The sequence below is a fragment of the Melopsittacus undulatus genome, chromosome 1 (assembly GCF_012275295.1).
Source record: "Melopsittacus undulatus isolate bMelUnd1 chromosome 1, bMelUnd1.mat.Z, whole genome shotgun sequence".
NCBI classification, from domain to species: domain Eukaryota; kingdom Metazoa; phylum Chordata; class Aves; order Psittaciformes; family Psittaculidae; genus Melopsittacus; species Melopsittacus undulatus.
In genome coordinates, this window is record NC_047527.1 from 114,286,516 (window position 1) to 114,358,356 (window position 71,841).

At 41.4% G+C, this 71,841-nt stretch overlaps 3 protein-coding genes across 3 annotated transcripts in view; 2 read left to right on the plus strand and 1 right to left on the minus strand.

The window, feature by feature from the left end:
- Positions 1-22,501: 22,501 nt before the first annotated feature.
- LOC101880548 (patched domain-containing protein 3) lies at positions 22,502-29,924 on the plus strand. Its single transcript, XM_005153086.3, has 4 exons — positions 22,502-23,330; positions 23,553-23,674; positions 25,287-25,432; positions 27,968-29,924. Exons 1-4 carry the CDS (start codon positions 22,596-22,598, stop codon positions 29,566-29,568), a joined length of 2,604 nt encoding a protein of 867 aa, XP_005153143.2. The 5' UTR covers positions 22,502-22,595; the 3' UTR covers positions 29,569-29,924.
- A 1,192-nt stretch (positions 29,925-31,116) lies between these two features.
- On the minus strand, positions 31,117-53,782 carry YME1L1 (YME1 like 1 ATPase). The gene is made up of 19 exons (XM_031052374.2): positions 53,753-53,782; positions 50,521-50,652; positions 48,399-48,561; positions 46,290-46,388; positions 44,204-44,313; positions 43,215-43,365; positions 43,010-43,117; positions 42,188-42,270; positions 41,294-41,384; positions 40,591-40,743; positions 39,257-39,389; positions 38,137-38,199; positions 37,347-37,459; positions 36,836-36,991; positions 35,923-36,074; positions 34,923-35,049; positions 34,750-34,823; positions 34,077-34,163; positions 31,117-32,992 (listed from the first exon to the last, which is right to left on the minus strand). The coding sequence occupies exons 1-19, from the start codon at positions 53,780-53,782 to the stop codon at positions 32,849-32,851; spliced, it is 2,169 nt and encodes a 722-aa protein (XP_030908234.1). The 3' UTR covers positions 31,117-32,848.
- Positions 53,783-57,536: 3,754 nt separating this feature from the next.
- Positions 57,537-71,841, plus strand: part of MASTL (microtubule associated serine/threonine kinase like) — a 19,082-nt gene continuing 4,777 nt past the window's right edge. The window contains exons 1-11 of the mRNA XM_005153085.3: positions 57,537-57,699; positions 59,773-59,910; positions 61,331-61,470; positions 62,243-62,331; positions 63,717-63,823; positions 64,151-64,283; positions 64,838-65,010; positions 66,149-67,393; positions 68,196-68,334; positions 71,608-71,721; positions 71,809-71,841. The exon at positions 71,809-71,841 is cut by the window's right edge and continues 69 nt beyond it. Of these exons, the coding sequence (XP_005153142.3) occupies positions 59,776-59,910; positions 61,331-61,470; positions 62,243-62,331; positions 63,717-63,823; positions 64,151-64,283; positions 64,838-65,010; positions 66,149-67,393; positions 68,196-68,334; positions 71,608-71,721; positions 71,809-71,841 (2,308 nt within the window). The 5' untranslated portion in view covers positions 57,537-57,699; positions 59,773-59,775. The remainder of the gene's footprint in view (positions 57,700-59,772; positions 59,911-61,330; positions 61,471-62,242; positions 62,332-63,716; positions 63,824-64,150; positions 64,284-64,837; positions 65,011-66,148; positions 67,394-68,195; positions 68,335-71,607; positions 71,722-71,808) is intronic.

Consider the following 71,841-nt stretch of genomic DNA (forward strand, 5'->3'; position numbering starts at 1 on the left):
AATTGACAAGATTCCTCTGTCTTCAATTTATATGTTCCCTGAGCCCTGACAACGTAAGCAACGCTTTCTAGACAAGCCTATGGAGTTTTAGACAGACACAATAGCCAGTCCAATTAATTTAATCTGGTTTAGTTGGCCCAGATCACACCTATCTCAACCAACATGGGTGGAGCATTTCAAAATATAGTACTTATAACATTAATTTATCTATCTTCTGGTTAGCACGGGAGATGGCGAAACATTCCAGCAAATACAATGTCTGCCATAATGGGGTTCCAAGTAACCTGTCCTACAATGCTTCTTTAGACACCAGGGAATAAGTAGGAACATTCTGTACTTTTTACCCTGAATTATCTTGCTAATTGAGTCAGTAATTATTTCATATAAAACCATTACTCTTGATTTGGAACTAGGATCCATCATTTCCATCTCCCACATAAACACTCCAGTCTCCAGGTTGCAAAGCTAAGCTCCTTTGTGCATCTCTGTTTGGTGTCCTCTTTGTTTTTTCTTATGTAACCACACAGCTACAAGGACTCACAGCCATGCTCTGCCCTTCTTGGACAGGGGCTGTAGCCAGTAAGATGAAGAAGTGATACATCTTTACTGGTTGATGTTCACCTCTTCTTAATTACATGTACACCAAAGCCTCCATTTGCAGCCTGGAGTATGCAAAACATGAGATGGTTGGTGCTACCCAGAGTCATAATTTTCTCTTGTTCAGTGGTAAATAGGACTTCTTCCTTATTCTTAATCTCCTCAGTTGTTGTTCAGCCTTCTGAAGCTCTTGTCTTGTCATCCAAATGGGGGACCACTTACCTTTAGCTTCTGGATTCACTGCTCAAGGCAATGAACCTACCAAGTAGCTCAGTGTCCACCACCAAGGTCTTAAAGTGAATCTACCCACCAAATGACATTTGTGCTGGGTTTGGCTAGGATAGAGTTAATTTTCTTCATAGCAGCAAGTAAGAGACTTTGTTTTAGATTTATGCTGGAAACACTGTAAATAACATGGGGATGTTTTAATTATTGCTGAGCAGTGCTTACACAGGGTCAAGGTCTTCTCTGCTCCTCACACAAACCAACAGCAGGCAGGCTGGGGTGCACATGTTGTTGGGAGAGGACACAGCTGGAACAGATTCAAGAGATACTCTATACTACATGACATTGTTTTCAGCATATAAAGATGAGGGAAGAATCACAGAATCATCAGAGTTGGAAGGGACCTCTGCAGATCATCCAGTCCAACCCCCATGCCAAGGCAGGGCCACCTAGAGCAGGTTACACAGGAATGCATCCAGGCAGGTTTTGAATGTCTCCAGAGAGGGAGACTCTGCAAACTCCTCAGGCAGCCTGTTCCGGGGTTCTGCCGCCATCAAAATCAAGAAGTTCTTCCACATGTTGAGGTGAAACTTTCTTGTGTTTCGGACGGGGAGGGGAGTAGCCATTTATGTCAGTGACAGGCTGGAAAGTATGGAACTCTGTCTGGGGACTGTCAATAGAGAGTTTGTGGGTCAGGTCAAAGGGAGAACAGAAATGGGGGACATGACTGTGGGGATCTGTTACAGGCCACCTGATCAAGAGGACTCTGTGGATGAAGCGCTCTATAGACAGATAGGAGCAGCCTCACACTCGCAGGCCCTGTCCTCATAGGAGACTTCAACCATCCTGATATCTGTTGAAGGGATGGTACAGTGCGGCACAAGCAATCCAATAGGTTCTTCAGTTGTGTGGAAGACAACTTCTTCTTGCAAGTAATAGAGGAGCCAACAAGGACAGGTGACATGCTTAACCTTTTGCTGGTTGATATTCAAGGATCACCTGCTACAAGCTCAGGAGTGTTGCATCCCAACTAGAAGGAAGTGCAGCAGGAGGGCCAGGAGACCTCCTTGGATGGATGAGGAGCTGCTGGGGAAAATTAGAAGGAAAAAAGAAGTTTATATAAAGTGGAAGTGAGAACAGGTGACGTGGGAAGAATACAGGAATATTGTCCAGGAAGCTAGGAACCAGGTTAGGAAAGCTAAGGCCCAGTTAGAACTAAATTTGGCAAGGGATGTGAAAGATAAGAGGAAGAGCTTCTATAAGTACATAGCGAATAAAAGATGGACTAGGGACAACATAGGCCCCCTCCAGAAGCTATCAGGAGAACTGGCTACCCTGGATTTGGAGAAGGCTGAGGTTCTGAATGACTTCTTTGCCTTGGTCTTCACTGGCAAAGGCTCTGACCACACCAACCAAGTCTTGGAAAGCAGACACAGGGACTGTGAGAATGAAGACCTTGGGCCCACTGTACGAGAGGATCAGATCTGAGACCATCCTAAGAACCTGAACATACACAAGTCCATGGGACCTGATGAAATCCATCAACGGGTCCCAAAGGAGCTGGCGAATGAAGTCGCTAAGCCACTGTCCATTGTATTTGAAAAATCATGGCAGTCAGGTGAAGTTCCCAATGACTGGAAAAAGGGAAATATAACCTCCATTCTCAAGAAGGGGAAAATGGATGACCCAGGGAACTACAGACCAGTCAGTCTCACCTCTGTGCCTGGCAAAATCTTGGAGCAGATTCTCCTGGAAGGCATGCTAGGGCACATGAAAAACAACAAGGTGTTTGGTGACAGCCAGCATGGCTTCACTAAGGGAAATCCTGCCTGGCCAATTTGGTGGTCTTCTATGATGGGGCTACAAAAATGATGGATGGGGTAGAGAAGTTGATGTCATCTACCTGGCCTTGTACAAAGCATTTGACACTGTCCCACATGACATCCTTGTCTCTAAATTAGAGAGACATCAATTTGATAGGTGGACCACTCGATGGGTAAAGAACTGGCTGGATGACCACACGCAAAGAGTTGTGGTCAATGGTTCAATGTCCAGCTGGAGATCAGTAACGAGTGGTGTCCCTCAGGGATCAGTGTTGGGACCGGTCTTGTTCAACATCTTTGTCGGTGACATGGACAATGAAATTGAGTGTGCCCTCAGCAAGTTTGCCTATGACACCAAGCTGTGTGGTTCTGTTGATAGGCTGGACGGAAGGAATGCCATTCAGAGGGACCTTGACACACTTGTGAGGTGGGCTGATGCCAACCTCATGAAGTTCAACCATGCCAAGTGCAAGGTCCTACACCTGGGTCGGAGCAATCCCAGGCACAGCTACAGATTGGGCAGAGAAGAGATTCAGAGAAGCCCTGTGGAGAAGGACTTGGGGGTGTTGGTTGATGAGAAATTTAATATAAGCCAGCTTCAGTGTGCGCTTGCAGCCCAGAAAGCCAACCACATCCTGGGCTGCATCAAAAGGAGCATGACCAGCAGGGCAAAGGAGGTGATCCTGCCCCTCTACTCTGCTCTCGTGAGGCCTCACTTGGAGTATTGTGTGCAGTTCTGGTGTCCTCAACCTAAGAAAGACACGAAGCTGTTGGAACATGTCCAGAGGAGGGCCACGAGGATGATCAAGGAGATGAGGCACATCCCATATGAAGACAGGCTGAGAAAGTTGGGGCTGTTCAGCATGGAGAAGGCTGCATGGAGACCTCATAGCTGCCTTCTAGTATCTGAAGGGGGACTATAGGGATGCTGGGGAGGGACTCTTCACTAGGGACTGTAGTGATAGGACAAGGGGTAACGGGTTAAAACTTAGGGGAAGTTTAGACTGGATATAAGGAGGAAGTTCTTTACTGTGAGGGTGGTGAGGCACTGGAATGGACTGCCCAAGGAAGTTGTGAATGCTCCATCCCTGGCAGTGTTCAAGAACAGGTTGTACAGAGCCTTGGGTGGCATGGTTTAGTGTGAGGTGTCCCTGCCCATGGCACAGGGGCTGTAACTAGGTGACCTTAACGTCCTTTCCAACCCTAACTATTGTATGATTCTATGATTAGACACCTCTCCCGCTCTCCAGGATATTTCAAAGATGATGGAAAGAAGCAGAGCCAGCTCCCTCAGCAGCTCTCCAGCCAGCTCCTCCAGCCTGCCAGCTCCCTCAGCACCCGTGGGTGCACCCAACCCATCAATGCCATTGGATTTAGGGATGTTAAGTTTGTCTAATCTATCCCTAACCCAACTTTCTACCTACTTTGCTTCCCTCACACAGGATCCTGAGTTCCACCATCTCATGATCGCTACAGCCAAGGCTGCCCCCAACCTTTACATCTTCAACCAATCCTTCCTGCTTGGAAGTTCAAAGTCCAGCAACACCCCTGTCCCCCTTGGCTCCGCCACCACTTGTGTCACAAAGTTGTCTTCAGTGATATGCAGGAACTTCCTGGGCTGCCTGTGCTGGGCCGTGTTATCCCTCCAACAGACATCTGTGTGGTTCAAGTCCCTCAGGATGACAACCAGGGCCTGTGAGGCCATTTCCAGCTGCCCATAGAAGACCTCATCAACCTGCTCCTCCTGGTCAGCTGGCCCATAATGAACACCCACAACAGTGTCCCCCCTATTAGCATGTCTCTTAATTCTCACCCATAGACTATCAAGCCGTTCATCTGTCCCTGGGCAGAGCTCGATGCATTCCAGGTACTCTCCACCACGAGAGAGCAACTTCACCACTCATCTCCCTAACCTGTCCTTTCTAAGCATACATGGCCAGCCAAGACAGCATTCCAGTTATGTGAGCTCTCCCACCATGACTCAATAATTGCAGTGAGAACCTGACCCTGTGACCGCACATAGATTTCCAGTTCATCCTGTTTATTTTCCTCTGGACACCAACCCTTGAGTCCTTTATTTTAAAGCCCATCTAGCCAAATTGGCCAGCCTGTGCCCAAAGATTCTCTTGCCCCTTCTAGTCAGGTGGATCCCATCCCTCCATATCAGTCTACAGTCATGGAAGCACTAGCAACTGTCATAAAAACCAAAACGTTCTTGACGATACCAGCCATGAGGCCAGTCACTGACCTGCACTATCCATCTGCTTTTGGCTGTCCCCATTTCACTAACCAGCAGGATAGACAAGAAGATGATCTGGACACTAATGTTTTTCCCCTGCCTTGCGGGGCACTCTGTAGTCTTCATTGATCCTAGAAGAAGAATGAAGGTGGGGACATTTCAAGTGATAGTGTTTGTCTTCCCAAGTAACTCTTACGCATGATGGAGCCCTTCTTTCTTGGGTATGGCTGAACACCTGCCTAACCATGAGAGTGGTGAATGTTCCTCTTTTCTGTTTTTGTGAAACCCCACTTGGAGCACTGTTCTGGTGTCCTCAACCTAAGAAGGACATGGAACTGTTGGAGCAAGTCCAGAGGAGAACCATGAGGATGATCAGGGGGCTGGAGCACCTCCCATATTAAGACAGGCTGAGAAAGTTGGGGCTGTTCAGCCTGGAGAAGAGAAGGCTGCGTGGAGACCTCATAGCAGCCTTCCAGTATCTGAAGGGGGCTTACAGGGATGCTGGGGAGGGACTGTTCATTAGGGGCTGTAGCTATAGAACAAAAGGTTATGGGTTCAAATTTAAACAGGGGAAGTTCAGCTTAGATATAAGTAAGAGGTTCTTTACTGTTAGGGTGGTGAGGCACTGGAATGGGTTGCCCAGGGAACTTGTGAATCCTCCATCCCTGACAGCATTCAAGACCAGGCTGAACAGAGCCTTGGACAACCCTAACTATTCTATGATTCTATGAGGCATCCCTGCCCATGGCAAGGGGGATTGGAACTAGGTGATCTTAAGGTCCTGTCAAAGCCTAACTATTCTATGATTCTACAAATTCCTTTTCTTGCTTTGCTTGTGCATGCAGCTTTTGATTTACTTATTAAACTGTCTCCATCTCATCCCACAAATTTTTTCACTCTTACCCTTCTGATTCTCTCACCCTCCCACTGGTGGGGAATGAGCAAGTGGCTGGGTAATGCTCAGTTGCCGGCTGGGATTAAACCACAACAGTCCTTTTTGGCACCCAATGTGGCCATCAAAGGGTTCACAATAACGTCAGATTTTATTATAATGTGCCAGACTGACTTTACAGCTGTTATTGCTATTCAGCTACCAGTTGGCAGGCTCCTGTGCTTGCCGTGCAGCTTGCTTGCCTCACTGTATATTGGAGTCTAGTGCTCATTAGTGGTTGTTTGTTATTTTGCTTTCGGTCCTTGCTGTAATGCTGTACTGCTGATCATCTTACTCTGCTGTGCTTGGGAACATTCTGATAACGGCAGTGGTGTTGCTCCTGGGGTGGCAGATGGCCAGGGCATCACTGATCTTTCTGTGCTGCTGTACTGGACAGGCTGTAACTCCAGTGTCAACTCGAGTCAGAGGGAGCAGGACACCCTGAAGTATCTGTGGCCACGGTTACATCTATGCCTCAGACATACATCTGAAGGGATTGTGGCCCAAGGATAAGTACATGCTGGAAAAGGTAAACCTCGAAGTGTCTGGCTGTGGATAAGTCCATGTTGCAGCAGGTACACCATGAAGCATTAGTAGCTGATTCACCCTTGGAGGGACTGCAGCCATAGGTAAGGCTATGTTGGAGCAGGTTTATTTCTGAAGGAACTGTGGCTGTGTGTGAGGCCATGCTGGAGCAGGTATATCTTCAAAGACATCATGGTCCACGGAGAAGGCCATGATGGAACATGGTGCCCCTCAGAGTGACTGTGATTGTGGGTAAGTCTACATCACAGCAGGAATAATCCTGAAGAGACTGTGGCTCATTGAGAAGGCTCCACTTGGAGCAGGTGCACCCCTAAGGAACTGCAGTCTGTGTGTAAGTTCAAGCCAGAGCGAGGGCAAGGGGAGGATTTAATTGCAAAGTTAAATCCTATAAAATGGCCCAAAGCGACCAGGGGTGGAGACTGTAATTGAAATACCTTTAAATTGTTGTAACCCAGGGCCTGATTTGTATGTTACAGGAATTACTATAGCAGGAACCACTGGAGCCAGTGGAAGACAAGCCCTGCAGGAAACAGTAGAAATGCAGCAGTGACCCAATGTGAGCTGGCTTTGGTGCCCAGTAACTCTATGTGACACACAACCTCTCCTGTCCTGAGTGACCATTACAACAGACGGAGCCCAAAGTCATGGACTAAATGAACTCAGTGGACATTTTGTGGACATTTATAGACATTTTACAGACATTTTGCAGGGGTGGTCCATAGACTAAGGGAATGATATATGTGTACTATATCAAAGGATGGGAAGGGGGTAAGGGTGGGTAGTGAGAATGTACTGGAGACTGTGAGACCTGAACACAGAATCATAGAATGCGTGGGTTGGGAGGGACCTTCTAGACCATCTAGCTCCAACTTCTCTGCCACAGGCAAGGACACCTTCCACTAGACCAAGTTGTGCAAAGCCCCATCCAGCATGACCTTGAACATAATATAAATAGTATGGAATAAAGGTGGACAATATGCTGGTTTTGACTGGAATAGAGTTAATTTTCTTCATAGCAGCTAGTACGGGGTGATGTTTTGGACTTGTGCTGAAAACAGCATTGATAACACATTGTTTTCGTTATTGCTGAGCAGACAAAAATACCAAAGGTATATTCCATATCATATGACATCATGCTCAGCATATAAAGCTGAATAAAGAAGGGGGAGATGTTTGGAATGATGGCATTTTTCTTCCCAAGTAACCATGACATGTTATGGAGCCCTGCTTTCCTGGAGATGGCTGAACACCTGTCTGCCCATTGGAAGTGGTGAGTTAATTCCTTGTTTCACTTTGCCTATGCATGCAGCTTTATCTTTACCTATTAAACTGCTTTCATCTCAACCCACGAGTTTTCTCACTTCTACCCTTCAGATTACTCTTCTGTTTCTCTCCTCCATCCCACTGGTGGTGAGTGAGTAGCTGTATGGTGCATAGTTGCTGGCTGGGGTTAAACCACAATAACAGTTTATGCTTCTTTCTGGCTATAGTCTTCCTTGTTAATCCACAGTTCTTTTTAGCTAACAAGATCAAAAGGACACAAGTTCCAAAGGCTGATTTAACTTTCTTTCTCCCACTAGAATCAACTGGTGTCTCACAACAGAATTCAGATGGTGCTGGGAATGTTTGGAAATTTCTGTTGTGTTAGGGCCTAAAGTGGAAGGCACAATTATGTTTTTCTGCCCCTTACACAGAGAAGCTCTGTGCAAATGGTATAGGGTTAGGGAGCAATTCCTCCAGAAATTCCCCATTCACTGCACTGGTTTTGGGTAAGATAAAGTTAAATTTCTTCATAGTAGCTTGTAAGGGGCTATGTTTTAGATTTAAGCTGGAAGCAGTGTTCGTAACACAGGGATGTTTTAGTTATTGCTGAACAGCACTTAAAAAGGGTCAAGGTGTTTTCTGCTCCTCACACTGTTGCATCAGCAAGGAGGCTAGGGGTGCACAAGAAGCTGGAAGGGGACACAGCCAGGACAGCTGACCCCAACTAATCAAAGGGATATCCCATACTGTATAATGTTATGCTTGGCAATAAGATTGAGAGGATGTTAATGGGGAGGTCACTTCCCAAGTTCTGGCTGGGCATAGGTCAGTAGTTGATGAGCAAGCAGTTTCATTCGCATTGCCTGCTTTTCTTGGGTTATGTTTTCCTCCCCCCCCCCCTTTTTTTTCTTACATTTTGAAAATATCTTTTTAATCATTAAACTCTTCACCTCAACCCACAAGTTTCTTTCTCACTTTTACCCTTCCAATTCTCCCTGCCGGCCCACCAGTGGCAAGTGAACAGTCGTGTGATGCTTGGCTGCTGGCTGAGGTTAAACTGTGACATTCACCTGGATGAGAACCCAAAAGAGGAGTGCCCATCTCCCTCACTGCAGTTTTCAAGAAAAGGCTAGCAGTAGTAACTTCTGATTTCTTCAGAAATGAGATAAGCAAAGTTTGTCCTATCCTGTGGCAGAAGAACGGACTGTGAAGCAACAAGGACCAAAGTCCCTTCTGATGCTATGATGGGTCTAACAATGGTCAAAGTCAACACTTTTCAGGAGTGGACCACAGTAAAGAAATATCTCTCTGTGCTAGATTTCCAGAGTAGACAGTAGAACAGAAATGGCCCAGCTGTGCCCACCATAATCTGAAACTGCAGAGCTCAATTCCTGCTACCATGGCAAATCCAGAAAGTAATTTTTCTTCATGACTGGTAAGACCCACAATACAACCTGATACTGCATGCACCAATACAGCCAAAGGTTTTCCACAGGGCATAAGGGCTTTTGGATAGAAGAAAGATGGGTAAGCAAAAGGCTGCATGCAGTCTTGAGATAAATAGCAAAGGGGAAGACCTAGGTGCCTACCTGTTTGTACGTATAGCTTGGCAATCATTCTGAAGTGGGTGATCAAGGAGTCTCAGGCAAAAGATGAAGCAGTTCTGCAAATTCAACTTCTGTCTTTGTTTAGAAACATGAATCCTCTTATGGCTCAGATTTCAGCTGATACCAGTGTCTTTCTATACAGTATATATACCACATAGAAGAGCCTGTGGCTTCCCATGGTGTCAAAAATTCACCTGCAGTTTTTATTTTCAGTCTGTGGTGGGGCTTTTTCTGAACCAGTGCATGGTTACAGGTGCATCAGGGGCTGGGACTGAAGGCAAAGACTATGCTGCACCCAAAAAACACTAAGAAATCAGGTTATGCTGCCTTGAAGGCCTGTATAAAAATGTTTCTTTTTGAAGGTAAAATAAAGTTATACCGTATTCCAGTTACAAATTCTGTGGGGCACAGCCTTCCAAAACATTCATAATACTCAGTGCTGATAGACCTGGTATAAAGTGCAAAATGTCATAAACTTACTATTGCCTATGACTGTAATTACAGACTTTATACTGAAGTGACATAAAAAAGGTTATACTGAAGAATCAGTTTATTACTTTTATTTATTATACTGAAAGACTGAGCAAGTTCAAACTATATGTAACTTTTTCTGAAAGCTGTAGTAAAGGTTCAGAGTGCCAAATGAAATAGCATTTCTTGACAATTTGTCATAGAAAATTAGCCTAAAAATGATAATTTTCCAATATTCAGCACCCACGTATTTTCCTGAATGACCAAAACTGAAGAGGAAACAAAAAGCCCATTTAAACCTCCAAGATCACAGAGAAGGTCCCATACAGAGACACATACCATGATCTGTCATGACTGGATGGAATCTTGAGTGACATTGTTTAGTGTGAGGTGCCCCTGCCCATGGCAGGGGTGTTGGAACTACATGATCTTCAGGTCCTTTCCAACCCTAACTATTCTATGATTCTATGTTGCTCAAATGGAAGCATAAAGAAGATGATGCATACTTGACATAATTTTGCCATTAAGAGGTTTACTTTGCTTATCCCTCAGCAGGGCACTCCCCACCAGAGTTACATTATCTTGCCTTTCTCACATGACAAGAATTCTCCTAGAGGGCCATCACAAAGCTGAGGAAGGAAGACGGGGAGTTATAAATGTTCAAGGAGACTTTGGGAGAGGAGCAATAATGTACTGTTGTAACAAAACTAATCACTCCTTTGGTCTGCCTGCCTGTTGAAGTTCTGTTCCACATCATTATGCAGACCTCCCCAAAAAGGAAGAATGGGTTAGTTTATTGGTCTTCTGTTTACTGATATTTTTAACTCAGCCCACTCACAATAATGCATGAGACCTCAGAGGGAATTCAAATAGAATAATAGAGTAATTTTGGTTGGAAGGGACCTTTAAAGGGCATCTAATTCAACTACCATGCAATGAACAGAGGCACCTTCAACTACATCAGATTGCTCAGACATTCGTGCAACCTTGAATGTTTCCAGGGATGGGGCATCTATAACCTCTCTGGGCAACCTGTTCCAGTTTTTTACCACCAGCATCATAAAAAATTTCTTCTTTATATCTGATCTAAATCTCCCTTCTTTCAGTTCAAAACCATTACCCCTTGTCATATCACAACAGGCCCTGCTAAAAATCTCTTCTTTCTTGCAAGCCCCCTGTAAGTATTGAAAGGCCACAATAAGGTCTTCCTGGAACCTTCTATTCTCCAGCCTGAACAACCCAAACTCTCAACCTTTCTTTATAGGAGAGGTGCTCCAGCCTTCTGATCATTTTTGTGATCCTTCTCTGGACCCATTCCAACAGGTCCATGTCTTTCCTCTGCTGAGGACTACAGAGCCACTTGCAGTACTCCTGGCAGGGTATCATGAAAGTGGAGTACAGGGGCAGAATCACTTCCAGTGACCTGCTGGCCATGCTCCTTTTGATGCAGCCCAGGATTCAGCTGTCTTTCTGGACTGCAAGCGCACACTGCTGGTCCGTGTTCTTTTTCATCCACCAGTAGCTCCAACTCCTTCTCCACAGAGTTTCTCTCAATCCCTCCCCCCCATACCCCAGCCTTTAATAATACTGGGGGTTACCCCAACCCAGGTGGAGGGCCTTGCACTTGGCTTTGTTGGGCTTTATGAGGTTCACATGAGTCCATTTGTCAAGCTTGTCCAGGTCCCTTCGAGCATGTCAGCTGCATCAGCTTGGTGTCATCTGCAGAGTTGCTGAGGGTGCAATTGATCCCACTGTCTGTTGTGATGAACATATTAAACAGGACTGGTTCCAGTATAGAACCCTGACTGACACCAGGGTATCAGTCTGATCACTGATCTCCATCCAGACATTGAACCATTGACCACTGCTCTCTGGATCTGGCAGCTTTGCTCTTTGTAAAACTTGTTTCTGTAATCCTGTAATCTTAAAATGACCCAGATGAGACTGTAGAGTCTAACTTTTGCTTTATTGTCAGAACAGTCCTTTACAATGAATTGTTTTTCTAAACAGACTTTATGGAAATAACAGGCACATGAACTGTGAGGAGGGAATCTGCTGTAGATTTAATTACTAAATGTAGCACACATAAACTGAAGCATCTTTACCTAGAATTGTCCACCCACTCTATATTAGTTAGAGGATAATTCCTATCCAAGAAAGAGAAATGAAAAGGAAGAAGGCCAGGATTATATTCATGTCTTACAATTAGTAATCTGGGAAGACTGCTAACTGAACAGGAGTGATTTACCTGAACAATTATTGCAGTAGGTGAAGAAAAAGAAAAGGGTGAAGAAAGACGAAGGTACCAGGGAAAACCAAGGTGGCATCAGGATGCACTCTAGTTCATTTATGAGAAGCGCTATGTAACATGGCTGGCATTACTCAGGGACCAAAGAGGTCTTTTTCCAAGGATTTACAGTCTCTGTGTGATATGTCATCATTCTAGGCAATGCTCTCCCAAGCTGACAGGAATTCAAGAAGCTGAAAGTCGCTACAGGTTTCCTTATATATATTATATATAAAGCAGGTTACACAGCTACTGACATTTCTGCAAATATTCTGGGTCCCCAGAAAAGTTTAAATCCACATACGAATAAAATTATGTAGTCACAGATAGAGCCACACAAACAGACTTCATACAGTTCCATGTTCCCTTTTTGTAACAGAAAATTATATTACTCTGATATCACACCCATAACAAATAAAGGTAAATGCCAGGAAATTCTGGATTGACCTGAGAAGGAAATAACTTCTGTAATGTCCTTTTGGCACAGAAGCCCTAGTGCAGAAGGGCAATAATTACGTTGCTTGTGTGGCTGGCAGAAACTTTCCATCTCAGGGATGTATAAAATAACCTTCCCATAAATGAAATGCGGAGAGCTATGAAAGGTCACCCAATATATGAATAACAGAATAAATGCTTATGTTAGCCCCTTTGATGTCTTTGTGGTGTATCTGAGCTCAAAGTTTGTTCTCAGATCAGTATTCTCTGATGCATAAGCATTCAAAATAATAAGCTAGTGTTTCAAAAAATCACAAGCAAAGGCCAGACATTGGATGATCTCATCCAGAGCAAGAGAGAGGCACTGTAGTTTCACTCTGCAGTTTTTCTCCATAAATAACATGCACTTACAGTTCCTGAAAACCTTCAAGACCTGACTAACCTTTTCAAGGGGAAGCTTATAAACAAGTATGTGACAAAAGCACAGCCTACAAGGACACCATACTCCTTATTAATAAACCATTGATTAAAGAGGCAAACTTCTTACCTTTCTCATGGAAGTAAGTTGTGAAATCATTTATACGCATTAAGGAAAGTGAAATGGTATGCTTCCTTTTCTAAGGCAGTATGAGTACAAAAGTGGATTAAGTTCTTCAGTAAACTCAGGTTACTTCACGTTCATAGCACTCCAGGGTTTTAAAACTATAATTTAGAGTGGCTGCCATGGAAAAATCTCATGATTCTGAAATCATAGTGAAGATAGGAATTTCTCTTTATGTCAGCTTGGAGAGAAATATTGATGGAGTAATAAAATCTGGCAGCTCACCTTGCCTTTTTGTTACCCTGTACTGATAAGCTGAAATTCTGCCCATCTCTATAATGTACAACAGAAACAGTGTATCACTCAGACATTTAAAATGCCCATGCAACTTCATTCTTCCTGAAAAATAAAAAAGAAAACTCAAATGGATGCAGAAAATCCAGGCATTACACAGAGATGGCCTCAGAACATGCTTAACACATATTGACAGCTCAGAGACATGTAAGTCAGTGGCAGCTTCTTGCACAACATGGCTGCCTCTGTTGACATTGTCCCCTCCTATATAATGCCTCAGGTTACCATATTCACAGCAAATACCAGTCTCATAATCAAGGAGAGGAGCAGCATCCTTTCATCCTGCCAGTGCTCAGAGGACGGAAATTTCACAGGATCACTGTGCGCTCCAAAACAAGGTAAAACAGAGCTTCAATTTGAATAAACATGTTAGTTCCGGGTCCCTGTGCCAGTGTAACTTCAAGGTTTTCTTTGGAATCATATATTCTAACAAGATAAGCCACCCTCATTTGTTTAGAGTATACGGAAATTAGGAATTCACCTGCCATCTGGCTGCTCTTATCGCCAGGCCACCATAAGCTCCATTTTCCTGACGCGTGATTCTTTTTTGCACAAACTGGGGACAGAGGGCACACATGTCCCAAATGACTGCCCACAGCTTGGCAACTAGACTGCCTGCTTTGGATAGAGGGGTCTGAAATTCGGCATTTCCCAGGGAAACTGCAGTCATGTAACCTTAGGGCCACAGACTGTCACTGCATGGCGCAGGTAATAAAGTCCTATTGTTTCACCCAAGCATACATGCAAACAGAGACAGTAGCTAGGCAGCCCACAGAGCACTCCTGTCTCAATCACATGGAGAGAAAGAACAGGAGAGGAGAGAGGGAACAAAGAAGTGGTGAGGAAAAGAGAGGAGAGAACAGAGGACAGAGGAGGGGATAGGGAGAGTAAAGGACATAAAGGGAAACAAAGTGGCGAAGGGAGAGGGAGAAGGCTTTCCTCTCACTGTCAGGTACTATGTTGGGCACTGTAAAGAACAAATTAGACAAATTAGACAAATTTCTTCCAGAAATGGCACAGGCATACCTGATGCTGCATTATGGTGGAAGGAATGGGATAAAACACTTATTGATGTCACTTTTTGTTGCAGAGTCCAGTGCATCTTACACAATTGGCAAAACTCTTTCCATATGCAGCCTGGGTACAGAAATGCCCCTCTGTCCTGGCATTCCAAAGACAGGCGCAAGTATAAGCCATCTCTGTTCTGACTGAGAATTTGAAACTACAGACATTCATCTCTGGTGTAAGCACAAAGCTCTGCATTTTGAAATTTAAAAAACAGTGCTTTCTGATACTTGTTTGTGTTGCACTTCACTACAGAGCAGGAGTCTGCCACTGAGTGCAAAGACTTTATGACAATAGACAAGCAAGAGAAGTTCAGTCCTGAGCTTCCTGAGTGACAATCTGGCCCATACTGGCATTCACAGGAGGTTTTACACCTTTTCTACACTACCCCTATAGCTGTAAGAATCATAGAAAAATGTTTTTACAATGAGGGCCTCATGTACTGGGACAAGTTGCCAGAAGGATGTGGAGTATCCATCCCTGGAGATGTTCAAAACTGGACTGGACAATGTCCTGAGCAAGCTGCTCTCGCTGACCCTTCAGCAGGGCAGGTTGGACTATATCGCCAGACGTCCCTCCAACCTGAACTATTCTGTGATTCTCTAACATTTATTTTACTTTACAACAAATTATGAAATTCTGATTTCCCCAATTTTTAATGAAAGCAGAGAGCTGAGAAATAAAAGGTAGGTAAGGAACAATATTAACATAACATGAAATAAAGCAATGCAAAGAAAAGAATCATTTCCCATTTATAATCTGTACATTCCAAACAGTGGAACAAATAAGCTGGAGTTTCTGACAAGGTTTTTGAGAAAGCAGGAATACTCATATGAATGCTATCTCGTGACATTCTATTTCAAATAACATGATTCTAAAAGATCTCTGCTGGTGTATATGGAAGTTGTTTCAGGTTACAAGGATTTCTTGGAAGGACAGAAATCACAGACATATTTATGCCCATGAAATACAGAGCAGATCAGAATTTTCATTAATGCACACTTGGAGCACAAATTGTAACAGGCCGGGAGAGCTAGATTCAGTCTGAAAAAGACCAAGGAAAAAGTGAACCTTCCCATTGTCTTCTGCTAGTGATGCAAAGGTGCAGAGAGGGCAGAGCCAGACTATTCTGATAGACGTGCTCAGAATGACAAGGCCCAAGTTGTGTCAAGAGAAATTCCAGTATGATATCATTACAGACAACTACTATTTACTCTTCCAGGGAATTTCCAGGAATGTAATTTATTTTCTAATTAAAATCCATTCATTACAGATTCTGGTATCAAAGGCAGACAAAAACAATCAGCCACAGGCCAAAACACCCTTCCTTGAGTATGCGCAATAAGAAAATCAATGATGCAACCTTCTGCAAATGGTGGGAGGGTTATGGGGAGTCAATAACCTGAATCAAATAGTATAAACATGTAATATTAGGAAAGGAAAAGGAGGGGAGACTACATCACAATTTTCTCCCCAGCAGAGATGCCTATTGGGTAAGAACTTTATCATATCCATGCTAAATTACTAACTCACACTAGCTGTTATTATTGATTATAATCACTAATATGTGTATCACTGCAAGCTGCTTTTTGCAGATAATGCCCTACCACTGGCAGTCTGTGAAATTATACAGTCATGAGCTTGTGTTTCACATAATAAATGATTTCAGATGGAGTCCATATTGTGTGAGTTTCCAACAACTTGAATATTTGAAAAAAGGGATCTGACTCGATGATGTTGTCAGTGCAGGTCCCTGAATAGGTTACACAAGTCATCCTCTGATCTGATGCGCTGTCCAGTAGGGTCCCCATAATACTCCCCAGTAGCTGCTTGACCTTCTTGTACTGAGGAGCCCAGCACTGAACACAGCACTCCAGATGTGGGCTCACCAGGGTCCAGTAGAGGGGAGGATCACCTCCCTCCACCAGCTGCCACACTCCTCCTGATGCACCCAGGGACACTATTGGCGCCCCTGCCTACAAGGGCACACTGCCGGCTCATGGTCAGCTCCTCATCCACCAATACTGCCAGCCCCTTCTCAGCTGAATTGCTCTCCAGTAGGTCAGGCCCCAACCTCTGCTGGTGCTTGGGCTTCTTCCTCTCCAGTGCAGGACCCTACACTTGCCCTTCTGGAGCCTCAGTAGCTTTCTCTCTGCCCAATTCTCCAGCCCATCAAGGTCCTGCTGAAGGGCAGCACAGCCTTCACATGTATCAGCCACTGCCCTGCTCCGCTTCGTCAGCAGACTTGCTGAGGGCACACTCTAGCCCTTCATCCAGGTCACTGATAAGCAGCATGAGGAAGACTGGACCCAGTACTAATTCCTGGGGAAACCCACTGACTACAAACATGCAACTGGATTCTACTCTGCTGATCAGGACCCTCTGAACTCTGCCATTCAGCCTGTTTTTGATCCACTTCACTGTCCATTCATCTAACTCACATGTCCTAAGCTTTCCTATGAGGATGTTGTGGGAGACAGTGTCCAAAGCCTTGCTTAAGTCAAGGTAGACAACATCCACTGCTCTCCCCTTGAACACCCATCTTGCCATGTCATTATAAAAGACTGTCAGGCTGCTCAAGCAATGTTTGCTCTTGGGGAATCCAAGCTGATTACTCCTAATCACCTTCTTGTCTTCTACATGCTTGGTGATGACCTCCAGAACGACCTGTTCCATCACCTTTCCAGGAATGGAGGTGAGGGTGACTGGTCAGTAGTCTTCCGAATCCTCCTTTCCCTTTCCGAAGATGGCAGCAGCACTGGCTTTCCTACAGACATCAGACACCTCTCCTGCTCTCCAGGATATTTCAAAGATGATGGAAAGAGGCAGAGCAACCTCTGCCAGCTCCCTCAGCACCCGTGGGTGCACCCAACCCATCAATGCCAACGGATTTAGGGATGTTAAGTTTGTCTAATCTATCCCTAACCCAACTTTCTACCTACTTTGCTTTTCTCACACAGGATCCTGAGTTCCACCACCTCATGATTGCTACAGCCAAGGCTGCCCCCAACCTTTACATCTTCAACCAATCCTTCCTGCTTGGAAGTACAAGGTCCAGCAACATCCCTGTCCCCCTTGGCTCCGCCACCACTTGTATCACAAAGTTGTCTTCAGTGATCTGCAGGGACTTCCTGGGCTACCTGTGCTGGGCCGTGTTATCCCTCCAACAGACATCTGTGTGGTTCAAGTCCCTCAGGATGACAACCAGGGCCTGTGAGGCCATTTCCAGCTGCCCTTAGAAGACCTCATCAACCTGCTCCTCCTGGTCAGCTGGCCCATAATGAACACCCACAACAGTGTCCCCCCTATTAGCATGTCTCTTAATTCTCACCCATAGACTATCAAGCCGTTCATCTGTCCCTGGGCAGACCTTGATGCATTCCAGGTACTCTCCACCACGAGAGAGCAACTTCACCACTCATCTCCCTAACCTGTCCTTTCTAAGCATACATGGCCAGCCAAGACAGAATTCCAGTTATGTGAGCTATCCCACCATGACTCAATAATTGCAGTGAGAACCTGGCCCTGTGAGTGCACATAGATTTCCAGTTCATCCTGTTTATTTCCCATTCTGTGCATCTTTGTATAGAATCACTTAAGAGAGGTAATTTCACAACCAGGTCCTAGAAGGTGTGTAAGAGGATTCCCCATAACCATAAACACGCTCAATGTTGTTAGCCCTTCATTCCTTGTCTTGAGAGGCAGTTAGGGAACATCTTTCACTGCACTGGTTGGCAAGATCTATCCCCCAGGAGGAAGCAATGGTGTGAGTATTGACACCCCAGATCCTTCAGTTTAAAGCCTGCTCACCAAACTGGCCAGCCTGTACCCAAAGATTTTCTTGTCCCTTCTAGACAGATGGAACCCATTCCTTCCTATCAGTCTACAATCATTGAAGCACAAACTATTGTCTTAAAAGCCAAAAACTTCCCAACAGCTCCAGCCATGAAGCAAGTCACTGATCCGCCCTATGCGTCTGCTTATGGCTATCCCGCCTCCACTAACCAGTAGGATAGACAAGAAGATGATGAGGGCACCAGTGTTTTTCACCTGCCTCACCAGGGCTCTATTGTCTTCATTCATCCTACCTGTTTTTTGGCTTGCTGCATCATTTGTACCCACATGACAAAGTAACATCAGGTAGTAGTCCATGCCCTTTACAAGTTGGGGAATCCTTTCAGCAACATCACAGATCCTGCCCCTGGTCAGCAGCATACCTCTTGTAACTCCCTATCAGGCCAGCAGATGAGCATGTCAGTGCCTTCAACAGCGATTTGTCCATTATGGTCTCTCGGTGTTTCTTTTTATGGTAACCACCGTGCACAGGCTCTCCTTGAGGGCCTTGCTCATGGATATCTAAAGCCTTCAGAGCATCATGCCTGTTATTGGTCTGGATGTTGGAGGGCAGGCATTGAGTCGGAGTCCTGTTTTTGTGGGTCACTAGGATCTCAGGTGCCTCAGATTCAGCAGTGTCCTCTGTAGGTACATGGTTGTGAAGTTGTCTCTAATTCAGTGCCCCTCATACTGTGCAGCCCATCCACTGTCTCTTGTAGTTCTGTCAACTGCCACAACAGGTCCTCAACTTGTGCAGATTTTGTGCAGGTACTAGCTTTACCTCCAGAAGAGTTATCCTGGCAGCCAGCACAAGGTACCACCTGTACTGATCTCTTTCCTTACCAGTTGTGTCTGAGTGGAAACACCAGACTTCTCAGAGGCTGCTTCAGCAGACACGGTGATTTTGGCTCTGATTCAAGTGCACACTTACCATGGCAGAGACCTGGAGCACTTAGTACTTCCCTGAGATGCTGTGCAGCCTGCAGAGACCTCCTGGCATGACCCACTGCACTACGTTCCTGGTCACCATGCTCCTTACAGCCTTTCAATCTCCCGTGGAAGCTCATGGCTGACTGGGTGCCAAGTGCTGCCAGGACTGGCTAGGGCTGCGGGCTGCTGTTTTTTGTCCCTGGGCTTGGAAGCTCACAAGCAAAAATGAGCTGAGCTCAAACCCCAGGTTCACTGCAGTCACTGCCGCTGCTGCCTCACTGAGAGTGTCCAAACAGTAATTTGCCAGAATCTCGCTTTCGAACTTCCAGGGAATGCAATGAAGAGGGAGGCTGGACCTTCATCCAAACATACAGGAAAGCTTGACTTGCTGGCAGTCCTGTAGTCCAGTTCCTGGCCCTGCTCCAAGGAGCATTTCAAATTTAATCCTATTGGAAGTCAATATAAAATGCAAGAATAGGCCAAGGAACAAGGACAAGAAACCAGATTCTTGGATAGAAGACTGGAACATACCTCATGCTTGAAGATCACCCTGAATTGAGACTTGGTGGAGCCACCTTCACATGCCATAAGTCAACTCTCACGTCTCAGAGTTAACTTAAAGGCACTTACCTGTGCCAAAAGTACTGGGTCCCCTGATCAGGCAGCTCCTTCCACCAGGCTATTTTGAAAGCCTGAGAGAGTTGGGGTTGTTCAGCCTGGAGAACACAAGACTCTGGGAAGACCTTATTGCAGCCTCTCAGTTCTTAGAAGGGGCCCTTCCAACCCAAACTATTCTATGATTCTATGATCCTATGATCCTATTTCCTCCCCCCCATCACTACCAGAGCTTGTCTCCACCTCCTGTGGAGCCAGAAAGAAGCTGGCTGTGACAAGTGGTCAGTTTTTATTTTCTGCCTTGTTGAGCTTAAGAAAAAAAACAACTCCGTAACCCTTTATGGCTGTTTTTTACAGTGAAAGTGTTCAGCTGGACCCGCTCTCCTCATGTCTGCTGTGATGTCAGTGGATCACTCACAATCTGATCCACTGCCAGATTATCCTAGAAGTCTTCTTGGTGCCTGTCTAGGGGGATAGGTGTGCGTCTGTAGTACATTCCCAGACACAGGTCTACTTTTCTCTGGAGTTATCACCAGTAAGAGAGGTGACCTTTTCCAACTGGGTAACTCTTTGACAAGAGCTCAAGTGTCTACATGACATCAAAAAGCCTACCCCCTTTCTTACTGAGGACAGATCCCACCTATGAAGAGCTGTTACTTGTGCAGGTTTGTTAATTTTTGCATAGTGAGTATGGGGTGATGTTTTGGATTTGTACTGAAAACAGTGTTGATAACACAAGGATGTTTTCATTACTGCTGAGCAGCTCTTACACAGGATCTAAGCCTTTTCTGCTCCTCACACCACCAGCAAGGAGGCTGGGGGTGCACAAGAAGCTGGGAGGGGACACAGCCAGGGCAGCTGACCCCAACTGACCAAAGGCATATCCCATACCATACAATATCATGCTCAACATATAAAGCTGTGAGAAGAAGAAGGAATGGGCGGGATGTTTGGAGTGATGGTGTTTGTCTTCCCAAGTAACCATTGCGAGTGACAGAGCCCTGCTTTCCTGGAAATGTCCTGCGCATGGAAGTGATGAATGAATTCTCTGTTTAGCTTGCATGTGCAGCTTTTACTTTACTATTAAACTGTCTTTATCTCAACCCATGAGTTTTCCAATTTCAACCTTTCTCATTCTCTCCCTATCCCATTGGGGGTGGAGTGAGCAATCAGCTGTGTGGTACTCAGCTGTCAGCTTTGCTCTAACATGATGTAAATCCATTCAAGGAAAATGAGAACAGGATGTGGGAGACACTACCAGTCTGGAGTCAGATCCATTAAAAAACTTAGATTTCAACAAGGTAGGAGCAATGCGAAACAGCTTATCAGTGTCTCTCTCCAACAGAGAAATTCAGAACCAATGTACCTGTCTCAGAACACCTGCACATGGAAAAGGGAATCACCAGGATCCAGCCTGCACTAAATGTTGGGAAAATGGGAGATGTGTAACACTGCTCAAAGCTTGGCTAGCTGTTCTATGCTCGCAGGTGGCAAGCCTGTCTCCTCAGAATGAGGAAGTAGTAATACTTCCAACTTTTCTTTGCAAGTACTGGCAGGAGTTGCAAAGAGTGAGAACAGGACAGAGTTGCTTCTTTCAAAGGAGGGCAAGAAGTGCCTGTCTGTGAGGCATGAGCTAATTGGCTAGACGCCTCTCCACAAAGCATCACATCCAGGCTCAACGTTCTCCTTAGCCAGAGGGCACTGAAATCACTGTCACTTACCAGTGTTGAGATCACCAAAGCACAGGATATTTTCTGGCTTGTGGAAGATGCTATCCTTGTTACTGCACAAAGCTCTGGCATACCACAGAGATTTCTGTGGCTTGCCCATTGCAATCACTAAACTTCATTTCAAAGTCTTTCTTTTCTTCAGCTCTCACTTTCCTGTTCCGTAAACTTGTTTGCCGAGAGAGAAAACACAGCAAGACGTACATCACTACTTTCTATGTTTTGATCTCAGGCAAAATAATCCTTTAGTGACGACTCTCTTAACATGTATTTATTACCTTTCTCAGAAACTAAATGCTCCTCAGTAGCTACAGGTGACATGCAAAACTGAACTCTCTTACCTCAGAAGACAATTCTAACTAAACTTACAGAAGGTGTCCAAGGTGTTCATCATTGGGAATGTTGAAGGGGAAGATGCCTGGGGTTTTGGGCAGCCTGATGTAAAGGTATGGGGAATGGGGCTGCTCCTCCATTGCAGGGGTTTGATTAGACAATTTTTAAAGGTCATTTTCAACCCCCACAATTATATGATTCTGTGAAGTAGTGACTGCAGCAGATTCGGGGAAACCAATAAAGAAAAGGACTTTGAGCAACCTGGTCTAGCAGAAGGTGTCTCTGCCTGTAACAAGAGGGGTGGAACTAGATGATCTTTAACGTTCCTTTCAACCCAAACCATTCCATGCTTCTCTGACTCAACTATGTTAAGTTTAGAGGATGAAGTCACGGTGAAGGCCGTGCACAGCAGCTCGGTACCTGCAGCCTGCCCCACAGGAGTGGGCCTGCAAGGAGGCGGAACCGGGCTCCGGGCAGCGCTCCGCATGATGGGCGCTGTACCGGTACCGAGCCCGCTGCGGGGCATGCCCGTGGGAGACCCGAGCCTGGGCCTCGGCGCAGCGGGAGAAGCATCGTGTCCCCGCCTGCCCGCCCCGGGGAGGCGACAGAGGGGACGGCCCCGGCCGCGCCGCTGAGAAACGTTCATTGCCTCCGCGGCCCCGTCGGGCAGAAGGCGGCTTTGCAACGGCGCTGCAGGACACCTCGCAGCAGGAGACCGCAGCGCGGGGCCCTGGCGTGAGGCGCGCCGGCAACCCGAACCCCCGCCTGGCCCATGGCGGGGCCGCAGCGTCCCGGGGAGGGCTGCTCCTGCCGCAACACCGACTGCTTGGAGCGGCCGCTGAGGCGGCTCTTCGAAGGGCTGGGGAGCGGCGTGGCCACCTGCCCCTGGCCCTTCGTGCTTGTGCCACTGCTGCTGTCGGGCGGGCTGGGCTCCGGCTTCCTCTTCTTACAGCAGCGGCAGGCAAACGACATCGAGGGGCAGTTCACACCGACCGGGGGGCCCGCCAAGGCTGAGCGCGATTTCGTGCGGCAGCACTTCCCCACAAACGACTCGGAGCGCTTCTCCATTCAGCAGCTGCCCACCGAGGGCGCCTACGCAGCCCTCATTGCCGTGGCGGCGGACGGGAGCTCGGTGCTGGCCGCGACGGAGCGGCACGATGTGCAGAAGCTGGACAAGGCGATGCGCGACCGCGGCTACGAGGAAATCTGCGCCCGCAGCGACGGCTTCTGCGTCAGCCCCAACCCGCTGTTGCCGATGCTGGGCGACGAGGAGGCGGCCGCCCTGGAAGAGCTCACCTTCCCCGGGAGAGGCCCGTTCTTCCTGGGCACCGCGCTGGGCGGCGTGCGGACGGACCCCAGCGGGCGGGTGCTGTCTGCGCGGGCGCTGAAGCTGGTGTATTACCTGCGGGAGGACGGCCCTGAGGCGGCGGAGAGCAGGCGGTGGCTGGAAGACTTCTTGCAGGACGCCCCGTCGGACCTGGCGGCGATGAACTTCACAACCATTCAGGTAGCAGAGGGGAGGGTACAGGCGTGCGGGGACCTCCGAGATCAGAAGTGCCCAGGCAGCCCCATCGTCGGAAAGGAGACGGTGGAGGGAAGACAGAGGATGGCGGGCAGGTTGCAAGAGCCTGAGTGCCAGCACAATGTTTAGTGTTGCCTGTGCGTGTGTGTATAGACCAAGAAAAAGAGTAGAAGTGCTTCATCCTTTCTTTCCTTGTTGTTTTAACAGGTGACTTACTTCACCTCGCTGTCCAGACAACTGGAGTTTGAGGGAAACACCAAGAGTGTGATCCCACTCGTCTCCATAACGTATTTCTTGACAATAACCTTTTCAGTTGTCTCCTGCCTAAGGTAAAATACCCTTTAAGCTAAGGATGTTCCAGTGTCTCACCAACACTCATAGTGAAGAGTTTTTTTTCCAATGTCTAACGTAAATCTCCCTTCTTTCAGGCTAAACCCATTCCCCATTGTACTGTTACTACATGCCCTTGTAAAAAGTCCTTCTCCCATTTGTCTGTTCTCTGAAACTATCAGTCATTTCTGTAGTTCCCACCTCATAAGAATCCTTTTTGTAGTAATGGTTGTGGAACTGTTTAAACGGACACCCCCCCCACCCCCCCTCCCCACACACACTTTACCTTTTGAAGAGACCCAAAGTGCTGCAGTTTTGGCACTGAAAAACGCTGTGTCAAAGTAAGCATTTTGAATTATGACCAGGTTCTACTTTACCCTGTGCAGGGAGGGTTCAACAGCATGATCTGGCCAGCCTGGCAGTGGCAGAATCTGCACAAACACTTCTGTTGGATAAAACTTATCAACTCAACTTGGCATGTGGAGATATTCACCACATAGGTGCAGAAAAGTCATCATCTGGGGGGGGAGGGAAGAAATAAGTTGTGGTGTTCCTAAGGCTGTTCTGCTACTTCCATAGCTTCTATCCTCATCCTGCCCACAAGGGTCAGTTAAAAAGGGGAAGGACACAGGGGAGGGAGAGGAGGAAGTATGCCATGTTAAGATCTGTTTACACACTTTTTCTGCCACCTGCTCAGAGTATAGCTGAATGAGCACAAGCTTCATAGATCGCTGCGAGTCTGGGTACAGCTTTAGGTGTTCTGCTTGCTAGGAGAGACTGAGCCTTTACCCGCTCCTCACAGAGAACTCAGCTTGCCCCTTTGTGCTGATGAAGGGAGAACCCTTGCACATTTGACAACCCTACAGCTGTGCTTGAGAAAGGAAGTACTCAGAGGATGGGCTTATTGGTTTAGTCAAGCATCATGCCCTTAGGTTGTATGATTTCTGGATATCAACTGTCTCACACACGGCCGTTTGTGAGTACAGACAGAGTAAGGCTGGTTCCGCCAACACACGCTTCTTGCCTTGGAAGTGAGAGTCTCTTACAGCTCAGAAATGGTACAGCCTGGAAAACATTACTGACCAGGCAAGAAGTAACTCTTTACACCCTCAGTGTGGTGTGAAGTTTCCCACTGGGAGCATTTCTTGGGGAATCCTTGAGCCAGTTCTTGGGAGTGTCTTAGCAAATGGCTGGCTGAAAAGAAAGATCATCTACACACTTACTGCCTGGGAGATGCTTCTGTACTACCGTGATGACACACCAAGAACCCATGCAAAAGGACAAAGCTTCTAAAATTCATAATGTTTTTGGGCCATCCTAAATCTGATCTCTAACAGGAAGAAGTTGCATATCTTCTCTTGCCAGCTCTCTTGTTATTGATGCAAAGACTGGTACACATCTTTACACTTATATAGGTAACTGGCCAGCATTAATAATGTATTTAGCACCTCCTATATAAGTTAATTTTATCCAATGCTCACAACTCTTAGTATCTTTTATCAAGAGTTCTCTACACATAAGGGGTATCACTGATATCTGTGCACTTGTCATACCAAGCAGCTGGGTGAAATATTTGACGTGTAACTAATATATTCCTTAAAATATTTTCAGACTGAGCTGTGTAAGAAACAATGTCTGGCTTGCATGCTTTGGAGTGATTTCTGCTGGTTTAGCTGTATTAAGCAGCTTTGGATTGCTGCTCTTCTGTGGAGTGCCGTTTGTGATCACAGTAGAAAACGCACCATTTCTTATTCTAGGTAAGTAGAAAAAATGAGTTGCATTCAGGTATAAAGACTAAAGCAGACTTAAAACAACCTGGTGGTATGGCTCTTACTTAATGTAAGCATCAGTTCGTATGCAGTTCCGTCCTGCAGTGAGGCGAGGAGACACCCAGCTCCTGCAGGCCGGGGAGCTGCTCAGTTCAGCGTACCTGCTCTGGGACTACAGCTGTGTTACGGCAGAACGGCAGCTCTTCCCCCAGAATGATGCCTGCTCTAGTCCCACTGCTACGGCATGAAAACTATGAACAAGAGGGTGGTAAGGTTAGCACTTCTGGCATTGTTCTAGTATCCTTGGTAATTTTGCCAAGATGATTAGTTACTTATTTAGCTAGTGCTAATACATGAGGTGAGCTCAACCAGGTTTTTCTGTCACAGCTCTTTTCTATAGGTGTACTATAAGCATTTCTTAGAATCATAGAAGAGTTAGGGTTGGAAAAGGCCTTAAGATCACCAAGGTCCAACCCCCCTGACATGGGCAGGGACACCTCACACTCTCCAATACTTACACCGTATTTACATATCTCATTAGCTCTGCATAAGTTTGTCTACTCCAAACCAGTTTGCTGTAATACTATTCTATGGGGCTGCTGAATTTGTCAGGAATGAGGTGCAGAGGTCTCCCCCATACCATTCACCTCCTGGCCACCACTTTCTGCAGTACAGCGAGAATGCAAAAATTCTCTACTGTTGCTCAGCCTCAGGATAGCTCAACAGCAGCACTATGAACATGTGGCCAGCATACAGCTCGTGCTACACTAGCACCGACTTAACCCAGTACCTGTATTATGAAGTGAATATGGGGAATAAGTTACCATGAGTTTTTGTATCCCGTTTTTAGAGTGTGGTCTTTGGTGGGATAACTTGGGTCTGAATATGGCTTAAGCAATGAGCAGGGCTTTGGAATTTTGAATAAGAAAACCATTTTGCTTTGTTAAGATGTGAAATTTCCTCTGCGATACAATGACTATGTACTTAACAGTCTCATTTAGCTATACAGCCAAAGTGATGCACCATTCATGCCACCAGCTCCGCCAAAAAATGCAAGTATCAGCACATCACATCTGCACAGACTGATTGACAGCCAGTGCTGAACTTTCCAAATACCATTAGATAATGTTGCTGCAAATAAATTACTGCTTTTAAAATCCTTAACTGGTCTCCTATATGATAAAGTCTTACGATGTTTTCTTGGTCTTGGTCTCACACAGAGGAACGCACATGGAACTCCTGGGATGATAGAGGCTCTGCATCATACTAGATGTCTAATGCAAATCCTCCTTGGAACGCACGACATTTCTTTGTTCCCTGCATAAATCAAATACATTTTGTGTTTGCTTTTGTTTGCTTACCAATTGCAGAAGCTACACACTTCAGAAAGACCCTTTTGTATACTTGAGAAAGGGCTTATATCAGTCTCTTCAGATCTTTGTAATCAACATGCAGACTTTTCCTTGCATTAAAGAAAACAAATTATCAGTACTTTAGATGAATTGCTTTGAAGCCTGCCTGCTTTCTGGAAGCAGCCTGCTTGCTGTCATCCAGCTGTACCTTTTATGTGCTGCCTAATTCATCTTTGCATATCTACTGCCAATTGCCTGTTTAGGCAGCAGATAGTGATTTCATTTATTCTTTTATGCTTAGTTATGTCATCTATGCTTGCTCCTCTGTTCATATGGTCTCGCTTTCCTTTTTTGTGTGATTAATTTTCAGGGAATACAGGAGTCCTTGATAGAGCAACATTGGCAAAATACTGAGAGGTCTATGATTAAAATCTTGATTGTTAGCAGGGCTGAGAGAAGCGCATTGGCTCTTCCTTTTTGAGCTGTGGCTGACTTACTCTTGTGTCTTAGCAAAAACTCTAGCCCAGGATCCAGTCTTCCAGGCAGTACTTCCCAGGACTCCGTAGGTAATATATGTGAGCACAGCAGTATAAATGTGAAGATAAATTAATAATAAATCGTGAATAAATGCCCAAAGATAAACTGGAGAGAAAGCAAATGGAGAGCGGAAAGCATGAATAAACAAACCACTGGAAAACTGGGATCACTATTCCATATGGTAGCAACTGTCCTCCCTGACTGCTGAAGGTAGAGCAAAAAAATAGTGTAATTTTTCTATAGTGATAAAAAAAGATTCCAGAGGTAATGGGGGACACTTCCAGTGATGAATAGTTGAGCATCAGAATAAAGGATTCATTTAAAACTACACCATTGGACACCTGGGCAGCAGGTACAACACACATATCAGAGCTGGACTAGGTGTGCTCAGTCCTTCAGCAGAGTAGGGTGAAGGATTAACACGCATCAGGCCACCAGGAGTTTCTGAAATGTAATAAATTCAGCTACACACAAAGATTGTTTCCCCCTACTTCAGCACTAGAGCAGTGTCAATAGCCTAGCTTTCTTTTCCGGAATTTTATGCAGACTTAAATGTGAACAACTTTGTACTTGTGCTGGGTGTTAGTGGAGGTTGTCATTCGCAATGCAGCATTAACTTTTTCTGCTCTTGCAGGAGTTGGTGTCGATGACATGTTCATCATGATTGCTTCCTGGGAACAAAGTTTAAGAAAGAAAGATAAATCTGATGTTAAATCTCTGCTGGCTGAGACCTACTCAGAAGCAGCACTTTCTGTGACCATCACCACTCTCACAGATGTTTTGGCCTTCTTCATTGGTACCTGGACTGCTTTCCCATCTGTGAGATCGTTTTGCCTCTATACTGGCACTGCCTTTGTCTTCTGCTATATATATATCATGACCTTCTTTGGGGCAATTATTGTATTAAATCATAAAAGGGAGCAAGGAAACCATCACTGGCTAACTTGTATGCCTGTGGGAGCAGGTAAAGGCCAGGCTGAGAACTCCTGCCTATACAATGCTTGCTGTATAGGCAACTGCTCTGGGCAGTCAAATCAGCCAGAAAGTGAACATCCAATGAGTGTGTTCTTTACAAAGTATTATGGCCCTTTTTTAACAAATAAATGGATCAAGCCACTTGTGGTGTTGCTGTACGGAGCGTATTTGAGTGGCAGTATTTATGGATGTACTCAGATCAGGGAAGGTATCGATCTCCGAAACCTGGCAAATGATGACTCTTACATTATTCCATACTATGATGACAATGACAAATACTTCTCAGCATATGGGCCCAGGGTCATGGTTGTTGTTACTGAAAGTGTAGATTACTGGAATGAGACTGTTCGTCTTGGCATTGAGAACTGCACACAGGATTTAGAGGGCATTTCCTATGTAGATAAGAATTTTTCACAGTCATGGCTAAGGGCATACACAGAATATGCCAAACAACAGTCACTAAATATAAATGATAAGGATATCTTCATTAGTAACTTACCTGAACTGTTCCAGTATGTTCAGACTTTTGAGTGGGACATTAACAAGACTCATGATAAAATAGAAGCTTCACGTTTCTTCATCCAGACGGTGAATGTGACCTCAGCCATTGATGAGAAGAATCTGGTAAATCAGTTGAGAGAGACAGCCGAGAAGTGCAGTATCCCATTAATAGTGTACCACCCAGCATTCATCTACTATGATCAGTACCTGGTAATAGTGCAGAACACCATCCAGAATGTCATTGTTGCTGCTGGGGCAATGCTTGTTGTCTCCCTTCTCCTTATTCCCAACCCCTTGTGTTGCTTGTGGGTGACTTTTGCTATAGCTTCTGTTATAGTTGGTGTTGCTGGCTTCATGACATTTTGGAAAGTCAATCTAGATTCCATATCCATGATCAACCTGGTCATTTGTATAGGGTTTTCAGTGGATTTTTCTGCTCATGTTTCCTATGCCTTCGTTGTGAGTAGAGAGTCATCAGCCAACAACAGGGCAATCAACGCTCTGTCCCTCCTAGGTTACCCGGTAGTACAAGGTGCAGTTTCTACTATATTAGGTGTAGTTGTCCTGGCTGCTTCAAAAACCTACATCTTTAGGACATTTTTCAAGATCATGTTCCTTGTTATTTTGTTTGGGGCTCTTCACGGTCTTGTTTTTATTCCAGTGTTTTTAACCTTTTTTGGAAGCTTTGGCAGATCACCCCACAATACCAAAACTAAACCAGAAGTACCTAGGTATAGAGATAATGAAGATTGTCCATGACTAAGTTAAATGTGAAATATTTATATTAATTCTCTGTAAATGTAAACAAATCATTTTGTAAATGTAAAATACCTGTATTTATTATACGTAGAATAAAATGCAGTGACTTTCAGGGAAGAGAAGAAATGCAGAAAATGAAGGACAGAAAAATAAATACACCAGGGAAGCAAAGGCTTTGGAAAAGCCAGGCAAGAGAAATGGAAGAAATGAAAATACAGAGAATTGATTTGCGCTTCTCATTGTTGTGTGTACTTGACAACACCTTAATGTTGTAAAATATATCTTTGTGACTTGTTTACTGAATGTGTTAAAATTATTATAAACACTGACCACTGCCATCAGCTTCATGGATTATGTTACAGGTTTGTCAGGAAAGACACACGGGGAAATAACAACTCCCATAGGTTTGCATTTCCTGCCTGGTTACCTTGATACTGTAACTCAGACCAGCACTGAACCTGGAGACAATTTCCCCCCAAGAGCAGAGACTCAGACATGGAGGTTTTACAGTAAGATTATAAGAGGTCAGAACTGCCTTAGACTGCAATGAGCTTTCAGGAGACAAAGTCTCCTTCATAGGGTTCTAAGGCAGCATGAGAACCCCTAAGGAAATTAAAACCGACTCATTTTCTACTCAAATCCTCCTTTTCTTGGTGTCCTGTTTTCTAACCAAGATTGAAGATCATGTAGCTTTTTAAGAAGGTCGTGTGACACTGCTGTTGGCTGCAACTTGCAGAGATAGGCTGTAGGTGACTGAACTTGTGTGAACCTCCTGGGTGACCACGACAGCAGAAGCTGTGCCATGGCATGACCGGGCAAGGATTCACCAGAGAGAATCACACCCTGAGGATAAAGTGGAAAATCAATTCAGGTTTAAGCTTCATAAACTCTATTGTGTTCATCAGTGACAGCCCATCCTGTGACACGTCAATAGAACAGAGGAGCTTTCACTGAATAAGAGCTAAGACTGTAAGAAGTAGTCAGATTACAGTCAGCAGCATTGCATTTCAAACTTTACTTCCAAATTCTCTACCTCTTGCACCACCACCCCCCCATCAGTGCAAAGGGAAGTGGGGTTGTGGTCATACCATGATGTCCCTGCTGCTTCTTCCTTCTCACTCTTCCCCTACTCCAACATAGGGTCCCTCTAATGGGAAGACAGTTCTCCACAAACAACTCTTCAGCTCCTGGATGCACCTGAGACCACCAATGCCTAAAATAGGCAAGTTTCTTTGAAACCCCACAATCAACACATGTGTACAACCATGTAGGTGCATGAATGAGGTCTAATTTATTTTTCTCCTTCAAAAACTTCTTGCTATATGCAAGTTAGACATCACTGACTTCCACCTCAAACCAGATCATCCAGTACAGATTTTGGTGACTTCAAAAGTTAAGATTTTTTACTTTTGTTTCTAAATGCAGATTCCTATTATTTAGGTGGAAAGGTCCCATTCAAGTCCCACTAATGAAGCAGCAATTGAAAAAAGATTTGGATTTCTAGAGAAACATTCCCTAGAAACCTAAGCAGAGAAAGTGCAATTTGGCCATCATTCTCAAATTTATTTATGAGTTCAAATGTTTCATACACCTCAATTTACACAGTAGGGAACTTGGTGTTACATTTTATAGCCATTTACAGGGAATAAAAAGAAAACCAATATGCATAATTAAAATTAAACTTTATTACTTCAAAAATGGATGCCAAATACGTGGTGTATTTCTGTTGGCATAATCCTAAAATACGTGTACAACTGTAACTAGTCAGCCTAGACATTTGGTATACTGGTTTGTAACATTCAGAAGTTCTCCCACACCGCACTGGGATGGCACTAGTAAGCTGACAAAAACAAGCAAATAGAAAGTCATCCTGGTTTTGAAGGGGGAAAAAAAAAAGCATGTGCTTTTACTAAAAAACTAGGTTATAATCAAGCATTACACTCAGAAAACTGTAAAATACTATGTTACTTCTAGTTTTAAGTGTAGCTACCAATTTCCATTCACATTTATTGGCACCAGCCCAACTATTTTAATGTCCAATATGGTAACCTCCAACATCAGTACACTCATAAAGGCCCTTTCTGCAACAGAAGTCTACAATTAACTGTACAGAAGGATTATGATAAGGTGTGTTATTCCTAAAAACCAGTTCCATGATACCAGAATAATACTGGCATATGATTGCTCACAATCACTTCCACTTGACTGGGAGCTGCTTGTTTTCAAAACCTTTTTGTTATCCTCTTAGGAGTTCCAGAGGTTTTTGTAAGGGTTGAAAGACAAGGCTTTTCCCCCTACATTTACTGTAGAACAGAACTGGGAATGTCATTTGAAACAACACATGTTCCAAACATTTTCCGAACTACTCTTCAGTGAGCATTATTACCCCCTTGGAAGAAATCATCTGTTGGATTATCAAACGCCCATACATAGTATCAGCAGAATTTAGTTCTGTAGAATCTCCAGCAGTGTAAAAGCACTGTCATCAAAGCACTGTTACCCATTTACTGCAGTAATAAAAATTCTAAGACTCTTGTCAGCAGCACATCAGAGATCGTAGGTATTTCTCTTATCCCTGCCATGGTTCTGCCCAAAACATGGTCCAGAGAGGCTCAGTCACATTTAGCCTGTTGATTTTACATTACAGATTCTCTCCCAGCCATACATGTGTGTATTTTAACCCCAAGAGCACTGAATCATAATGGTTGTCTAACATGAAGTTCCGACAATTCCCTTTAACAGAGATGCATTGTGTAGCCGCTTCACTCTCAGTTGATGCTTTGTTGCCTAAGAAGTCTTTAAAAGCGACCTCTAGCTTCAGAGTATGAACATTAGACAGACTAGTTAACGAATCAACCTGTCAATCTGTCACACAAACATTACACAGCATATATTGTGGGGTACCACTTCAAACACATATGCAGCAGCATGACCCAAGCAGCTCTGCCAAAACACACCAGTGTATCTGCACGATTTTATTCTCAGCTTCAACACATTTGACTGAATCAGAACACTGAATTCAACCCTGAGTTTTATCCTCCTGAATAACTTATTGTGGGAAAAGTAGCAGGACCAGAGGATGAGGAACTTGCTTTATTTTTTTGTGTCTTACTTTGATGAGACACAACAAACAGATGAGTAACAGAAGCTCACAAGAGACAGAATAGTAAAAAGTCGCTAATGCCATACAAATCAGGAAGGGAAAAAAAGGCTCTATGCTGCGTAAGACTACTGCATTGCTAGATGTACATTCTTAAAATTGTCAGTATCCCAGAAGTTATCATCTTACTTCTAGTTTTTTTCCCTCTAGAACAATTTGTATTTCTTTGGCATCCAAAGTCTCGTATTTCAATAAAGCTTCTGCTAAATTCTTGTGTTCTTTTGCATGGGTCTTCAGGATGTTCTTTGCTCGCTCATACGAGTCCTAATGTTAGGGGAAAAAAAATGGAGATTATGAGAGTTTAGAACAAAAAGAACAGCAAGATTCTACTTTAAACATCATTTCTAGCTTGAAACAAGCATCTGAAGTGCACACATTCATAGCTAGCACAGCTCTTTTCTCAAAGATTTAAAATCTAGCTGGCATAAATCAAAAAACCCCAAACACAAAATAAAAAACACCACACTTGGTGCCACCTTTGCAGTCTGCAGAAGCAGGGACTAAAAAGAAAATCCTGAGAAAAACCTTAGTACATATGACTTAGAAAAGACTTACTAGATTTCAAAACTTGCTGATTGATGTATTCGATTTTACATTAGAAGCAGTGTTAAAGTAATCAAGGAATGTTCCTCAGAGACTCAAATTTTTAAAAGTTTATGAAACTCTCAAAGTATTAATATGTGGTTTTAGAAAGATGAAAGATACCCGAGTTACCAGTTGCTGCAAGGGGATGCATGTTGCCAGCATTACCAGCTTCAACTTTAACTTCTAGTTCTACAGAGATTGTTCTTATATGACCAAGTCAGTTCAAAAACAGCTACAGCAAAAAGGTGTTACTAATTTAAATGTTACAAAGAAACAGATTACCAGAACAGCCATTTGGAAGTTCTGTGGTTACTGATGTCACAAACTTCCCCAAGCAGATGGTACTGGCCACAGCGAGGAATAGGCTATTGGAAAAGGCAACTCTCTGATCCAGTATGGCCACTCCTGTGATTCTATACCAAACCATCTAGCTGCAAGTTATGAAATGTGGGAGTAACACAAAACATTCTCATCCGTTCTAAAATATTTTATAGCTGTATTTTTTTTTCCTATGAATTGAACAGGAAAAATACAAATCCTGACCAAACGTAAGAGGAAGTCTTCAAGAGTATATTAAAGAAGACAACACTATCAGCTGGTTTCTCACCACTCGTCCATGACAATCACCAAGAAGTTTTTATATGCAGGGATTTAAGCTTGCACCTACATTAAGTAGGTGTGAATGCTTTCATCCACCTGTTTATTTTCACCAGTACACATTTACCAAATGAATGTATCAGAGTGGAGGAGGAGAGAACCTTACCCGTAGAAGTGTTCTTACTTCCTGTTCAATTGCCGATTGAGTTTCAGGGCTAACCTTCCCCGCATCAGTATAGGTCATAACACCAAGCTAAACAACAACAACAGATACCTTTATCTTGCCACTACTGGAGTAACACACACAAAACACTGTTAGAGCTTCATCACCTATTGTTTCTATGTGCTAAGTCAGTTGTACGCTTGTTGAAGCGCTTGCAACAGAAGCAAAACAAGAAGCCTATTCATCAACTACATAGTCAGTGCAGAGTTCTATTTCAACAGGTCACAATACAGAACCTGATTAAGCATTTTCTTATTAAAAAAAACCCAAAACAAAATCCCTGAATTATTAACGCTTGGGTGGGTTATAAAGATGACTAAAAAAGATTGTTTTAGAAGTCTAGAAAACTCACCACTGGTGTCCCAACCCCCAAGATAATCCTCTATTCCAGAAGATTTCATTTTATTGTAAGTATTTTCTGCAAACATTAGTAACTTCCAAGGAAATTCTGAGGTGAAGATCTTGCAGGGTAATTTTTAACCTGTCAAAGGTTTTCTAGTTGAGGTCTCTATAGCAGGGACAGCCAGGACTACTTAGTGTCTCTGATCACTAACAAATAGATGTTTAGTTACAGAACATTCATTTGTATCAAACAAATAAGGATTGCTGATACTACCTTCTCGCTCATTCCAAATCTAGTCACCATCAGTCTGGCAATTTTAGTAGCGTTGTCAAAATCACTGGAAGCACCTAGACAGAGAACAGACGTAAGTTATGTTACTGAAAGCAAGTTAAACATGCCAGTCCACAGCTTTGATCACAAACACTTCTAACTACCAATCAGCTGACCTGTTGTGATGTGATCACTTCCAAATATGAGTTCTTCTGCTACTCTTCCTCCCATACAGACATCCATCTGTGCAAGAAGCTGGGATCTAGTTTCACTCCATCTGTCATTTTCTGGGAGCAAAGATACCTGTAAGATTCAGAACCGTGGTCAGATAACCACAAATGGAAGAAATACTGAAATAAAACTGAAAACATTCTTGTTTATATCCAAAACAGATATAAAGGCTTTCATGCAACAGTTTGAATGCTTTGGGCCTGCTCCTAATCTGCACACTCATCAGGTTTGCTTGGAGGTGCTTAGTCTACCACCTGAAATAGCCTCCTACAGGCCACAAGCACCACTTAAAATTAAGCAACTTAAACTTACAACCAGAAGAAACAGAACAACTTATTCTATTGATTTTTCCTTACTCCCTACACTTGTATTGAGCACAAATCCACTTGCCTGGAGGATCCAGACCAAGGGCTTTCTTTAACTGAACTTAATTAACATTACTTTTGATAAAGTTCAACAGAAACAGACATTAGAGGTATTTTTCTGTTCAAATGCTTGGCAGCTGAAGGCAAAATAGAAAAACTTAGGAATACCTATGCTAGAAACAAAGTAGGTAACTAGTTAAGATTTAGAAAAAGTTACACTGGGCAAAGAATAACTTGATACAGGATGTCTGTGTTAAAAGTACAGTTGAGCAATGCTTCTGCCTTCTAGTTCTTCAGACATTCTTCAAAGTTTCACTGTTGGGAGCTATTTTAACTGCAGCAGAATCAGACACACTTTTATTTCTTTCCTTGTATATATGAACTATCATACCAGCACAAGCTACTGATAAATGGAGGAAGAAAGCTTTCTCTGTCACACAGAAAACATGACCAGAAAGTTTCCTAACAGACAGCTCACAGCCAAGTATTTCAACATACTACAGTCTGCATTAACATAATTACAACAAACATAATTGTTGGCAAATTCTTCGCCAACATCAAACCAACATAAAATACTTACATGTCCAAGTGTTGTTCCTCGTGTCATGATTGTAGCCTTGTTGATCGGCATTGCATCTTTGGTGTAATATGCAATAATAGCATGTCCAGATTCATGGTAAGCAGTGATGGTTCTGTTTTTCTCATCAATTTCTACACTTCTACGTTCAGGTCCTTAAAAACAGGAACATGAATAAATATCTTTTGTACAGGTGACCACCACAGTCCATACATTACATACACTCACATTACATACACTCAAACAGAGCATGAAGAAGCTGAGGAACAGCATACAAGTAAAATTAACACTCATTAAGTGCAAATGTTTATGAGTAGGATTTTAATGTCTAAAATACACCTTAGAAACCAGCTGCTTTTAAAATAAAAGGTTTAAAATGCAGTTTAAGTATCTGAGAAAAATCCATTTCTTCTCTCAGGTATGAACAGGCCAGATTTTTAGTGTGCACGTCTCAGATGTTTTAGTTCTGTGTTATCACATGACAAGCTAGTTAAACAGAAGTTCCAGGTTTCTGGTCTCTTATTCTCCCCCTTAGGAGTAAGTAGGGGAAGGGTAAGAAATTAAGCCTGTGGCTTCCACTATGAAGTACCACATGCAGCAATTCTGATGGAAAAAAAAGGCACGAAGTCTTAAAGAATGAATTCTGTATTAGATTTTACATACTACTCTCTGGTCTCAAAAGGTTCTATTCAGAATTAGTTACCAGAAGACTTACTTGTTTAGAAAAAAAAAAACCAAAAAAAAACCCCAACAAAAAACAAGTAAAACACCAAATTAAAAAAAACAAAATAACAAAACCACCCCTAACAAACCAAAAGATGACAGCATAAAAACCTCTTTGTCTGCAAAAGTCTTAATCACACAAGAAAAACCCTGTGTAGTGTAACAAATATGTGTCTTTTGTATAAAATCCTACCCATTAGAATTTTGTCCTTGGAGAATTCTAGTTCTTTCATGGTTACCATATCTTTCCCATCAACAGCTGCCTTTAAGGCAGCTTGATTTACAAGATTTTCAAGCTCTGCTCCAGAAAATCCTACTGTGCCTCGTGCAATTATTTCTGGATCTACAGCTGTGAAGAAAAAAAATAAACTTGTCATAGGGTCCATACTCCTCCTGAAAAAGTTAGCATCATGAAGATACATCAAGAAATTATCAAATTTTAAGCAAAAATCATGAGTTAAATAAAAAATGTTCAGCTTTAGAAGAGCTGAAGTCTAATTCTTAAAAACACAGTGAACTGCTGGAGACTAGAAAGAAACACTGCCTTAACAAACTTGTAACACTACATACCAGGCAATTTTTGTATTCTTCACTGAGACATACAGTAAAGCCACAATTGCTGGTGGAATAAGGACTAATACATGAGTGGGCTGATCTAGGATAACAACTGTTACATAAGGTATTACAGTAAAGTATTTACTTACATGGATCATACTTTATTTTATTAAGGTACCACTTCAGAATTTCTGTACGACCTCTTACATCAGGCTTGGGAACAGTAACTTGCATATCAAAGCGACCAGGACGTATTAAAGCACTAAGGGAAAAGACAATTTAATACACTTACTTTAAAATGCTGCAGTAAAGTGTTACTAACATATTTAAGGAACAAAAATCCATCTGATATTTCTGAAGACATCTACACAGACTATTTCTGGCGCACAAATGCAACAAATACGTTTTACTTAACTTTCTGTAAAAAGACAGATGAAAGATGTATACTACCAACCCATTATAAAGGGTGCTTTGGGTTTGAAAAGTCTACATTACAAACAAGGAACGTAGCTTATCAACTTAAGAAAAGCTTCCAGAAATTTTAAGTGCTTAGAAACACGCTACTTATTTCTTCATATTTAACTAAACAACCTTTTAAATACCCCAAACTGGTTAACACACACCATTTTTAAGAGGGGAAAAAAATCAGCTATGGGATATTGGAGCAGGTCGCCAAGAGCAGAAGCCAGATAGTGGCTGCTCCATCCCTGGCAGTATGCAAGGCCAAGCTGGACGGAGCTTTGAGCAACCTAGTCTAGTGGAAGGTGTCCCTGCCCATGGCAGGGGAGTTGGAACTAGGTGGTCTTTAAGGTCCCTTCCAACCCAAATCCTAATCTGATTATCATATACAGATTTGAAGTTGCAGTGTTTTGGGTTTTTTTTGTTTCTTTGGCTTTTTGAATACATACACTGTAAAAATTATCAATTCATTATACTCACTTATCTAATGCTTCAGGGAAGTTCGTTGCACCAATGATAACAACACCTTCATTAGGTTTAAAGCTGCATGAAAAAAAAAAGAATGCTTTTGGAGACAGAATTTACACATTTTTTTGTCAATAATTTGCTCTATTTCTTATTCAGAGAAGAGATTCAGAGCAGCCCTGTGGAGAAGGACTTGGAGGGTTGGTTGATGAGAAAATGAACATGAGCCGGCAGTGTGTGCTCACAGCCCAGAAAGCCAACCGTATCCTGGGCTGCATCAAAAGGAGCATGACCAGCAGGTTGAAGGTGATTCTGCCCCTCTACTCTGCTCTCGTGAGACCTCAACTGGAGTACTGTGTGCAGTTCTGGTGTCCTCCATGTAAGAAGGACATGGAGCTGTTGGAACAAGTCCAGAGGAGGGCCACGAGGATGACAAGGGGATGAGGCACATCCCATATGAAGACAGGCTGAGAAAGTTGGGGCTGTTCAGCCTGGAGAAGAGAAGCTGCATGGAGACCTCATAGCAGCCTTCCAGTATCTGAAGGGGGGCTATAGAGATGCTGGGGAGGGACTATTCATTAGGGACTGTAGTGATAGGACAAGGGGTAATGGGCTCACAACAGGGGAAGTTTAGATTGTATATAAGGAAGAAATTCTTTACCATAAGGGTAGTGAGGCACTGGAATGGGTTGCCCAGGGAAGCTGTGAATGCTCCACCCCTGGTGGTGCTCAAGGCCAGGTTGGACAGAGCCTTGGGTGGCATTGTTTAGTGTGAGGTGTCCCTGCCCATGGCAGGGGGGTTGGAACTAGATGATCTTAAGGTCTTTTCCAACCCTAACTATTCTATGATTCCACGATTCTTCCTTTTGATATATAGCTAGCCTAAAACAAAAAATGGGCAATTATATAAAATAATTGCAGTTATTGTGCTACTACAACTCCAAATCTTCCATATGCTTTACAGTAAGGCCACTAATGCTACTGTTGGCAGTACTAGAAAGTGGTCATAAAAGCATCTTTAATTTCTATTCTTTAAAGCATTACAAAAAAAATTACAAAAAGGAAGAAAAATTCACCCCAATATTCAAAATTGTCAGTCAAGAACCTTCTGTGCCCTCAGAATCCCTATATTTACCCATCCATTTCAGCAAGAAGTTGATTAATGGTCTGTCTTGAATAGGGATGCATTGGAGATTCAATTCTCTTCCCACCAACAGAGTCCAACTCATCGATAAATATAACACATGGTGCATTTGCTTTTGCTTCCCCTGACAGAAGAAAAACAGCAGAAGGACAATTCAACCACACAAAATGTGTATCATAGGACTTTAGATTCTACTATTTCTATTACTCTTGGATTATACAAAGTTCTATTTGGTGCCACCAGAACTGTCCTGATTTTAGCCTAAAAAAATATTCAATCTATTTATTAAATGAAGTGATGCAAAGAGAGGCAAGGTTCTTTATCTCTACATTAGCTTATTGTTACCATGTTACAAGAAATTACTACTTAAATAGGTACAGAAATTTATTGTATTTCACATCCACTCCCTATAACGGCATATTTTTCATAGGCTTGGGTAGACAGCATTGACATATTAAATAAAAATAGCATTAAATGTGATGGTATTAAAAATATAAAATAAAAAAATGTAATAATAAACTTTAAGACCAATGACAGATATATGCATACCAGGATGCAACTCATGTCACCCTGCCAGACATATCTGTAAAATATTAATGTGCAAGTCAGTCATCTAAACCTCTGTAGTCACCAGAAAGTAATGCACACTTAAAGGCACAACGCGTTACAGTTTGCATACCCCTCCACATGAAGCAAGTCACATTTCTTCTACAAATGCAGACTAGTTTCTACATTGTATATGCCTGACACCATCAATCTTCCATTTAAGAGAAAATTGGATTCCCCCTCAAACAGAAAAGCCTCTTCTGTTAAAGTTAATTTGAGAAGTTTCAATATAATGCCCTTCTTATTCTGGGCCCATTAATGGGTATGAGAAAGGATATCTCAGTCCAGTGCTACACCATGATGCTGTAAAGTTCCCATACAGATTTAAAAAAAAAATAAAATTAAACAATGAAGGAAATAACCAAGAAGGTTAAATGTTTTTATCTTAAATTTACAATTAAATTCAAATTTACAATAATTTACATATAAGTAAATTACAATATAAATTATTCCATTTATTTTATAGAACACTGAATTTCTAAATTAAATTACTTCTCTCTGGGAGTGTTGTAACATCAGTTGTAATTTTTGCTGTAATTTTGCCTGATGGGCAAGATTCTACAGTTAACTCATACTCACAGAATTCTGAGATATACCTCCACAATTTATGTTTTATTAACCTGATACCCTACTATTCAGTAATCAGAACTGTACCTAATCAACACTGAACACAATCTCGCATGTGAAAACATTTCAGAACCACAAAATATTTAACTTACTGAATAGGCTTCGGATGCGACTAGCTCCTACACCAACAAACATCTCATCAAACTCTGATCCAGATGCATAATAAAAGGGAACATCAGCCTCACCAGCTACAGCCCGTGCAAGAAGAGTTTTACCCGTACCAGGTGGTCCAACTAACAGGATACCTGAAAAGACAAACAAAAACCCAAATAACAAAATCACCAAACCCACACAGCCTTATTACACAGGTACTGTTTCTTCCATGCATTAGGGGAAACAATTTACACTTGACTTCATAAAGCTTTTAACATCCCTTTTCAGATACTGCTCATCACTTGCCATCTGAAGAATCTTCCTATAACAAATCTAGATACATGGTGAACCATATGCAAACAACAGACCTGTAAGGCTATCAGAGAGAATACTTCAGGCTTCTGTATCCATTAATAAAGAAGCTTTCACAACTCTTTGAGGATTTACTTGTTCCTCAAGTATTTTAAACAAACAAAGAAATCCACTACCCATGTCTAATATTATTTCAGCATTTTTTCAAATCCAAGCTAAATAAAATAGTACTATTTAGGCCCATTTTGGTTATATACTTTTCTGATTCCCTAACTAAAGGAAAAAACATTCAGAAGCTAGGCTGTAAATCAGTCTTTCAGTATAGAACAAAGCTACAAAGACAGCCACAGTGACATATGAATTTTACTTCTCCTGAGAATGAATTCTTACCTTTTGGAAGTTTACCTCCCAGTACAGTAAATTTATGTGGGTTTTTCAGGAATTCCACAACTTCTTGCAATTCCTGTTTAGCTTCTTCAACCTACACATAAAAAACATGCCACAAAATATAACCAAGCATTTCTAAAATAAATGCATTTTGTAAGCAAGTTCTGAATTAGAGACTAAGTCTCTAGTTGAGTATTGATAAAATATACTCATCAGAAAGAGGAGACAAAAGTGTACCACAGAATTTCTGTGGATACCAAGTGCCCATTAATTTAATTCAATCTGTTTCCTAGAACTGTTCATAGGAATCGATAAACGCTGAAGTTGTTAATACTGAAAGAATAACCAAACAGTTCAAGACGAGATCTGACTACATCAAGATTAGTCTGATTAGTTAAAGAGATTAAGTCTATTTGGAAAGAAGAGGGTGAGGTCCTCATTTGGCCACTGACAGCCAAAGAACAGCTGAATTGAAACAATAAAGCTATCCCATCAGCAGTGACATGGCCACTTTTTTCTGAGAAACTCTGTATCTCCTGTCCTAATATCAGAAATCCAAAAGAGATGGTACTAAGAGAGAAATGATCAAATGGCATTACCAACTTCTTGTACTGGTCAACTTCTGCAAAAAACAGATTAACATGGATACTTATGGCCTGGCTTTTGCTATTCTAACCTTTAAAAATGGAATTCAACAAGTCAAGAATGCACTTTTTATAAGGTATTAAAATACCACAAAGATACCAGATAGAACAAGAATGGTTAAAGCCCTCCATCTTGGGTGGTCAGTATCTGTATCAGGCTTCTGCTCATATGAAGTTTCATGAACAGAGTAAACACTGCTCAGGCTGACAGTAATTAGTTAAGCAGAAACTCAGACTTTACTTCTGAACTTACCCCTTTTACATGTTCGAAGGTGACATTTTTCAACTGGATTGGATCAACTGCAGCATCGAAGATACTCGATGTTCGAAAGCGTACTGATAGCAAACAGCAGATGATGAACAACAAATTTACACAGAGTCACTTAATTCCAAGATGAAATTTGCACTGGAATGCATATCACCATTAAGCCACTAATTTTACACCTGCCCTTTTAACAGGGCATGTTTCCATTTACAAGTGTCCAGCAAGAATTAAGATATACTTAAACAAAAAAAGGAAAAAATATTTGTAATTAATTTGGTGATGTGCTTTTTAGTCATCTGTAGTCTAAATGCCAGAAGCTTTCCCTCAGTGTAACCTTTCTTGAGACCCAAGCTGTAATTTAGCATGAAGTTGAAATTCTCCATTTACATTAGTTCCACATTGGCTCATTCCACTATTCCCAACAGGTTTCTAAGGTGACAATTTGGCCTGCTATTACCTAGTCACTATAAACTAAGCTGTGATTACAAATAAAAAACAAACTGCTGACCTAGATAACACATCATCTAAATTCAAAGACAAACATATAACTGGTGAACAGTCTCGACAACTTCTCCGTTTGGTTCCATGTAATTGTTTCACCAAATGAATTAAAATAATTATACTAAGAGACAACTTTTTGTCTCCATAAATATTTTGGTACACTACTGTCTGAAAGGCTGTAGACAAAAGCAGCAAACACCTCTTCCCTGTTATCCTAAAACAGTCATAATCAAAACACATTTACTTTGTGCTAAACCTCCTGGAAGTAACAACACAACAAAAACAATGCAGGAAAAAAAGTCAACTAACCAGCATCAGAAAAGGAACCTTTCCCAGGTAAAAATGATGAATATATAGCAAGATAAAAACAAAGAACAAAAAGAAAGAAAGAAAGCAAACGTGATCTTCTCAAGGAATCTGTAAAAGAAAACAAACAAAAAAAAAGTTTTAATATGAGCTGAAATAAACTACTTTCTGAATGCAAAGACAAAATACATGAACTAAAACAACTTACCAAGTGTTTTTTGCAGGAATACCTGTGCTTTCAAAAAGCCTTCTGCAAAACCAGTTTTAAAAGCATCCTGGTGTGCCTCTGGGATGTTTTTTGTTTTCATTAGTGCATCCAAATTTTCAACATCAATCCTGCGCTTTCTCAGGATAAAGCCCTGAAATATTTTCCACAGCAGCGTTAGTATGCACTGAGTTTTGATATACAGTTAATTTACTACCTGGTTAGCATGGGTGAAAAAAAAAAAGGCATATAATTTAGGTGCTATGGGGTTAGTTAGATGTCACAGGGCTGTAGCTTCAGTGTGGAATAACAATGGCTCCTGCAGGGGCACCCCTGAACAGGTCAGAGCCCTCTTGGTCAGAGTCCAGTTCCAAACAGAAAATACAAGGCTTTCAGGAGCTTGACTTCAGTACAACAAATTAGAAGCAAAGATTATTTTGGTTAACTTGGTTTATTAAGTCCTTTGCTACTCCAAGCCTGAAGTCATCTATCAAATTAAAAGTACATAAATGAGTTTGTAACTTATAAACCCAACAAGTTTCAAATTTTTGTATCTTAAAAATATACCAGCCAAAAGTAATGGTATTTTCTATTCTGAAAACATCAATCACATGCCAAACTGCTTAAAAAAAAATACACACTGTATGTTAAACTAACTGTATTTCTGTTTAAACAAATAGTTTCACTCCAAGCTATTTTTAAAAGCTACACAAACAGAACACAAAGGATTTTATTTCTAGAGTTTAAAACTGACACCTACTGAAACTACACTCCTAAAAAAATTCAAATAATCTTTAGAGTGGTGATATATGAAGCAAATCTGCGTATTAGTAAGAAAAAACTGTACGCTGCCACTAGCTCAAGTTTCAGAATTAGGAAATTTTTTCACACAAGTAAAACAAAACACCCTTGGTAAATTGTGAAGGTTCACTGAAGAGAAGGAGATGGTCTAAATAACCCCAAACCAACTTCATAATGTTATTTATATTTACCTTCAGAATTGAAGAAAGTGAACTTTTTGTTTCTGTGAATTGTTCAGACGTTGACTGAAGACGTCTTGTTCTTGATCTCAAAGTCTTAAAGTTCCGTGTTTGTATGTAAACTTAAAGTAGTAATAATAAAAAAAAAAGTTAAAAATTATCCATTACTACCACTAAAAAAGGCCTAGGAAATTTCAGACACTATTACATAAAAATACTATCATGATTGAACTGAATAGAGAAGGCTGCGTGGAGACCTCATAGCAGCCTTCCAGTATCTGAAGGGGGCCTATAGGGATGCTGGGGAGGGACTATTCATTAGCGACTGTAGTGACAGGACAAGGGGTAACGGGCTCAAACTTAAAGAGGGCAAGTTTACATTGGATATAAGAAAGAAATTCTTTACTGTTAGGGTGGTGAGGCACTGGAATGGGTTGCCCAGGGAGGCTGTGAATGCTCCATCCTTGGCAGTGTTCAAGGCCAGGTTGGACGAAGCCTTGGGTGGCATGTTTTAGTGTGAGGTGTCCCTGCCCATGGCAGGGGGCTGGAATTAGATGACCTTAAGGTCTTTTCCAACCTTAACTATTCTATAATTCTATGATTCCACATATATCCACAGTAAAAAGTCAAAAGAATTGCAAACAGCAATCTGTTTAAGATGCCTGATCAAAAAAGCAAGAACAGGAAACTGTATGAAAGACACCTCTGTATTTAACTGTAATAACTGGATAAATAAACCAATAAATTTCAGTACTGTAAATGTATAGTTAAGTAATTGTGAACCATGTTTGTAAGCTGAACTCACAAGCAAACTGCCGACTGTTTCACTATATCTTCCCCATATTTTCTTTGTTAAAATAATCAGGCGTTCATGCAGTGAATTACAGATAATTGGTCAAACCCCATCACCATCTCAGGGAACAGAAAAGGCATACAGCCGAACTAAATCCAGGCTGGCTGACAACCATGAAACATTCAAAGTTAATCCAGAAGGATGCCAATGAAGTTTCCTATTCTAAGATAAGCTTTATCTAAAAGCTCAGCTGTGATGGAGATTTTATCACATAAACAACAAAAGCCAAGAATATTTATCTTTTTTCACAACTACATTTTAAAATAATCACTAGTACCAGTGAATTCTATAGTTTTCACTACACCTTCTGTTATAGAATAGCACCAGATAAAAGTAACTTCTGGAAGTGATCTAGTCAAAGTCCTGCTAAAAAAAGCCCTAACTTCAACAGTCAATCAAGGACTTGTGGACCTCGTCCAGCTCAGTTTTTAAAATCTCCAAGGATTAGGATAACCCCAACACTCCAGGCCACCTGTTTCAGAATTTAGTCATTCTCATTGTGACAATTTTCCAAACAGGAATTTCCTTTGCCTTTACTTGTACTTGTTGCCTCTTAATCAAGATGTACAAGAGAAGGGCAGCTAATATGGCTCAAATATCATTTACATCATTCCTTGCCTTTTCTTCAGCTAACTTTAAAAATTTAGATCCCTCAGCTTCCCATGTACATTAAATGCTCAAAAATCTGCACCCTTCCTTTTGTCTCATCACTGAGCAATAGGATCCATTTTGTCAGCATCTCTCTCAGCTATAGGACACAAAACCAGACACAGTATCCAGATGTAGTATCAAAAGAATTGGATAGAGGACAATAGCTGAACTCCCTGAGCTCCTGATTGTGTTCTTGTTAAGGAAGCCCTGTTGATACCCATCCTATCACACACGCGGAAGTAGTTTAAACCAGTCATGAAACACCTTAAAAAGTTCCTGGGGATGAATAACAGACTCAACATACTTACTGATACAAAAGCAGTCAGCTCATTATGATCTTTTAAGAATATTGGCCAGAGATACTGTTATCTTTGAACAAGATTCTATAGTTACACAATGTTTACTAACTTAATTCTGGAAACATACTACTCAAATGTAAAAATTCATTATCTAAAGTGTTAGCATCAATATAAAGCTCCCCCTGGAAGTTTACAGTATTTCCCGAGTGATGCCTCTAAGACAAAAGTAAAGATACTTTCCCAAAATAAGAAGATACTATAGGGATTAAAACCACTGTAGGTTATTGTTTCATACCTGGCCAACTCCGGATATCCGAACAGAAGTTTTGGAGGGGATTAGTATGCTGTCTGTACAAACAAGATGAGCGCAAAACACTGAAAACATCCACAAAGCCTGTAAAAAGACACAGCAAAGTATAAATACACCCAATATTAAACAACAGATAACATTTCTTCTTCCACGGAATATTAATTCTATTTTACTGTGGTCCTTCTGGCATTTGTAACTAAACTAAACAGTGAAGCTGAAGGATCAGCATTCAAACGTTTAACTCCGAAGGCTTTAAAGAACAGATCGCTCAGTGGCACTTGAAAACAGGCTATGTATGAAGTATGAAAAAACTCTAAACTACACTAAGTCTACTTAATTGTACAGTCCTCATTCAATACAGCAGCAAGAAGAAATGAAAGAGGGCTGTCATTTATCTGTTGTACAGTTACCAAAAGTTAAAAGAATTCATCCTCATTTAGCAGGTAAGAATTATTTAAGAAAGGTCAGAGACCTGGGGAGGGGAAAAAAAGTGAGGCCAGCCCTACATATGCTGTCGTCATAGTAATTCAGAAGCTAATGTAATCATAAAAAGGGTGAGGGTTATTTTTTGGTTTATGTATTCTGAGAAAGTTATTACATCAATTAGATACGTCTATGGTAGCAGAAAGAACCCTGAAAGTTCCTAATATTTTTTTGAAGTTATATGATTGTAATAACAGCTTACAAGCTAACAACTGAATTACTGAAGAACTATGGGAAGAAGAAGAAAGTATTAGCTGTTAATTCTACGATACTTTATATTCCATTATCTTCTATATCACTGCACATTGGCTAATTTAATATAATGTAATTGTGAACACATTAATTTAATAAAACAGAAGTACCCTCCTGATTTCATGCACAAGTATATGTACAACATACATATATCAATAGTAACAGTCATCCATAGCCTGCAGTGTCACCTACACAAAAGTATCTTCTTGAAGATTTAGCATCTCCCTTGCCTGTGGCAGTCTTCCACCTATAACCTTGCTTTGACAACCAGTCCGATAAGTTTCCAGGTCAATCCAGCAAAGCTCTAAAGCATTTGCAAGTCTTCTTCACATTCGGGAAACTGCCTCTAGGCTAAATTATTTACACCTCGCATCACAATGCAATTTAATACTTCTTCTCTAATAGTAGCCCTGAGATATTATTCTTCTTTTTCTCCCAACTGCAATACTATATAGGCAGTATCTCAAATGTTAGCTATATGCTTCTGTTCCCAACACATTCCTGAGCACCTACAACGGCCTTGCTTCTTGTATTTTAGATTAATCCCAACAAAGCATCTTCAACTGTTAAGGAACCACGCTTCCTTTATTTCAATAATACTCTACATGGACTGTTAACAGTTTGCCACCCATAATTCCTTTCTAATTAAAGTCCTCGTGTAATGTTCCTTGAAGCAAAAAACTTTATGTAAACCGCAGATGTTCATGACTGCATTATGCTCTTCATCAGGGATTGTAGTGATAAGACAAGGGGTAATGAGTTTAAACTTAAAACAGGGGAAGTTCAGATCACATGTAAGTAAAAAGTTCTTTGCTGTGATGGTGGTGAGGCACTGGAACAGGTTGCCCAAAGAAGCGGTAAATGCTCCACCCATGGGTGACACGTCCATTGTGAGCTCCACTGCCCATGGCAGGGGGGTTGGAACCAGATGATCTTAAGGTCCTTTCCAACCCTAACTATTTTATGATTCTATGACTCTATGTTAGCGTATTAGTAAAATCTCATTTCTTCTACTTAGTGAAAAAATTCATAGGTCATCTTTGGGAGACAATGCACTTGTACTACTGCTGAGTTCAGACAATGTTAATAGCAGCCAAATTCAAATCTGAATTTGCAGAAACAATTCCAATTGTCTGCAGAAACAAAACCAATCCAGGTTGAATTTTCTCAAATTCCAAAGATTCAAAAGCACTACTCTAGAGACAACCTGTACACAATGAAAAAAAACATATTAATGCTCTTTTTATTAAAGTTTTTTAAAATTCTCAAGTTATCTACAGCAAAAGAGATTAAAGAATAACAGTGTTCACCTTTACAATTTACCTCCAGTTTTCATAAGCACTTTATTCTGAAACATACCATGCTTATTTTCAAAGAAGGATTCAGCAGAGATGTACGATGTATGCCACTGTGAAGAGACTTTGTTTTCTAGACAGTAGCCAGGAAGCAACCTGTTCACCAATTCTTTGAAATGATTCGCTTTCAGATCAGACAATCCCAGATCTCTTAAATTAAATACAGACTGGAAAACAGAAATAAATTCAGAATTTACTTAAGATTACCTTAGGGAGGAAAAGTTTAAGAATAACTGAGTTAACTTTTTGGCTCAATACAGCATCTATATTTCACAGTTCAGACTGAAACAAAAATTTCTAAATGAAGATAAACAAATTAAAGGACACAGTCAAAGAAAGAATATTTGCTACTGTCAGTACAAAATAACTGTTCCATTTGCACATACTCATATTTTGTCACCATACATTTATGACAATGTGTTTTCTTTCAGATTTAGTCTTTTTAACACCATCCTGCTCCCTGATTGAAGCAGACATGGAAAAAACACAACACTTTTCTAACTCTCTATACTCTTAATGACAAATGCAAATGCAGAGTGTGAGGGGCAATGACGTACAGCAATAGCCACCCATTATGTTTTTATTAAATGAGCAAAGTGCAAAATCCCCCCCAACCTCTTTTTTTTATTAGTTTTTTGCTATCCTTTATGCATTTAGTGCAGATATAGCACCAGCACAATACTCTACCCAGAGTTAAAACTGTAAAAAGCTACAAAGTACGTAGACACACAATAAAGGGCAAAAGTTTCTATGGGGTAAAGGGTAAGTACTAGGATATGGGATTTCCTACAAAGCAAATTAACTATTAAAAAAAGGATAGAAGGCACATATACTTGAGTTACTAAAGATGTAACCTCAATCAAAGCAATTTTACTCTTGTATTTTACAGACAGGAGAAAAACTTTTCAAGAAGAGCATGTTTTAAGAAACACGTATTAGCTTGGACCCTTAAAAATATCTTTCAGCATTTGACTTTTACACATGGTTTAAAGGAATAGCTCAAGCCTTCCTACTTCAGCTTAATTGCCGTCTGGAAAACGACTGAAATGATGTGGGGGTGTTAAAAAAAAATAAAATTAGAGGAAATGTGCATTTTCTGTGACCCTTCAGAACAGGTTACTACTTCCAAACACATACTTAACTTTGCAGCAGAGAAGTCTCACTTTCTCAAGTGACAGGTTTTGCCACAGTAATAGTTCAGCTTTATTTGATACTAGAACCACATTTACTATATCAGTACTTGCTGATTTAATATTTGAGCTTAACCTTTATTTAAACTTATTACAGTCTAATCAACTTGCTTTAAGAACTTTTTAAATTCTTATTTTTATACTTTTATCATGCTTGGAGGAAGCAAACAGGTGTACAATGAATCAGAGAGAAAATATTAAATGTGAAGATCCCTTTGTATTTAAAGGAGACTCTTGCTGATTAGAAAGACAAATACAGAACTGAATAAATGAAACACATTTTTTGTTTCATTCAATAATCCAAATCTCCCACTGAAATAAATTTTTATCACCAGAAGCAAATACAGGATCATGAAAAATAATAAAAAATAATAAAAAAAACCCAATGGAATCACAGCTTTGCACTTTTCTGTATTTTGATTTTCAATGTGAAGAACAAAAAAAATGCCTAATGAAAATTTAACATATTTTCATACAAAAATAAGAATTCATGCAGATATTCTATTTAATATCTTAAAAACCCTCAACATATTTTATGTTACAGCCTTTTTTCTCACAAACAATAATGAAACAAAATTTGCTGGAACTCAATGAGTGAAAAGTGATAAAAAGTTTAATAGGAGTGTTATTGTTACTTCAGAGCCAGAAACCTTAAGTTGAAAGTGAACAAATCCCCTCCTCATTTGCAAATTGATACCAAGAGAAGTAATACCTTTTTTTCTTGTTAATGAAGTACTGTATTTTCGTGGAATCAATCACAAAGCACTGACTAAAGTTCTGCAGAAAAGTTACATCTATGTGTCAATGTTCTGTTTCATTCAGTTACATTGCATTATTTTATGAAACAAGTCAAATACTAAATTCCCTTAAGCTAATATTATTCAGACTTAGCTCAGTTAAAAGCAAATCACCACTTTTCCCAAAGGTTTTTAGTACCTCACTCTTCTGAGGATCGTGCTCTGGGGAGGTGTCCCTCTGAACAGGATGTACAGATGCTGTGCTGGCAGTAGTAGTGGAGCTTTTTGGTGAATGAAAGGCATTAATAAGGTGACTCAGAGGAACAGTAGCCTGGAAAGAGGGGGGAAAAAAAACCACAAAAAGGCCTTTTTAAACTATTTAAACAAAACCCCATTCCAAACACTGGCTTATAATCGGATAACTAGTACACTGCCTTCCAACTGAGGATTTCATAATAAACCACATGAAGTTAGCTTCAACACCACAGTGTCAGATGACACCTCTAAAGAAAAAGAAAACAAAAACTAAAACGACCAAGAAAGTTAAGAAAGTTTACATATGCATGACAGATTAGCAAACCACAAAGCTTGGAAGAGGAGGGGGAAAAAAAAAAAAACAACTACATTTCCTGATTTTCAAATATAAGCATGGTTTAAAGAAAGTAATTGCTAGATTTCAAAATAGAACAGTAGGTATAGTTCATCAACACTTAACAAATGCAAAGACTGCCCTTGATTTGCACTTAAGCCAATGCTCAGTTACAAAGAGAACTTCTTACATATATACATACATATACACTTCCTTCAGAATACTTGTCTATTTTTCCTTTATGTATCATTTGTTTGCTGTGTTAGATATGTACTGTTGCAACCAAGCAACAGAACAAAGACTGTTGATGTCTTTGATAAACATTACAAACCCAATTATTTCACAAAACAAAACCTTGTGAAAGGATGTTTTCCCCCTGTAGTCCCCATGCTCCCACTGAGTCAATTAGCTAACATTCCAAATAGTTGTTTTCTTCACACAGCAATAAAAGAACACAAAAAAGGAAACATAATCAATATGGGGAGAAAGAGAGGGGGAAAACAATAGCAAATTACTTCTACTGAAATGTCTGCAAGTTGACCCCATCTCTTGAAATTAAAGCCTGTTTACAACCTGTTTACAGTTATTGTCACTTAGGCACTTCTCTTTGGAAGAAATGTTCACTTAAAATATTCCTGATTATTGATGTCTGCAAGACAAAGCTGAGATCATCAGCCTGATAAGACTTCACAACACAGCACAGCCACAGAAGAGAAGCAATGCTCTTTAAACATGAACAAAAAGAAACAAAGAGAAAAAAATAGTAAATGAGGTACTCCACCTATTTAGTAGAAGGCCTTAATTTCCGTTTTTAATACAAAATATTGTAGTATGATGAATTTTACATTATCCCTGGAGAGATATCCAAGCAACAGATCTCATCAAGCTGGTTCCCTTGAACAGAAAGCTCAGTGGCTGCTTTTGAATAGCACACAATCACGAGGATTTATCAACATCTAATTCAGAGATCACCATTCTCAAGTTATTACTGATTCCTGCATTATTTTCAAACAGCACGTATTTTAATTTATTAAGTAGTACTTTTATAACTGGAAAGATCTATATTTTCCCTAAATTATACAAGGTATTCCCCAAAGTTTCCTGTTTCCTTCCTTGGGATCCAACTTTAGCAACATACCTAAGCATCAAATTATCCTATAGAAAGCACATGCACACATTACAGTCAGTTCTGCAGTTCAGCAGCACTCAGTGATACCACCTGATGAATCAGAGTATAAAAGCCTAGATACACTCCTACTCTAGCACATAACTATGGTGAATATATGGTTGTCCTGGGTTCAGCAGTGGCAGTCATTTTTCTCCTTCTTAGTAGCTGGTGCAGTGCTGTGTTTTGACTTTCGGCCTGGGAACAACGCTGATAACACCGATGTTTTTAGTTCCTGCTCAAATGTTTACCCTGACCAAGGACTTTGTGAGTCTCATGCTCTGCTAGGGAAGATGGGAAGCCAGGAAGAAGCAGAGACAGGACACCTAAACCAAAGTAGCCAAAGAGGTATTCCATACCACAGCACATCATGCCCACAATGTAGAACTGGGGGCAGTTACCCAGAAGGGCTAGTTCACTGCTTAGTTGGGCTGGGTATCAGTTAGCAGGTGGTGAGTGGTTGTATTCTCTTCCCTTGTTATTTCCCTTACCATTATTATTATTGGTGGTAGCAGTAGTGATTTGTGTTGTACCTTAGTTATTAAACTGTTCTTATCTCAACCCGTGGTAGTTATATTCTTTTGATTCTCCTCCCCATCTCTCCGGGAGCAGGGAGAGAAAAGGAAGGGGGAGTGAGCGAGGACTGTGTGGCTGATTTACGACTGAGCTTAAACTACAACAATGGTACAAATAATTCCAACACTTCCAAAATGCCTCAATCTTATGTCACAGAGTTGGAGTGCAACTCCGGCTGCTGGAATGACACCCAACCACAATATCTGACTGAGCCTATGGCAGAGGAACATCCTTCCACAAGAACTTCCATCTCTGTGTTGATTTGAGAGAAGATCAAGAGAGACAGTGCTGTGAGAAATGAAAACTGTCTCAGAATTAGTCTGAAGTTATAATTAAACTCTTAGTTTGTATGGTAAAACCATAAAGCTTGCAAGGTCAAAGCCAGCATGCCAACCACTAACCACACTTACATTTCACTATGCTAACAGAAGTAATTAACACATTCTCCACATCCAGCAAGAACAATGGAATTCCACATACAATTGCCCTAGCTCAAAACATAAACCACACTGGTTCAGCTCAAAGTCCATAAACACCACTAGTCCCATCAGACTCACTAATAAAAGATGACTTCCTGATTGCATCCCGACTGCTCTGTATAATAACTGAGGGACTCTTCCTTTACGAGCTCTTCCAATACTTAAGTTTCTTTTTGGTTTTCACAACCACCCGTGACAATCAACAGCAGTTTAACTTCAGCTTTAATAACACGGCCAAAGCGCCACCTCCAGGCCACGTCTTCATTTCATATTTGACAAGCTTTTACTTTCTCTCTCCTCCATTTACGTACTTTTTTCCCCAAGATACGAACCCTCGGCCACCGTAGCCCTTAAGAAGCCGGCAGCCCCCCGCTGCTCAGCCCCCAGCTACGCGGCCCCCACATCCGCTCAACGTTCTCCAAAGCTCCCAAAATGCGGCAGCAGGCTCTCGGCTCCTCAAGCCGAAGCCGCAGACACGGGTCTCCCGAGTGCCTCCTTCCGGCTCCGCGGCCTCTACCCAGCCGCGAAATGAGCTCCCAATGGGAAGGCCGCCCTACGCCCGGCGAGCTGCGCACGGCCACGGACCGAGACCACTGCCGCTACACTCTGCCAGCCCCCTCACCTGAGGCTGCACGGTTGAGAACGAAAACATCCTTCCAGCTGGGACGGCGGCGGCGGCGACCACAGTCGCCTCTTCCGCTTCCCAGCACAGACGTAAAGACTGTGCCTGCCCGTGAGGCTCCGCCGCTCAGTCGCTGTGGCAGCAGCCGCCGCCGCCAGCAGGAAGGCCCCACAGCTCCACTCCTCGGTAAAATGGCCGCCCCCTACGGCGGGCGGTGACAGGCCCGGAGCTGGCCCGGAAGCGGCTGGAGATGGTAGACCTTCCGGGCCGCCTCTCCCTGCCCCTTCCTTCCTCCCTCCCTCCCTCCCTCTCATTCGCCGTCTCCCCGAGCTGCCGTCGCTTAGCAACCCGTGCTGTCCCGGCTACGCCGTGTAGAAGGTCTAACCATCAGTTACCGGAGGAGGAGGCGGGTGAGGGGCAAACCATTCTCCGGGCAGACCCGCTTGCAGGGGGAGCCGGCCGGGTGGAGCGGCTCCTCACCATTCTTAACTAAGCGTGAACAGGCGAGGAAGGGTGGCAGGCTAGGGACAGCCAGCGGGACTGGGCACGGGGCGTGCTCAGGGCTACCTTCCTCCAGACGCCTCTGCAAAGCAGGTGCTTTGGGCCCTAGGGACTCCTCTGGATCCCGCACACCAGGCCGCTGCTCAGGCCAAGGTTGGAAATGGCGCAGATGCACTGTGCCCACGCCAAGACGTGCCTGGGGAGCTGCCACTGCAAGCACAGTGCTGTGTGTCTACCAGCTCGGCCGGGCATCAGCAGGAGCAGCACCATCAGTGTAGCTGCTGCATGTGGAACGGGTTTGTAACAATATGTGTCATATAGGTCACATCCCGTACAATCACTACTCAAGATGCCATCCTTAAGTACTGGAAATATTTTCAGGGCGTTAAGAGAATACCACGTGTAGGAAAAAAAAGTATTTGGAATCAATAACCTAAATACTATTTTTCACATTCAGTTAAAATGTCATTTAAACAGATGTTACAGGCACATCCATCTATACAGGGCAGAAATTGGTCTCATAATCATCCTTTTTCTGTTCCTTGTACTATTTTTTTCAATGTGCTCTCCAATTATTTTGGAGGTTTGTTAGCATTTTCTTTCTTTCACCTGACTGCTTTCTTCCTTTTCTCACTGAAAGCGCTACCCCATACTGATTTACTGCAATCTGGATAAGCACAGCCACAATGCTGCCTCCCCCTGCCTTCACGCACATCTCTGTTTTCTACTAGCATTCTCGTGATCACAGTGATGTGTCTCGGCTAGCTAATTTGGCAGAAACCCCATCCAACAACAACAACAAAAAAACAAACTAAAAGGTGATGAACATTTATCTGGATCCACCCCATGAAGCAGTTTCCATGCAACTGCTGCCTCAAGGGAAGGGAGTGAACACTTGAGTCTTAGGTCATCTCTTAGATGAGTTCAGTTGTAGTGGAACACATGCTGCCCCTAGGGCAGAGTTTCACAACTGGAGTAATGTGAAGTCAGCATGTGATGCCAACAAAAGGAGCAATAAATCAGTCCTGCTCTAAGCTGGGCTTCTCCACTGAAAATTGCTGCCGAGAAGATACATACGGCTAAACTAACGTACAGAGTTAAAGGACAAATACAGCCAGTGATAACTTCTACTTAATACCAGTATAGAAAGCTACTTTAAAACATATTTTTTACATTTGCTCATTAAATTGCACCTATCACTGAGATCTGTGGGTTGATGTGCTTTTTCACAAGCACAGCCATGGCTTCCCTGTGCAGTGTGAGATTGTAAGTAGTGATGGGACAAAGGGTAATGGCTTTAAACTATCAGAGAGTACATTTAGATATTAGGAAGAAATTACTCATTGTGAGGGTGGTGAGGCACTGGCACAGGTTGCCCAGAGGAGCTGTGACTGCCCCAACTTTGGCAGTGCTCAAGGTGAGGCTGGATGGGTGTCCTGGGTTCAGCAGTAGCAGTCATTTTTTCTCCTTCTTGGTAGCTGGTGCAGTGCTGTGTTTTGATTTTCAGGCTGGGAACAGTTGCTGATAGCACATATGTTTTGAGTTACTGCTCAAATGTTTGGTTTGTCCAAGGACTTAGTCAGTCTCATGCTCTGCCAGGGAAGGAGGGGAGGCCGGGAGGAAGCAGAAGACAGGACACCCGATCCAAGCTGGCAAAGGAGGTATTCCATACCATAGCACGTTATGCCCAGGATGTAACTGAGAGTTACTCGGAAGGGCTGGAGCTCTGAGGGGATGGAGGAGGTATTGGTTGGTGCTTGGTCGGGCAGGGTGGGGTGAGTTATGGGTCGGTGGCTGGTGAGGTGTTGTATTCTCTTCACTTGTTATTTCCTTTATCGTTATTAGTAGTAGTAGTAGTAGCAGTAGTGATTTGTGTTTTATCTTAGTTATTAAACTGTTCGTATCTCAACCCGTGGGAGCTAAATTCTTTGGATTCTCCTCCCCAACTCTCCGGGAGTTGGGGGAGAAAGTGGGGGAGTGAGTGAATGAGTTGTGCGGCTTGGTTTAAACCACGACAATGGGTCTTTGAGTAACCTGGTTTAGTGGAAGGTGTCCCTGTGTATGGCAGGGAGGGTGGAACCAGATGATCTCTAAAGCCCCTCTGAACCCAAACCATTATCTGAATCTATGATTCTGTGTATTTTAAAGCAAAACAAGGCCCTGAAGAGACTAACCAACTGTGTTAATAGAGATCTATGGCTCTGCACTGACTATAGAGAGAGCTCTTTGCTGATGCAGAGACTGCAAGAGAACAATTCAGATTCATGCGAGTGAATCATGAACAACATAAGTGCAGTAAAGCAAGGGTTAAAAGAATGACCATGAGCATAAATGAGAGCAGTAAGTCTGGTAAACTGAGAAAATTGCGTAAGCTGAGAGCATAAGGCCTGCACTCTGATAAGGCTGTACTATCACAGATGGTTTGTCGAAAGGCCTCTGCTCTCAGAACAGAAGGATGGCAGCAAGGTCATTGCATGCTGTAAATGCCATCCCTGCCCTGGCTGTCACAACAGGAAGTCAGGGTGTAGACACAGAGATACCCAAACCAATGAAACAAAGAAAACAGGGAGCAGCCTTGCCTGAGATTAAAGAAGGCTGAAGTAATAAAACTCCATGACTCACTGCCAAATTGGAAACATAAATGGCAAATTGAGTAGCTATTACTCAGACCAAAGCTTTGACAGATTATCCTAATGAATGGTCTAAAAAAACCCCAACCCACCACAATGCAATGCCATGGATGAGTTTTAACTGCTGTATGTAATAATGAGGCAATGTTTGAGGAGCCCTTCTAAGAAAGCTGGGAAGGCTGTCATGAGGCAAAGTGCTTTAGCCAGATACCGTCAGAAGAACCTGTCGGAAACCCTTGCACTACAGCAACACCCGCAGACCTCGAAGGTGACATCGCAACCAATTTTATTCAGCTTGACTGTGCCAATACTAAACACTTAACTCCTGGCTGTGAGCAAAACTGAGCGCGCTGATAACCGGACACCTCCCGCAGCAGCACCGCACGTGGAACACGGGAGAGCGGGCACCTCAACAACCGCAAAGCGGCTGTAAAACACTACTCCCCGCCCTGCCGCTCCGCCCGCCATTGCAAGCTTCTCCCTCTCCCTCAACGGCCACGGCGCGAGGGTTCTCGCGAGAGCACTCCCACTTCCTCCTCGGCGTCCGTCCGTTGGCCGGGGACGCCGGGGGGCGGGGCTGGCGCCGCTTTGAATCGGTGCCGGGCGCCAGAGCCTGGGCGCAACATGGGGACGGTGGAGCCGGTGATCGAGGCCCGGCCGGAGGAAAGGGATAACATTGCTGCGGCTGGTCCGAGGCGCCTGGAGGTTCCCCGGCCACCCTCCATTGAGGAGTTCACCATCGTGAAGCCCATTAGCCGTGGCGCCTTCGGGAAGGTGTACCTGGGCCGCAAGGCAGGGAGGCTCTATGCCGTGAAGGTGAGGGGGGCACACAGGGGCGTCTCTCCATTCTCTGCTGTCCTCGGGGCTCAGTACTGCTTCCTCGTTGCTCGGTGTCGCGGTGCTGCGTACTCAGCTTTCTTTTAACTTAGTGTAAGGAAAGGGGTGCCCAATGAAGGCCTATCGCGACCCTACTACCCTTCATTATGACTCCTGGGCTTCTAAGGAGCTGCCGCTGTTCCGGCAGGAGCCCGGTGTCAGGGAGATGGGCTGTCGGCATGACTGTGTTTAGCATTTTTTCTCACAGTCGCATTTCCCTGGAGGCTTTGGATAGAAGGCACCTGATAGCGACAGCTGTTGTTTCGAACTACCTTAGCTGTCTGAGAAGGCTAAAAGCTTTACAAAGTGCCACCGCGCTATTTGTTTCTCGCTTGTAAATACTAGAATCGAATGCATGCAGCTGTTGTGCCACAGGGACGGTGTCCTCGTATTTAAGTGAAAAGTCTGCCTCTGATATGTATAAAGAAAGCAAATTGTTTAAAGAATTTTGGTGAGTACACATTTTAAAACCCTTACATTTTCTACGTTGATGGGCAAAGGACTGAAAGCGAGGCTTGTCAGTAGTAAAAAATTTACTGATGGTTTATGTGAACTTGACCTTGCAATAAAAAGGATTATAACTAGCTGCATAGTGCACAAAGAACAGGAGAAGTAAAACCGGTCACGCAAAGTAGGCATTGCTCTTCAGAGCTGTGTATATCTATTTACATGATTTTACTATAGATGTTTTGAAGTGAAAGCTTATTTGTAAACTATTGTCGTGAAGTTTATGGGCTGTTCACAGCTACAAAGTTTAACATATGCTTAAATATTTATACAGTTAACACTTACTAACAGTGCAGTTCTATGTGTTCTGTGTATATCTTGGAATGTTTTTTGTGGTTTTTTTAATTTTTTTTTTGCTATGAACTGTGATAATAGTAATGTAGTACTGGAAACTAGTTTCTTGCAGTTTAGGTGCTTCATATAGAGTGGTTCGATTGCATTACTGCAGTATCTTACATAAATTTATTGGAAGTTTTGTGACCTAAAGAGTCTTGTGTAAATCCTTTATTGTTGTTGTAGTGAGACTTAGGGATTATTAAAGCTACAGAACTTTGTGTCCTAGACGGTTTTTACCGTTAACATCAACACTTATGTTGATGGTATTAAATTACATTTCTTAATGTCTTGCTGTTTTTAAATGTTACCAAATTCTGTTATTGAGTTCCAGTGGTAGCTGTAGATTCAAATTTTAGTTATGTTACATAGAGAATGGATGAATTAAATTTGACTTAGTATCACCATACAGATCTGAACCAAAGATGTTGAAAGTGGGCAAATTTTCTGGGTGTATGCAATGCTTGCCTGAATACCCATCAGCTGTACTTTTATGCATCTTCTGGTCAATGTTAATGTTAAGTGGCCATCAACATAGATGAATACAGGAATTAGATTCTAAATCACAGTTAAGGTTCTTATTTCTTCATTGTGAGTTGCATGTGTTTGAGGCTTCTACCCAAGGAAACAAATATTTGTTGGGTGATTTGACTGTAAATTAAAATTAAGCTAAAATTCACTGCTTTCTCTGTAAAATTAAGAATTGGAGACTGGAATAGTTGCAGTCTTGCACTTGAGGATGCCAAGGTAGGATGGTTTACTGCTGCACTCTTCAATCCTCAAAACATACATCTCAGCCTCTGAAGAGCTGGAAAGACTTTGTCAGCAAGTGCATACCTAAGCATTAAAGCCTTTCTGGTTCTGAGTTGTATACTGTGGATAAGAGGATTAACTCCAGGCAGCTTAATTTCACATAAAACCTAAGCACTCATTTTCAAGTGTGTGGAATTGCAGTTAGTATTGGTAGTGTGATTTCCATTCAGGAATGAATTAGGATGAGAGCAATGAAAAAGGTTCTTTAATAATCTGTGGTTTCAATTTTTTTCTGTATGTGAAGTTATGACTGTTTTATTTGTATGTCTGTATGCAAGATAAGCAATATGTGAACTGGCTGACAAAACTGTGGGTTGAGCAAATAAAAGAATGTTTATTTGATTCTGTTTTGTTTTTCAGGTGATGAAAAAAGCAGATATGATCAACAAAAACATGGTTCACCAGGTCCAGGCAGAGAGGGATGCATTGGCTCTCAGTAAAAGTCCTTTCATTGTGCACTTATACTACTCACTTCAGTCAGCTAATAATGTCTATTTAGTGAGTAAATAAATTATTCTGGTGGTTTATGATAGGATTGAAAATGGAGTGCAGAGCTTTATTCATGTCAGAAAACTATTTTCATGATGATAAAAGTAACCAGGGAATGGACTTGCTTTCTTGGAATGTTGAACAAGTGAAATATTTCTCTTCCCCTGGTGCCTTTTGAAATCTTTCCACCTTTTTCCCCTTTTTTGCATGAAAGTCTTTTCTAATAGGTAATCTGAGGAATATGTAGAAATCTTACGGAAAGCAAAACAAGAAACTATTCTGTTCAAGCAGAATCCAAGTAACTGAAAAATACCCTGTGGCTCATTTGAAGGAAATCTGTTTTACTTGTTGCCTGTGATCAAAATTCATGGTGGTGGTTGGCCTAGATGACAAGAGGATAACTGAGTGGGAAAACTAAATGCTAGTCTACATGGAACACTGTGGAGTACAGAGGGCTTGAACATGATTTTACATGCTGCCTCCACATGAAAATGGAGTGGATTAAGACTCTATATAAGGATCTCCTGTATTGCTTATTTGCTGTAAGGATAGACAGTGAACAGCTTGATTAAATTGAGGCAAGGTTGCTGTGCACTCCTACAATGCATTTTGGGTGTAAATGAAGGCTTCTTTTCCTGGAATCTCTGTTTAACTGCTGTGTAGAGTAGAGGAGTTCAGGGTGAAGGATTTTAAAGGAGATGCTAGTCATATATATGGAATAGTATTGTATGTTGGAATTTAAGTACTGATGAGATTGGTTGACAGAAATGCCCATAAAATCATTCTTGTTATTGAAAAGTGAGCTTCTGAAACCCTGCTGACTTTTCTTTAATATTGACTATGACATGGACCATATGTGAAACACATTTTCGTGTGTTTCTGTTAAACATGCTTTTTTTGTGTCTTCAATACAGTAGCTCTAACTGTATACATTCCTGGAAATTTTCATTTATTTCACAAGGCTCAGATCTGAATTTGCTATTGTGTAGAAATACTTGCAAATAAAATCATTGAGATACCTGTTCTATACAAAACAAATACCAGTGGTATTTGGCTTCAGGCCTTGAGCTTCTTGGAAGTGCTTTATAATTTTCTATAATACAGAAATCCTTTAGAAATTAAAAAGCTGAGCTGACTGCAAGAGTTATTTGAGAGCTGACTATTGAAGGTAGCCTAGGCAAATAAAATCAGCCAATGGTCTATTAAAAGAAAAATGTTTTATGTTCTCTACAATTTGAAGTTTTAATTTTATCCAAGCAAAAAGTATCATGTGAGAAATGAAGTTTGCACTTCTTTTTTTTTCCTAAAAAGGAAGCCTCTTTTTAATCTGCTCTTGGGTGTTACATCTTCCTAGGGGTGAAAGATATTTTATGTTTGCAGATTTTTAATGCATTTTAGAAATGTTAAATTTAAAATATTTGAATGGCAGGTGATGGAGTACCTTATTGGTGGAGATGTCAAATCTCTTCTCCATATTTATGGATATTTTGATGAAGAAATGGCTGTTAAGTATATTTCTGAAGCGGCAATGGCTCTTGATTATCTTCACAGGCATGGGATAATCCACAGGTAAAACCTACTTTTTATGCTCTTACAAATAAGCATCTGGTAGTTTTAGTTTTTAATTTTTCCTGCAAACATATAACCAATCACCATTTCATAGTAGCAGTTGACTCACTTGCTAGAGCTTCTGAAACGTCTTTTTGCATGTGTACATTGCAGCAATGTCATGAAACGGCAATTAAAATCTTTCCATATATGTTAATCAGACAAACATACAAGACTGCTTACAAGAACGCCTTCCTGTGCGTTCTTCCCTCAGTACTGAGGTGTATTAGTAGCTATGCTGCCTCCTAGGTCCCCTCCTCATTTTAAATGATTGTTAGTTTTGGAGCCCTCTGAGTACTGCAAGCATGTAACTGTAGGACAAATGGACATTGACTACTCTAGTGCTTCCCCTGTAGTGAGAATTCTTTGCATTCAGTAATGCCACACAGAGAACACACATGAAAATTTTTACTGGAGGCTTGCTTGTCATATGTGGGAACTACGCATTAGTAAATGTTGTGATGTTAGTACTCACAAAAGGCATTTTAAACCTGATGAAACAAACTCATAACATGCATGGTTGTTTTACAAGCTGAGAAGTTTGTACAATATTTAGTGCTAGAAATGTTTAATTTTTTTTTGTGTATTCCTCCAGATAGAATCTTCTGCTAGCTAAGAGATGTTACTGAAAACCAGCTATAATCAATGTTTTGTATTGAGTGTTTCTGGTTAGGTAACTTTGTTAATATTGCTCAGTTGTCTTTGCTGACTTGAACTATGTTCATGTCTTCAGGGATCTGAAGCCAGACAATATGCTCATTTCTAATCAGGGCCACATAAAGTTGACAGACTTTGGGCTTTCCAGGGTTACTCTGAATAGAGGTAAGAGTTGTCTGTATCCTTTTGCTTGTATTGAATTGTATGTTTGTGTCATGTTCCCATATTCCTAACTGCTTTACATCCCCATAGAGGGCAGCTTTCAATTAAATAAGCACAAATGTTGCCCTATTATCTGTTTTCTAGTAGGTTAGTAATAAGGCCCATGCTATAAAGGGTCTGCTCCATAATTTGCACTTCAGAAGCTAAAACATTTGTTCTTTGGAATGAGGGTGCATGAAATATGATCTAGAGCCATTTCCCTTGAGGTGTATGGATTTAAAACTTCTCTATGATCACGAAGAGAATTCAAATGGTGAATGAATAATTCTGGCTTTTTCTTTGTGTTTCTCTGGCTATATCTGTACTTGTGTATATATTTTCCAACTTAAACCTTAATGTGAGAGACAGGAGGAAGTGGTGAGTCTCTAACAGATTATAAATCAGTGCTTTAGTGTATGAACATACTGTTTTCAAGTAGCAGAAAATATAGTTGAATAGCCAAATGACTGTCTGGCACAGGCAATAAGCTGCATGTCTTAAGGTGAATACCCAGTTCTTGAACTAGTTTGCATCTCCAACCCTTTAGCTACCCTAAGTCAACCTAATGTCACACAACGCCAGGATTTTCTTTCTGTTGTTGTGTTTGGTGTGGGTGGATTTGTGGGTGGTGTTTTGGATTTTTTGGGTTTTTTTGTTTGTTGTTGGGTTTTTTGTTTCGTTTTGTGTGGATTTTTTTTAGGCAGTTGCTGATGGGTACATCCTTTTTATTGAGTTAAAGGAATGTAGAAATTCAGAGTTGTACAGTTTGCCTTTAAGAGTATAGAGGAAAATCCTAAGTATAGTGTGTTTTCAGTAATATACTGCTTTGATTGATAAATTCTAATGTGACATACTGTGTCTAGTTGAACATATGTAAGCTATAAGCTTACTTGCCTTTAGTGAGCAAAAAATGGCATCTAAGGTTAAACTTTCACCTATGAAAAATTTGCCTGTAGCTTTGTTGTGATATCTTTGGGAGAGAAGGCATGCTTTGAATTATATTTAGTATCTTAGCCCACAGGCAATAGGCCAATTGCTACCAAAAACCAAAGGTGTTATCAAGTTAGAATACATAACACTTCCAACATGGTATGTTGGAAAGGAAATTGGACTGTAACAGTTTCTGTATTTATAAACTGTAGCTTTACAGTTCAAGACAAGCTGTATCTTCCTGTATAAGTATGTATGGATATGTCTTCACTTGGGTTTGGTGGCTTCTTTTGTATATTTGTCCAGTATGTGGGTAATTTTTTCCCCCTCTTAATAAAACTTAAGTAAATGCCTGCAAATTTGCTTATTTAATAGCAAAAGCAAAAACTGACCTGCTTTGTATCTTTTTCTGTTTGTAGAGATAAATATGATAGATATACTTACTACACCGTCAATGGCAAAGCCAAAGCAAGACTACTCACGTACTCCAGGACAATTGTTGTCTCTCATCAGTTCTCTGGGTTTTGTAAGTAATTTTCACCATCTTTAAGTACTTCATTATTTTGGCTTGTTTACTATTCCTAATGTATTAATAGGAGTGTTAAGGCTATACTTGCATCTTTTCTGCCAGCTGGTAGCAGGACTTGTTTCCAGTACTTTGAAGTTCTGAAGTGATTACCTTGGACTATGTTTCAAACTGCTGACTGTCAGTTGTGCTTCAAAAAAATTGGTAAATGGGCATGGCTAAACTCCAATGCAGACATAATAAGGTATATGTGTGGTTACACTCCCAAGCCTGGATGTTTTGTTCAGACTTCATTAACTTGTAACTATGCTTCTTACTGTTTGATAGTATACGCCTGTTGGAATGAAAATGCCAGAGTACAAGTCAAGTGAATCATCTGAGAGTCTGCATGGAATGATTTCTCCCTTACCTATGGTCCAAAAAGAAGAAACCCCTCTTTCAACTAAATTATTCAAAACATGTGAGTATACCACACCTTGTACTGAGTAATACTCTGGCTGTAAGGTTGTAGTCTTCCAATTTTATGGGAGTAGCTTGAACCCACTTGATAAAACGTGTGCTTCTGTCAATGTCTTGCTGTCTAATGTTCCTCTAGTATGCAAGATCTGACATGGTTTCACCTACACTACTTACGTTATCTTCTGAATGCAAAATGGCCCTTTAAGATTTTACATAAATAGTGCGAGTTCTTGGCATTTAACTTAATAACATGTGCTTTTTTTTAAATTGTTTTATCTCCCTGCTTCCTCATTTCTGACCTGAAATGAGAAATAAGGCTACCATGGCACTAATGTTCAGATTGCTTTTAAATTCTTGGTAAGTCCTTGCTTCAAAAAATGAGTGAATTGATTATGCAGGAAAGATGATGAGAGAAACGAATGTCATGCATGGCTTTCCATAACTTCCTTCAGGATGAAAACTTGACATACTGTGAAGCTGGTTAATATTTGCTGCCTACTTGTATCAATGCTTGATTGATTTTTCTTTTTTTTTTTTTTTCTTTCCCATCTCAAGATCTTGATACTTCTCCATTAACTCCTATGATGCCAGTAAGAAGTTTAACTCCTACTCTGCTTCAGTCAAGAAAAAGGTTTGGTACCTCCAGTGCCAGTAGTCAATCCCAAAAATACCTGTCTGGTATGGAATCAGAATGCTGCAGCAGCCCCAGGTGGGAGAAAGATGTAGAGGTCAGGACTGTTTTATCTTCCCACTATACATTAAAGGTAGCTTGTAGTTTTATATATACTGCTGCAGATATCCTCTACTTACTTCCCCCAGTTATTTCAGATGTAGAGAAGGCTTCCTACAACAGGAGCAGGGGTTGTAATCCTTGCTGAATAGGAGTTTTGGATCAAACTAGTATTATTTCTTTCTTCAAACCAATAGTAGTCCTGTGCAACATAACACAAAAAGCAAATGCCACTTAATCTGCAGCCAAGGTTTCTGCTGGACAGCACTGGCTTGGCCCTGTTCTTCACAAGATGGGCAATGCTGGAAGCACTTGCTCTTTGGAAACTGACCTTATCCGTATAGTTGTATTAGCTCAGCATGCAGACAAAAGAATTTCTTTTAAAAGGCATAACTTGGGAAAAATAATAAAATACACTTCAAACTTCTACTAGCTATTAAAAATGGGAAAAGCTTAAGGTTTATACTACTGAAAGTTTTTGTATCAATTATTCAAACACCAGTAGTTACAGCTGGTGTTGTATACGAAATACTTTCTCCTAGTTGAAACTGTTAATGGAATTCTGTACAAATACAGACCTAAAAGAAAATGCTGCTATGATACTTGGTCCTTTGCACAATTCTTTAGATAACACACAAAACCTCATGTTTAAAATAATTTATAACTTTGTTATATCTCTCCATTTCTCAAGACAATGTTTTCAATATTGTGTTACCAAAGTAGTAGTAATACCAGATTTTCCTTTTGTTAACTCTGAAGTATAAACCACAGGGTAGTATGATGGGGTTCTTTGATTTGGGGTTTATTAGAACCTGAGAACTTCTGTAGCTTAACTTTTTAACATAAAATCAGAAATACAACTTTAATTTCTATATTTCTTAAGCATTTAAAAATACTTTATTTTCTATCGTATTCTACCAAGTTTATGTTCTTAAAGTCAAATTGTTCCTAATCTAGTTTTGTTTTTTTTTTTCATGTATTATGTCATATTTGTCACTGCTAGTGTTTATAAAGAATAAGTGATGCTTGGCAATTTGCAGTTTTTAATGGAAGTGGAACTGAGGTATTTTAAGACATTTCTATAATGCTGTAGCCCTATTTTTCTTGATACTCAACTTTAATCTGTTTGTTTGTAGCAACGTGAAGATAAACCATATTCTACAACAGGCAAACCAAGTAACAGTGGGTCAGCTCTCCTTTCAAATGTAGAATTAGAGAATAGCAAAGGTCTGAACATTTTGAAGACAAAAGAACTGGAGTCTGCCATTTCTCCCATCAGCAGCCATGACTCTGGCAATCGGCAGAAGTTGGGAAGCGAACATTCTGATATAATGAATACTCCTGTGACCACACTGGATATGAAAGGCATAGTCAGAAAATGTCTTTCTGAAAACAAGATTTGGGAGGAAAAACTCTTCATAAGTGAAAGAGATAGGACTAATGAAACAGCAGAAACTTCCAATGAACAACAGTCATGGTCAAGGCAGAATGAGCCTGTCAAGCCTATTAAAAAGGAGATTTTTGAAAAGCCAGGTGTAAAAAGAAGCTTTGAATTAATTGACACTAGTCCTTCTGAGGAGCTTAACTATGTTAAGAAAAGCAATGCAGAATATAAACGTGGCTGTCAGATCATAGAATTTCCAGCACATAAAAGGACAGGTTTGACAACAGAAATTCAGTCCTTAATACTTCATGATGATGGATGCCTACAGGATACCTGCAAAAGCAAGGAACAAATTCAGAGTCTTACTGGTAACCAGAAAACAGCAGAAAGTTCGCTTACTTCAGTTGTAGCCAAAAATCTTCCATGTGATCTGGATGCTGACTATGAAAAGGATAATAAAAAGGAGTATATGAACTCCAGTTTTTTAGGCAGTGATGATGAAAAGCCTTCAGGAATCCTCAGTGCAGATTCTGACTTGTCATTTCCTGAAACGTCTGTTACAGAAAACCATTTAGAAAAGCCGCTTTTAGATTTGGACAGAAGTGTTAAAGACCTTTTCTTTGAGGAACTAAAACAAGAAGGCATACTTGTAACATCACTGGAATCCCAAGGTGCCACACAAAATAGAGAGGAAGCACGTGCTGTCCAGGAATACAAGTCATTACCTGATGAAAAGGATAATGACCAAAAACACATGAAAGAAACTCGCTGTGATGTAGTATCATCTCCTTCAGAAAAGATGATGGAAGCACTGAATATGTTAAAAAAAAATGCTGTTGTTTTTCGAAGTTATAATAGCCCAATTAATATATCCAATATATCTGAGCCATGTAGCATGGCTTCCTTAGATATAATGGATGTTTCACCTGCTTGCAGTGGCTCTTACCCGACAGCTATTACTCCATTACAGAAAGGAAGGCCATACCAAGTCTATCAGGTATGTAAGGAGACATTTGGAGGCTTTGTGTGTGCATTAGGCATTAGTGATCCAAAATTTTCAGTTGCTAATTTAGAGGGAAAATTGTAGTAGCTTGAGGTAGTTTGTCATAGTGACCTTTGCGGACAGGCTTTCACTTGCTGCCCTTTGGTGGACAAAATTACAGTTATTGGTAAGCTCTTAAAGAAATTATGTGTCCACTGGTTTGCTTCTGTCTCAGCATTGTCTGTCCACCTCTTGGAGAAATCCTTTACTCTTACAGTGTACCAGTAAAGAAAGCCTGGGCTATTTTGTCTTATCTGACGTTTAGTGCAGTGTGGTATTTTCTGTGGGTAATTTTATGCTTCCTGATGTGATGGGAAGGCTTTGCTTTATTTATTTATTTTCAATCCTGCATTCCTCCCAAGACAGTCTGCAAATGCTGTTCAGGCACAATAAGAACTATTGTGCCTGCTGTTTTCTTATCATGGTAAAAGTGATGATGTAATGTGTACTGCCAAGTACCAATTGCAAGCTTATTATGAAGCTTAATGTAAAAAGTTGCTGTGGATTTGACATTGGAGGATGAACTTGGGAAAAAGTTTCCCTAAGAGTAGGCATCTTAACTTTTTATGTTTTTAGACAGTTGAGATAAAGAAATGGAAACACATTTCACAATTTCTCAGGGAATGTACATTGTGATATGTGTTTGACTTTGCTAATGACTTTGAGCATCAGCTATTGCACCCATTACTAAACCTGGAGATGGGAGTTTCTCAGCTGTTTTTGATTGACATCTGAAATCTTTGTTGCCCCTTTTAAGACACCTTATCAGGGAGATGCTGGCACACCATATAGGACTCCAAAGAGTGTAAGAAGAGGAGCTGCTCCAGTAGAAGGTGAACGCATTCTGGGAACCCCAGACTACCTGGCACCTGAGCTGCTTTTGACAAAGCCTCATGGTAAGACAAACCATGAAGTTTCTAAATACTAGTTAAGGTGACATGTTTACATTTCCGAAGGTCTCTACAGCTCTAAAACCTTTAAATAATAAGACTATAAGTTATTTAAAAATCCCTAGTGCTTAGCTTTGGCCAACATGCATGGCTGTGTTTGTTCAGCTGCCTCTCCACTTTTTTCACATCTCCAAAGGTTTTGACTGTCTAGTGTAGTCTTGTCTGCTGTTAATCTAACGCACTGGAAGTGGGCTTAGGCAGCCTGGGTCTTGTATGTGGTTTAGGAATCACAACTTGGTCATCCTGAATGTTTTTAAAGATTCTTTGGAGTGGGGCAGGAGGAACTTGGTGAAATTTAGTATGAAAGGATTAAGCCTTTGTTTATTGATATTAGTGTTATGTGTATCCAGACAAGTTCATAAAGTTGCATCCAAATCAGTTACTGAGTTAAATGACTTCATGAAACACTTAAGATGTTGGCAGGATCTTTCAGACAAGTGGACAGTAGTAGCCATCAATTTTATGTTATTTTTCAAAAATAGAGTAATAAAGTAGCAGACCTTTGAAGTCCATAAATTTCTTTGTCTCAGATACTGAGATCAGCAAAAAGTCTTAAGTGTTTTCCTGCTAACTTGCAAGAACCATTAACAAAATAACTGCAATGTATCCCTGATACATTTGTTGTATTTATAATTACAATATTTATTTCCATATCAAAAATATACTTCTGTTTTGTAGAGCTAATAGTCTTGGGAAAATTGTATGAGATAAGTGATCTTCATTGAGAAATAAAACTAATCTGTGGAACAATAAAATTCTGCTGTATGCAGCTAATATATGTTAACTAAAACTGCATGAAGTGATTTAACAATTAAACTATAATGACTAAAGTTATGAAACATGTAGTTGTTGTTTAGCACTTCTGCTTAAAAATTCTGGTTATTTGCAGGCATTAAACAGGATATTAGCTTGGAATACAATTAATGCTACTTAGACAATGTGAAACTTTGTTGCAAGGTGACATCTGTGCAGTTATTGATTGTCTTCAGTGATAACCTGCAAAGAGTCTGGGGTTGATGTCAAGAAATGGCAAATCTCCCATTACCTTCAGTGAAGGCAGGGCTTTCTGGCTTCAGAACTTAAAACTTTCACTCAGTAAATATTTCTGGTGTTGCTGGCTTGCTTGTAAATGTGGTTGTAATCCTAAATTATAGCCATGTGACAGAACTATTTTATTTCTGTTTCTAACTTAAATTTAGCATTGACATAGAATCATAGAATAGTTAGGGTTGAAAAGGACCTTAAGATCATCTAGTTTCAACCCCTTGCCATGGGCAGGGACACCTCACACTAAACCATATCACCCAAGGCTTCATCCAACCTGGTCTTGAATACTGCCAGTGATGGAGCATTCACAACATCCCTGGGCAACCCATTCCAGTGCCTCACCACCCTAACAGTAAAGAATTTCTTCCTTATATCCAATCTAAACCTCTGCTGTGTAAGTTTCAACCCGTTACCCCTTGTCCTATCACTACAGTCCCTAATGAATAGTCTCTCACCAGCAACCCTGTTGGCCCCCTTCAAACACTGGAAGGCTGCTATGAGATCTCCACGCAGCCTTCCCTTCTCAAGGCTGAACAGCCCCAATTTTTTATTGTTGAGTTACTACCGTAAGAAAAAGTGTATTCCTATGCCTTCAGAGAATCATACCTGATATTTGATGTTCATGTAGGGTTTTCATGCAATAATTGTAATTTTCTTGCTTCATTGTCTTTTCATATGCAGGGAATCTAATCTCTGGTGAGTTTGCTATATGCTGTGCAAAAATGGAGTGTTCAGCATTAACTATAAACAGTCAAAGTAAAACTAGATCACAATTTCAAAGAAACTTGTTTGAATGAACATTTCTATATAGAGAGAGATGTCTGTTATGTACGTCACATAAGAATCTGGTGTTTCCATAAGGTATTCAGGAAACATCAGTGTCACTGATTAGACCATCAGAAATGGCACACATAAGCCTATACTTCAGGAGTAAAGTCAGCATTCTGAAAGACATCATGTAAAAGGAAATAAACCAGAGACCTTTTTTTTATTTCTTCCTTTCACTTTATGCAGTCAGTCTGATTTACTATGTGTGTGGGTAAAAAATAAAAAAAGGCTCAGATGCTTGAGACCTGGTATTTGTTTCTTGCTTCAAGTATTGATAAATGTGGTTTAGTAGGGAGTTAATCTAATCTCTGGTTAACCTTTGGGTGGGAAAAATTGCTGGTGATACCCATGTTACTACACTGTTCAGAGTTGTGATCTTGCTAGACTTTGACTGAAATTGGGAGTATTTTTACCTGAACATCCAAGTGCCTCTAACAGTGGATGTGATATCACAGCTTTGATGTGCTTATAGCTTGGTGGGCCACTTATGCAGTTAAAACTTGCTGAAAGTGTGCTAGATTGCTAGTTATACGTTTCAGTTCTCAGCATTTCTAAACTTAGTTGATAGTCTTTTTGAAATGGCTCAAAACATTTGCTTTCTTAACTGTCTTAATTTTTTTATGTGTCAAAAACAAAGCCAAGAAAAATTACACTTGAAAAGATTTTTCTTTTGCAGCAAGTGTGGCATCTATTCTTTATACAGCTCAGTGGGCATGGCTTGAAGATGCAGAAAGCTTGGAATGCATGCAGTAGTGTCTGGGATTGCTTTGCCTGCTTGTTTTAAGTAGGCTAGTAAGATGGGTTTGGAAAGAAAAAAAAAACTGGAATGAGAACCAAAATTACTTAGTAAGAGGAGAGATAGCTAGTGATTGTGTTGCCTTCATCAACTTCAACGTAATGTGAAGTAATTCCAGCTTCTCACATGTGGCTCATCTCTGTAAGCTGTCCTCAATAATTTGACATGAACTTAGATAAAAATAAAGTTCAATAGTTTGAGGCTGTAGAGCAGCTAAAGGCAACTGTTTCTTATGGCAAAACAATGTCTTGGAGACGCCAGCTCCTGGACTCCCTGTGATAGTTGATTATTAGATTGTTTTTAAATGCCCCTTGCTTTTATCAGTAAACCCTGGTATTATCTGTAATGAATTAAGGAGCAGACTAACTTTTAAAAAGCCCTTTAATATGTTTTTAATTTTTCTGCATGACTATTAAGTACAACTTATTTTGTCTCTTCGTTTCCAGAAACTTTTGGGATTTAAACACTTCAGTTTCTGTCATGACTAGGCTTCAAATCTTCGCAAATATCATTTGTGTTAGTGTAATGACTTGGATTTCTCTTACCAGGCTCTGCTGTAGACTGGTGGGCTCTTGGAGTTTGTCTGTTTGAGTTTCTAACTGGAATTCCACCTTTTAATGATGAAACACCAACACAAGTCTTTCAAAATATATTGAAGAGAGGTAATCTGTCTCTGTAACTGAGGGAAAGTATGTATGTCCAGCATTTGTTTTATGGCGTGAGTCACTGATTCTTCTTCATCTTTTTAGATATTCCCTGGCCTGAGGATGAAGAAAAGCTGT

Coding starts and splice junctions, on each gene's coding strand:
- LOC101880548 (XM_005153086.3), top strand. CDS start 22,596: ATGGCGGGGCCGCAGCGTCCCGGGGAGGGCTGCTCCTGCCGCAACACC. Junction 23,331..23,552: donor TGAACTTCACAACCATTCAG/GTAGCAGAGGGG, acceptor TTGTTTTAACAG/GTGACTTACTTCACCTCGCT. Junction 25,433..27,967: donor CGCACCATTTCTTATTCTAG/GTAAGTAGAAAA, acceptor CTGCTCTTGCAG/GAGTTGGTGTCGATGACATG.
- YME1L1 (XM_031052374.2), bottom strand. CDS start 53,782: ATGTTTTCGTTCTCAACCGTGCAGCCTCAG. Junction 42,271..43,009: donor AGGTTCCTTTTCTGATGCTG/GTTAGTTGACTT, acceptor GTTTGCTATCAG/TACGCTTTCGAACATCGAGT. Junction 41,385..42,187: donor CCTTCGAACATGTAAAAGGG/GTAAGTTCAGAA, acceptor TTTTATGTGTAG/GTTGAAGAAGCTAAACAGGA.